Here is a 72089-nt window from a genome sequence, read left to right as displayed (position 1 = left end):
TTATTGTTTGCTACATATTCTTTGTCTCTTCCCTCCTTTATATATATTCTCATTGAAAGTGAAAGTTTCCATTTATTCATGCTAGCTTGAATTTTAGGATATTTAGGTGAAATTTGCGGTGAGCCATGAAATTGAAACTTAATCAAAGATAAAATTTAAAATATTTTGAATCAACCTAAGGAGCATTTGTCACATTAATAAAAACATTTAGAGGTATAGGCTAGAGAAATGTTATGGTGTCATTAAATGTAGGAGTTGTCATTGTTTTCTAGCGGTGTATCCTAGGGGTGATATCCCGTTCCACGTACGTAAGTGTATCAGAATATAATTTGCGTACTTTCAAGTATATTGGATGGTGCTCCATGCATGAAAAGTATATGGGAGGGTTCTCATCAAATGGTTACGCATTAGACAACACTACTACAAACTACACTTCCACGTACCGTCGAGTATATTTTGAAATTCCACCATAGGTTGCTATCCTCGACATAGGTAACCGAGTCGGCTGCCTTGTATACCATGATACACTGAACAAAAAATTTAGGGAGATTTCCTTCACATACGTTAAGACCTTGGTTTTCCAAGGTGTATATTGCAGTTCATGGTTGCTTGGTAAACCTTTATGCCTAGTCTTACACTCTTTTTGATTTATTTTTGTGTTAATTATTAAAATTTATTAATCCAATTGTTGGCTTATTGGGGCCTGACCCAGGTTCAGAGTTAAGTTAGCCAAACAAATCTTGGTACTACTGGCCCTTTCAGCAACAGTATGTGGAGCAAGGACTGAGGTCTCACTCGAAGTAGTATGGGAGGGTGCTAGAAGTAGGTTTCCACACCCTAGAGATGTTTGATGAGTTCAACTGGTTCACGGTTTGACCTTGTGCGCAGGTTGCTTCACGCACTTTCCTGTACTTCGCAGCCTGATATACGGCCTTCACGCAGCCCTACCCAGGGGCTGAACATCGCGCTCTGTGTTATGACCCAAGACCTTACTGGTATTCCAATGTTAGTTAATTAGCCTTTCCTACTTTAGTGCTTTAAATATACTTAACAATATAAACCATTCATACAGGTGCACACAGTAAATAAACAATATACTTGCAAATTATATCAATCATTCATTAACCCAAGAGCAAATACATATAATTAAATCAAAACTTCTCTTTATTAATTCCTTCCTTAGTTACAAACTCAACGTCACCCTACGCACTCAGCTGCAAGGATCAGCTCACTCAGCTGCAGAGCTCACTCAGCTGCGGACTACTAGGCCTCTATGCACTCAGCTGCAGAGCCTTCTCCTACTCTACGACCCAAACACACACTTTACTTGTGACTTAATCCCTTAGACTTTTCTCTACTTATTCCTTGTTTCTTTTACACTTAGAGCCTCACTCTATTTATATAATCCCATGGTCTGTGGACCATGGGTAGGTTTATCCAGTCGACATTACATTATGACAGTAGGGCGGACAACGCTGTGACTCTATCATACTTTCATGCCCCGCATCCTCAGTTCGCGGAGCTTTACCACAAGATTCAGTCAAAACTTGGGCTTTGAGCCCCAAAACATGCCTTAGGGGGATTCCATGCCCAATAGGCCCCCAACATAAAGATCATGACTGACCCTGGAGTTACTCTGTCGGCATGGCGATCTTTTTGTGGAGTCCCTCCAAATGTTCTCAAACTGCGTGGAGGTCACCAACGTACTGAGCTGCTGCTTGCTGGATCTGTTGCATACGCTGTTCCAAGACCTCTACGTTGGGAGTGCTTCTCTACATCTATACTGGTATTTGCTGCATATGTTTATAGTCCCGCACCTTTGTCCGGATTCTTGGAGCACGAAGACTGTGCTTCTTCCAGCTAGTCAAATGGCCAATCCACCCATGTAGGGCTTCAAGCAAATACCATTCACTTTTCCTGGGAAAGGTTCTCCATTTAGTTTAACTAGCTGGACTGTGCCTCCCTCCGTGACCTCCTTAACAACATATGGTCCCAACCAATGCATTATGAACTTTCCAGGGAACTTTGAACTTACTGTCATACAAGAACACTAAATCATTTACCTTGAAGGTGCACAACTTAATATGGTGATCGAGCCAGGCCTTCTCATGGTTCTTTTGCACCTGTTGATGAAAGCCAACCAGGAACTGTTCCTCCTCAAATTTGTCCAACTGCGTGAGCCTTTCTTCCAAGGCTTTGTAGTCCGTCATACCTATGAGCTTTGTTATGCGCAGACTAGGTACAATATACTCCATTGGCATGACAACTTCCACGCCATAAACTAACCAGAAAGGTGTTTGTCCCATCAGTTTCTTTCACGTCTTCCTATAAGCCCATAGTACTATAGGTACGCGCAGGTGCCAATCAGTTCATTTCACATGGTGGACCATGTTCATGCTTCACGTAATTTGTCAAAATATTTTGCGTGAATATGCTTCTGCATGCCTGGTCTTACCATACTTCCTCGTCCCAGCTGGAGGGGTCGTTCGCGCCATTGTCTTGCCCGTTCCTGCTTGTCGATTGTGTTTCCTATCGTGAGGACAGTGTGCGTTCGTGTAGGTTGTGCACCATACGCTTATACCCATTTGGAAAGGTGGGTGTGGGTTGTTTCTTTTGTCATACTCGACTTTCATCTGCATCTAAGGCTTTCCAAACTGCATGCACATCATCCTTTTGCATTCACGCCAGTCCTCAAAACTTCTTTGATGCATACCCCACCATCTTGCGGGTGTAGCGCACAGTACCCATTTCAGAGCATCGAAACGCTGCTGATTCTATACTTCTCTTTCAAATTTGTTCAGGAAATCATCCACCTCGCTCAACCTGTCATACATAGGAAGATCTCTTACCTCTGTTGCCACACAGTGCAGCGACCTTGTCATCATGTTACAGTTGAGCGTGGTTACCTCATGTAACCGGTTCTGCCATCATTCTATTTCCTCATCCAAATCTGAGGTGCAGGAGCTTTCACGCTCCCATGAGATTTTTCCATCCACTGTTGGATTCACCAATCTTGCTCCCACAGGGTTATCTTGTAGACACAATCTAGATTGTCATCGTTATCGTAGTTAGGGTCTAAAGGTACCACTATGCGCTGTGACTTTTTCTCAAAAAACATCTTGCGCTTCTTTAGATTTATCACTCCATTCATGTCAGTGGCCCAATCTATTCCTAGTAGTGTGGGATAGGGATTGTTGTCATTAACAATCTCTATCACTTCAAAATTTTCAAGTGCACTCACACCTTCGATATCTACCATTATTCCCTACAATCTTCCCATTGGTAGGATATTTTGCTGGTTCGCCATTCACAATAGAATAGGAGACTGTTGCAGCGCAGGCCTTCCCATGCGCTCCCACGTCTGCTTTGGCAGGACATTACCGTCCGATCCTAGATCCAAAATCACTTGATCCATTTCATATTCCCTGATCTGCGCAGTCAATCTCATCTCTCTTCCTGTTCACATTATGTGCTTCCTGAGCTTCCGGAATATGCATGGTTCTCCTGGCGTTGTTCCAACACATCTGGTGATGAGTTCTTGTAGCCCCTTCACAACTTTACAGTTGTGTAATAGCTTCATGCATGTCTCCAAAAATGTAGTGAGCATTGATGGGTCCATTTCCAATTCCATTTTGTCTTTACTTCCTGAAGTGGAGGCATCCATGAAGCTCTTCTTAGCTTCCATGAATGTCTCCTTAGCACGCTCTAAATCAAATTCTGGTTCCTTTGTTGGAGCCTTGCGAACCCAGGCACTCTCTTTGGGCTTCTTTCCTTCATCATCTCCTTTCGTGATACCACTTCGGAGCACGATATTTACATTCAGGTCTTCCTCGCATGGTTTAGACCTCATCATTTGTAGGTTTTGAGTTAGGGGAGGTTGGAGTGCTCCTTTATCATGCAACCTCGTTATCAGCGTGGGACAGTCCTCAGTCTCATGATCAAACTGGGTACAATATAAGCATGATGGTCTCGTTGGATTTGTACAATTGTGGGCATAATGCCATAGCCCTCCATAATTGTAACATATCAGTTGGCCGCGACCTCTTCCTAGTCCCATTCCACCTCGACCTCATCTACGCCCCTGAAATCCAGTGTGTGCCATACCTGCATTTTGATCGAGGGCTCGTGTTTCAGTCTGAACTCTGTAGGTAGGAGTCTAATCCATCATTAGTTCATAACTTCTATAGGTACACTCATCGTGGCCTATTGACTTGTAGAAATTACAAAACAACTGTTGGGAATTCTTCTTATACTTCTGTAATAGATGGAAATTATCTATAGCATGCTTCCCTCCTATCTGACAAATCACGCACCATAATGTAGGCACCACGCTCGGTCCTGCTTGTGCCTCCAGTCTCAATGGCATTGGTCCTCCTCCTTCCAGGTAGTTCGTGAAGACTGGACAATGGTCCTTGTCATGTCCCTGGCCTTTGCACTTTACACACCATACCTCCTCACGCGCTTCTGGGCGAGCCATCCTGTCTTGTTTCAAACTCTGCATCTCAAGGCACAAGTTTTTCAACTGCACATGGATCTGTTGAACTCCCAGGTTAGGATCTTGTATCAGGGTCTCGTGCAGTCTCATCACGATCTCCAAGGCCTTGGCCTGAGTGGTTAGCTTCTGCTGTGACAACGCGTTCCTTAGATGCGGTGTTAGTGATGCTACAAACCATGTGTGGTGTTGCCCATCTGTCAAGGTCATATTGGCTTCACGAATTGTACACTTTAGTCTCTGATCCAACTCCCAGGGGGTCTCACCTAGAAGCATCATGATTTCCTTAAATCCAATGATCGACTGTGTCTCTAATTTTGGCCTGCTAAATTCCTTGTTTAGTGCAGCTTAGATATCTGCGATCCCTACATTTGGATTGTCATTGGAATGCTTGATGCACCAAGTTAGTGTGTGATCCTGCAGAGTGATGATCAATGTTGCTTTCTTTATATTGTCATCCGTGACTCCATGCGCTTCCCATACAACCCTTACCATGAACCAAAACTAGTCCGGATCTTCATTCCCTACTCCTTTGAACACCGACAACTTTATCGCACTTGCCATATTGAACTATGGTGGTGGCGGAGGTGGTGTGGGCGAAGACGGGGGTGAAGATGGTGAAACTGGTGGTGGTGTAGGTGGGGGTGGTATGTGCAGAATTTGCTACTTTATCAAACTGATTGCACTTCTTGGTGAAACCTTCACGAGCTCTTCCTTGCTTTCTTGCGGAGGTGAAATCAAGGGGCCAGTTTCTAGTTTTGCACTACCTTTGTTTCTATAGATCCTCGCACTTTGCGTAGCCCCAAACATTAATTTATTCGAATAACCCACTTTTCACACAATAGAATTTTAATCCAAGTATTCAAAGATTTAACGTACTTACCTCGCGGCCCTTTGAGGAAGCATCATTCTGCCTCACTATAGCTGACTGAAGTATCTACTACGAACTCAGTGATAAATCCTCCTATAATTCGATCGAGCTAGTGATCCATAGTGCACGCGATCTTATATCTCGATGCTTCCAGTCTGTGCACCAACTCTGGAGTCCACACAATAGGTTTTTCGAGCCTACACCTTCCTTGACTCTCTAATAGCTTTGCGATCCACTCGTACAACTCAGAGGGGAAGGATGCAAAGAAAATTTCATGGATTTCTATATATAAGTAGCAATCTAACCACTCTTCCTTTGATAATTGCGGATTCCTATTTTCCTGTGCTGCGAACTCGTGAATATTTCTGTCCAACCACTCTTCAATTCCTTTCTTTGTCGGATTCTAGTGATACGACATGAGACATCTCTATGCAGATCCCGATCCAGGCAACAGAACCATTTGTTGGCTTATTGTGTCCTGACCTAGGTTCGAAGTTAAGTTAGCCAAAAAAATCCTGGTACTACTGGCTCTTTTGGTAACAGTTCGCGGAGTGCGGACTGAGGTCTCACCCCAAGTAGTATGGGAGGGTGCTAGAACCAGGTTCCGCACCCTGGAGATGTTTGATGAGTTCAACTGGTTCACGGTTTGACCCTGTGCGTATGTTGCTTTGTGCACTTTCTTGTACTTCGCAGTGTGATGTACGACCTTCACGCAGTCCTACCCAAGGGATGAATGTCGTGCTCTGTGTTATTATCCAATACCTTACTAGTATTCCAACGTTAGTTAATTAGCTTTGCCTAATTGAGTGCTTTAAGTATACTTAACAATATAAACCATTCATACAGGTGCGCATAGTAAATAAACAATATATTTGCAAATTATATCAATCATCCATTAACCCAAGAATAGATACACAGAATTAAATCAAAACTTCTCTTTATTAATTCCTTCCTCAGTTACAGACTCGACTTCACCCTATGCACTCACTTGTAGGGGGCCGCGCACTCAGTTGCGGACTACTAGGCCTCTTTGCACTCAACTGCAGAGCCTTCTCCTACTCTACGACCCAAAGACACACTTTACTTGTGACTTAATCCCTTAGACTTTTCTCTACTTATTCCTTGTTTCTTTTACACTTAGGGTCTCGCTCTGTTTATACAATCCCATGGTCTGTAGACCATGGGTAGGTCTATCCAACCAACATTACATTACAACACTAGGGTGGACAACCCTGTGACTCTATCATACTTTTGTGCCTTGCGCCTGTAATTCACGGAGCTTTACAACAAGATTCGGTCAAAACTTGGGCTTTGAGCCCCAAAACATGCCTTGGGGGTATTCCATGCCCAACACCAACGTGGTATAACACATCCCTTCTCTCCTTCGTTCATGTATAACGAAAAATAAGCCTCCTCTTCCATGAGAGGCTATGCCTGGCCATCATCAGAAGCATAATAAGATGAAAAGTACCCAATCAGGAACTTCAAGAACTACTTATGTTCCTCCTCCTGAATTTGATCTACCAAAATCATCGTTCCCTTTGAGTACTGAGCCTGAGATTACGTCATCATTTGTTGGTGAATCTAACAAAGTTAAAATTGAAGCAATTGAGACTTTGTTTCCTGAGGTCATTGAACCCGAGTTTACTGAATCAAAGACCTTATTAGCTGAGGTTATTTAACCTGAGGTACCTCATCCATCTTCTATTATTACTTCAATACTTCACTCTTCTCTTCCTCTATCTCAGACACAACTGCAAACCATATATCTTGTACCCAATGGTGAACTTCTTCCACCTGGTCTTGTGAGTATAAAAGAGATCCCACAGGAAGAACCTCATCCCTCTACTCATGTTAATTGGAGTGGAATTCAATTTTAGCAAGCTCATCGTCTTCCTCATCTTCAAACTCCAACACAAACTCTTTTACTTGATTCTTCCAATTCACCCTTGAGTTTCTCGTGACAATAATCTTTGGGAAAGTTAACCATGAATAAATCGCTTATGGTTTCCCACCCCATGTCCACCACTATGGAAGAGAAAAATAGTGTTTCTTCTTCATCTATTTTTATGACTTCACTAGAGGAAAATATGTATGGTGGCTTGTCCGTCCCACTTGGTTATTAGTAATTACCTGGTACCTTCTCTAGTGTGGTACCCAGTCCATGGACCTATCCCTTGTTACCTATTTATGGAATTCCATCCTACACTTTGGTAATAAGAACTATAAATCCTGCTCCTTTTCCTCCACCTATACCTACAGTTTAATAGTAGACTAGTGCTGTAGGATAAAATGCATGGTGTGTGGAGAATGGAGATACCCTCAAAGGTCTTCACAGGACCTTTGGCAAACTGTAAGATTATCTACAACCGTCACAAAGTTACATGCATGTTAATATACAATAACTAACTATCAAAGTAGGACAAATAGATTACCTCAAGCCTCTGTGTAGATTTGCTGGAGAGCACAATGCAGCTAGGTGGAAGTCCCCTGAGCTGGCTCCAGATCAAGTCCTGCACATAGAAGAGACAAGCATAATCACAGCATACAAACTTGATAACTAATACATGAATACATGAAAGAACATATATTTACACATAACAAGGCTACTCATGCTAAAAGGTATTGGACAAACAAGCTAATGAATGATAGTACCAACATCACGGAGTAGATAGTACAACTGAAGTTCTATATTAATGTCAGAAGAGTGATTACAACCATCCATTGCATCAGCCTTCCCTTATCCCTCCAGCTTCTCTCTCTCTCTCCCTTCTTACCAACTTCTTCTAATTTGAGACAATGCTCAACAATCAAGTATGCTATCCTTTCAAATGATCTGACCCCTATAACCATAGCCCTAGTTTTTCTTATGTAGCAATTAATTTAGGGTTGCCAAGTTCCTCCATGAGTTCCTTAGGGTAAAAGCAATGAAGTTGCCATGCTTTTCAACTCCTTCCCATTTGCCTCCTTCATTAGGATTAGAAATCCCCCAAATAGGTTGAACTTGAGATGTTTCCTTACTTTTATTGAGTAGATCTAGGAGCAAATATCTAGATATTTATGAGTCAATTCGCTCCTTTGACCCTTAGAACTTCATTAGAGTCCACTAACGCTATTCCTGAACTAGAAACTATAGTTAGTTGGGTCACTAATGCTCCCTTAGGCTTGCAGAGAAGCTTTATAAAGTAGGTTTTCAGTGCATAGCTAGCGTTAGTGTGGAAGCAAGGAATGTGATCTTGGTCTTTGCTTCAGCTATCATGTCTTTCCCCTCTGAGCTGATGAGGGTGTCAATTTACTATATAACAGATGCCCCCTAAAGTGTGAGATCAGAGGCTATGATGATGGCTGAAATACTTTACTTAACTATAATTTTCCTTCTTCAACAAAAAGAGAGAGAGGATCGGAGCTTCGGGTGGTACGGGAAACCTGATACAACACATATATATAAAACTACTAAAATCATGTCCTGAGTTAGGCATTCCCATGCTTAGTAGCTATGTCAGAGTGATTTTCTCCAAATAGATATGACGATGCTGGTCGCCGATGTTAGAGCCTATATTGACCTCAGGCTGAAGGGAGGTAATCCTAGGATAACCACAAACCAAGCTTAACCTGGTAGCTAGCCCTACCAGGTCGAGAGAGGGCTCTCTCCTTTTCAATATTAGTCAATATTAATGGATCAAATATTGATTTTAGGCTAGGTATAGTAGCTCTAGGGTTTTTGATTGATTTTGTTGGTTTTGTCGCCAAATAAAATGGAGCAGGCAACTTTGGGTCCAGGAAATCAAGTCAAAAATGCAGGGTGTTCTATGGGGTGAGGTAGGTAGGTGTTTTGGCACTTGAAATTGAGTGAGATGGTAGGTCTAAGACTTGTGAGGAGCTGAGGAGGGCATGCAAAGATCATGTATCCTTCTCAAATAGTAGAAAACATCAAAAGCTAAATGGTTTCCCAAGGCAGAGCACTATAACCAATGTATTCTACCTATCTATCTTGATATCATTTAGGTAGAAGAAATGAATTAGATTGTGGCACACATAACACATGAGAAAAGAAAATAACAAAAGAAGAAACTATGCAAAAACACTTTACCACAAGTATCCATAAAAATAGCTGCAAATACTGGTTTATTTCCTTGCCAAACTACTGGTAAAGATGTACAATATAGCTCAAAGCATTCAAGAGAGTCCAACCTTTGCTCATGACTGAAAAAATACATAATATAGACATCAAACCACCTATTCTAGCCATCAAGTGTCGAATCCAAGAGATAAGGAACTTTTACAACCATTTTCGAACAAGGAATAGGAATATAGGCCGTGGAACAACTTGCCTCTAAAACCATGGAAACTGATTCATTGACCCCCAAACCACCTCAAATTGATGAATCTACCCTCTAAGATAATTTCTAAATTAAATTTACATAGCATATCATTAGTTACAATCATAAATTCATCCATGAAGAGATAAAAAGTCAACTTGGAGAGAAACTAGGCGAAAACTGGATTTTTTGGGCAAACTAGCTCTTTGTGTAGCGCCACTGGCCAAGTGCGTAGTGCCGCTTCATAGCCACTTTTGTAGGCCTTAACATTGGCCAAATTGAGCCCAATATAGCTCATTTGAAAGGTCTACCTGTCTAGTTTTTGGAACATCTTGAATTGTTGCATCTAGATGTAATTTACTCCCTCAAAAGTGAAACCTCCCAAGGCTGCTTCCGTGTGTCCAAAATGAGGTAGAGAGGTAATTTTTCAGTAGTTTTTTGACCTTTAGGTGACCTATTTTTTCTCCAAAATTGCTGCGAATTTCTAGGTTTGATGCTCTCATCATTATGAATCCAGATATATAAGACATTTCTTCAAAATGTTCTCCATTGAAAAGCGTAGCACCGGTGGCACTGTGCACCTAGGGAAATTTTCTGTGTTCAAAATTTCAAAATTTGAAAATGACAAAAATTAATCAAAACTTGTCCAGATTTGGCACAAGGCACCACCATTAGTTGCTTTTATGGGCCAATGAGGCTTTAGCCAAGATCTTCAACTTATATTGCTCCTTTTTTCTCCTTAAGGCCTTCCTCAACCTAGCCTTAAGCTTCTGCATTCTTATGTTGCAGATCTTGTTGTGGGTCATGTAGTGGTAGTCCATGTGGAGAAGCATCTTCTTGTCTCTGTTGGCCTTCTCAATCAGCCCCTAAAGGTGTATATTAACCCTCTCAAGCCAAGTTTCCCTGTCATTCTCAATCTCTTGTTCAATTGAAGTCAACTTGGCCTTTGCCTCCTTGGCCCTTTGCCGGTTTTCTTTGATCATTTGCAGCTCCATGAGGACTTGCTTGTCGCTCAATTGTTTGTTTTCTTGCTCTAGATATTTGGTTACCCACTTAGCCCTCTCTAAGTTTTCTGACAAGGCTTGTATCTCAACCTCTTGTTCTTTTATGATCTTGTCTTTGGTAGTCTTTGAGTCTTGAGTTTCCAAGTCAATGACATCAACTCCTTATGTATCCTCATGATCAAAAAGGTCAAAATATCTTTCTTGCTCATAACTAAGATCCTTCTTATGCATCTTTTTCTTGCCTTTACCTTTTCCATTGCTTTTCTGCTCAACTTGTACTTGTTTATCTGAAGAAGAAGGCAAAGCCCCTTCCACTCCTTGTGGAGATAGCATTTGCTTGTAGCCTGATGATGAAGGCGAGACCCCTTCCACACCTTGTGGAGATAATACTCACCTAGTAGCTGCAAAAAGTTTCCTAGTGCCCCTCTCATATGTCACAAACATTGGCACTCCAATAGTTTCAGTCTCTTTGACCTTTTCATGTCCTGAAGGTCCACCTTCTTCATGATGCACTAATGAAAAGATTTGTGGGCCTTTGAACATCTCATGAGAAATGAAAGTCTCCCATGGCATGTTAAGAAGGTTCAACTGATGTAGAACAATGATTTTAATCAAAGAGTAGTGGAAAATGCTATTTAACTGCTGGGGGTATGGTTTCTTCTTTACAATAAGTGCCATCTTCTCAATGTTTCTGAACATGAAGTAAGGGATATTCATCATTCTTACCCTAGTGAAATGCATCAACAGTCTAATGTGGTAGGCATACAACTGGGAGAACCTACCTTCACAAGTGAAGTACTTGATAATGATCTTCATCAATGGAGCAAACCTATCTTCCAAGAACTTGAAGGGGAATACTCTCTTGAGTTTGTCTTTGTATCTAGCCTTGATGTAAGGCTCATAGTACTCCCTGTCAATATCCTGACCTTTGTTCCATTTTTCACCCACATCTGGAATACTTATAGCCTCTGAGATGACAACTGGTGATAAAGTGAATGTAATTCCAGCAAGGTTTACTTCATTGTTGTCCAAATGTGTCACAAACAATCTTGCCAATGCATGATGAAATTTAACATTTTCTACCATTTCACGAAAACCAAAACATGACTGGTGTTTAAAACAAGAAATGGCAAGTGGGCAGGCTTGCAACTCCCTCAAACTGGTGGGCTCCTCTTTGATAACCCTTCCTCCTTTATGAGGCTTCTTGTGCTGTATGTTTCTCTCCCTGGAACTGTCACTAAGTGTGTCTGCTTCAAGCTCATAGTCACTGTCTTTTTCCATTGTTTTTATAACTGTGATCACTTGTGGTGAATGAAGAGATAGGGCGAATGAATGAAAGATGAGTATGAAGAGATTTTATGGATAACTAGGTGAGAGTGAATTGGATTTAGAGAGTGGGTAGGGTTTAGGGTTGTATGTAGGATAAAGTGTGTAGGGTTTTGGGGAGAATGTATAGGGTTTGGAAAATTTGTATGTGAGAGTGGGATTTAGGGAGAATATATGAGGGAATGGTGTTTAGGAAACAATAGCAAATGGATGAGATAGGAAAGCAATAAATGAGTGAGCTTTTAAATTTTATGAGATAGTTTGGTGAACACTAGGGTTTTAACTTTATGAGTGAAAGGATCACCAAGACTTGATGCAAAACCCTTTTTAACAAGAAAGATCGATGTACTTACTTGCAAAGAGGTAACTTGGAAAATTTGAGGCAAATTGGAGCGATTTGAGTGTTGTGGGGCTTGACTGGGTAGGTGCGTAGCTCCTCACCGAGGTGCGTAGCACCCGTTCAAATTAAAACTGAGGAAGTCTGCCAGGTGCATAGCGTCGGCCTTTGGTGCGCAGCGCCAGTCAAAACTTGTCCAAAAACACAACAACTGCACTTCTTTCGCTCAATGACACTTTAAAGTCGCCTTTTAGCTCTTGAACTTCAACTCAAACAATGAAATGATCAATAGAGGGATGATCTTTATATAGCTTTTCAACTTTTTGATTTTTGATGTACAAAACCCACTTTGTAATGTCTATTTGCTTTTTCAAATACTCTATTTTTTGGATGCTTGATCTCTTTGCTTGGATAGGTGAACTGATGCTCAAATTTCTTTGACTTTTGCAGTGGCAAGTACTTGGTAATATCACCAGGTGACCAAGAGCAGCATGGAACCATTTATTACATATAAGATAAATGAAATTACATGAAATTAAACAATAAAATACAAATGCTCTATTTTCACCTCAAAACCAGTTTTGAGGTGAGAACTTTATTAAGCTTACAAATTAAGAAATTAGAACCTTGTAATCATTATTAACATCCTCATGTGTCTGCTGACCATTATTAACAATAGACACTAAAATTCGACCATGGTAAAACCCTAATACCTAATGAGGCTGAAACCCTAGACCTAAGACCTAATTGATGAAATGAACTGAAAATAAGCATGAATCATTGACTAAAAAGTATTAAAGGAGGTCAACAGAGATATATCATGAGGGAAAAATTGCAATTAACCCCACCATCAGTATATCCATGACCTAATGGAATGCAACTCATCTAAATGGGATTCCTAGTATGAAATGCAAAAGAGTCAATTTTGATCACTGATGGCAGTGTGAAGACACTGACACTAACAACCAATAAGCACAATGTAGATCCGGTGTCATAATAGAATCATATTGATAAGCTGTCTCCAAAAAACAATATATGCAACTTTGGAGAGGAAACAAGGCTGAGTGATGCAAGCCTCTACCGAAGGTCTTGATTTCCGCTTCACTGAATAGCATAGATCGATATATGTGAATATATGCGTTGATGTCGAACATGCACAAAATCATCTAATTACCAGTGAATAATGGAGACCGTTAGTAGACGTGAGGAAGGCCACCAATAATGGTGATGGTATCCAAGATGCACAGTACAATCTAACAAGTGTGAAAGACATTTTTGTTGTCGAACACCCGTAGAATCGCTTAACCAGGAGCCAATAATGAGAACCCCTGATCAAACACAAGGAAACCTGCCACTAATGTCTACAAATACCAAGGCACTGAATGTGTTTCTGGGTTGTCTTCCTAGATAGAGTGTTGAAGTCGATAAGAAGATACCTGTTGAAAGGTAGGCAATAATGTGTCCTACACCAATTGACACGAAATGGGACAAGAATGATTTGCTTTTTGAGGAATCTTTGAGCATTAGTTCTAAACAATAGAGGGCATGATGAAAAGATATGCTTGATGGGTTGATGGAGGAAACAAAAGGTTAACCCTTGAACAATAGAAGGTACGACAATGGTTTTAACCATGCAGCACTAGACTCATGAACACCAAAGAGTGTTAGGATACAGAGATGCAAGAACATCACAGTATTTAGGCTAAACTCATAGGATGGTAGGATTCATATTGAGAGGTCATCACAAGAAAGGTTTATCTGAGGGAGTGCCATGTTCAAGGGAACGACTGCTGCCAACCATGATTTCTAATAGTGAATGCAGTTGTATTGTCTACTTTCCCTATCTGATTAGTTTAGTGAGTCCAGACGGGTAAACTCGTCGATCTTTTCATATTTTAAGAGTATGAAAAGGACTGCGAAAAGAGCGACTCTATGCCCTATCTGATTAGTTTAATGAGTCCAAACAGGGAAACTCGTCGATCTTTTCATGTTTTGAGAGTTTGAAAAGGATCGTAAAGAGAGGGACTCTATATCTTATCTGTGTAATTTAATGAGTCCAGACTAGACAACTTGGTGGTCTTTTCATATTTAGAGAGTCTGAAAAGATCGTAAAGAACGACTCCATGGTGGTCACTTTGTCATAGTTGTTAACCAGGTGCGACAAAAGGTTAATATTATACCCAGATCGATTACTTTTCCATGAGTTAATCTATTGAATCTGAATAAAGAGAAACCTATTTTCAATAGATTTCGACCTCATTTTGTTACGAGTATGAGGAGACAGACTAAACTCATTTTTCGTCATGAATTTTTAATGAGTCATGCGACGAAAAAATCAATACCTTCATCATCTTTTAACGAGTCAAATGAAGAAAACTCAAAGTATCTTTCTTAGTTTATTGAGCAAGGAAAAATAGGTAAAAGAATTGCTCATTCATTCTTTGTAGATTTAATGAGTCTGAAGAAGGGGAAAAACTTGGGGATTTTTCAATTTAAGAGCGAGAAATGGTCCCAAAAAAGCAAGTGCTCTTGTTGTTGCCGTAGATTTTTAACGAGCTTGGTGACAAAAACTCAGGATTTTTCAATTTAATGAGCGAGAAAAGTACCTAAAAGAATGCTCGGTTCATCTTTATAAACTTTTAACGAGCCTAAAGACAAAACTCGTCATTTTTTCAGTTTTAGGAGCAAGAAAAGAGTGCCTAGAAAGAATGATCTAATGGTCTTTTTCCATTTAATGAGATAGAAAAAGAGCGAAAAAGAGTTGCTCAGATCATCATCTTATGTGTTTAACGAGCCCAACGATGACAAACTCGGGGATTTTTTAGTTTTTAGAGCGAGAAAACATCCCATAAAAGAAAGTGCTCATATCTTCTTTGGGGTAGTTTAACGAGCCCAAAGAAGGAGACTCAAGGTTTTTCGGATTAACGAGCAAAAAAAATACCATAAAAATAACGCTCGCTCTTCCTCGTGGTATTTTAACGAGCCCGAAGAATGAGACTCAAGGATTTTTTAGATTAACAAGCAAGAAAAATGCCATAAAAATAAAGCTCAATCTTCTTCATGGTAGTTTAATGAGCCCAAAGAAGGAGACTCGAGGATTTTTTGGATTAACGAGCAAGAAAATTACCATAAAAAGAATGATCGATCTTCCTTGGTCTCATGCTTGACAATATAAGGATCTATGCCATGCATTTACTCATAAGACCAAGGGAAAACATCGCGGAAGTCCTTAAAAGGGTAGGTGAAGCTCGCAATTTCCCCAGGATTGGGATTGGCTCCAATCTGTATGTTTTCCACGATGCCTGTCTTGACTGAAATATCGATGGGCAATGTATTTGAAATATTACCCATGTTTCACTCCGATTCCAAAGTTTGGATAGTCATATATGGTGGAGAAACGATTTTAGGTGTGTCATATGATAGGATTTGAAGAGGCATCATGTCCGAATCAAATATCGAAACACGATGGTCTCTCTAAACTCATGATCTCTCTAATAGATTCGTCCATAGGTAGGACTTGATTGAGTGGATCGAAAGAAGGAATGGTTATGGGAGGGGCAGTGGTACCATTTGCCAAAACCAAAGTGACTAGAGATTCAGATGCAGATTGAATGGCTTCGTAGGCCAATTCAGCTAGTGATAATGGCATTTGTTCTTTGTAAGTGTCAATGGCTGAAGGAGCTGGTAGGATCCATGGATCGGTTGGTTCATGAGGAATGGATGAAAGCATATTGACTATCTGTGGAACCTTTGGTGGCTGAAGAGGGAAACAACCCATCAGGGAAGAAGTCTTCAGTAGACCAGTACCGATATTGACGTAAGAGTCAGGTACACCACCCACTAAGGGTATAGAGCTGCTAGGTAGCGGAGAGTAATCTGGGGTGCAAAAGGATAGCTGGTCTACTGTGACTATCTTTCCATCCAAGGGAAAGAGGATAATATGGAAGACCAAAGACACAACGACCTTCATGGAATAAGTCCAAGTGCGGCCCAAAAGCATATTATAGTCAAGTATATGATCCACGACATCAATATCTACTGTTACCGTTTTCCCACTCAAGGTGATGGGATAGCTAGCTAGGTAACCTTTTGGGATGAAAGTGTGGCTGTCAAAATCTCTAAGGGAATTCGACGATGGGAATAGGGTTGGAGAACCCAGAGCAAGCCAACATGAAGTCGACATGATGCAGGTAGAAGAACCTTCGTCGATGACAGTTCTGTGTATACCTTTACCTTTCAAAAAAATTTGCACTTGAAATGCAAGCTGGTGGGAAAGGGGAGGTTTACACTTTTCCATATCGAAAATTGCATGCATGCAATCCTGTGGGTCGATACCACTAATAGCCAAAAGCAAAGCTTTCCTTTGTGCTGGTCATGTTTGTAATACTTCGAGTGCTGACATAGTCGATGACACTTTGTTTCTGGGAAAACTAGTCTCTTTTCGATATACTAGTCGCACTAATATGGGTAGCTCTCTTAGAAACAAATAATCAAATCACTTTGCAATTTCCTTTACGTATGATAGATAAGAGAGAACCAAAGGGACCAACCTGGATCTTCTGCTTGACTCCTTGCTTGATTTCTCTCTCCCTTGATGGAACTTGCGACTCCTCTCCTACTTGTCCCACTTTAGAGAATACCTGTAGAGATAAAGTAACAAAACACCATCAATGCATCACGATCTATGATATCATAAACAATGCAGAATCATAAATACATTGAACATACAATGACATTTACAAATAACAACATTCACAAATACATGATTGTATGGAGGAAAACTCAAAGAACTTTATTAATAGTAGAAGAGAGGATTACAACCTAGCTGTCTGATGCAGCATCATCCTCCCAGCATCAAAGCCCTCTTCACCTCATGAAAAGAAAGATCACCCAACAATACAATGCTTCTTCTGAAAGACAAACTAATAGCACTTCTTTACAAATTACAAAATTCCAGCCTCTAGATCTCTCAGATGAGGGATCCATTTATAGATGTTTGTAGAAGTGCGAGTCATCTCTGGGTTTTTGATTAGTGTCATTCCACTTGTAGTTCTTAGTTCCACTTGGAGATTTCTTGGATCCCTTACTCATCCCTGGGCAAATTGAAAGAGGCAAGTGTCATAGAGGAAGTTTCTAGAAGATTCCGTGAGCATCCACTTAGCAAACTGCCTCAAACATTTGTCCATTCTCGCTCATCACACCCCACAGAAGGCTTCTTCAGTATGCATCATACCTGGCTAGTGTAGGAGTCAGTATGCATCACACCTTGACCAAGGAGTAGTCATTATGGTCCAGTTTTGGCTAGTTCTGAGTGGTTTTCCATGTGGAACTTCTGGGAAATGATGTAATCAGTTGACCATGATATTTAAGGTATGAAACAACACTTTTAGGGGTTAAATATCCCTTGGTTTATTGACATATATGATTGGGGTTGTAGTGCCCAAATATGTCTATAACAGTTGCCCCCTAAAGCATGAGGTCGTAAATCTTTTGATGTCGGGTGAAATGCTTTATCATGAGGATCCAAGGTATTCGAACTGGAAGGTGAACTATATAAAATACAATATAATACATCATCATCATATTATTTTCATGATCTAGCTGAGGTGGGCATTCTCATGCTCAGCTTTATAAATTCATTTTCATGTACATAGGATAGATAATCGTCTGCTGTTGCAGACTGGTGATTCTTTGTATGTAGAGTCATCATCCTTTAGCTTGGATGATCATATGTGTAGCTTCTGTGTACATTTGATGTCTTTATATTCCTGAATATATTGCAGCCTAGATGGATGAAACTAGATCTGGGGTCTTCAAACTCGTTCAATCTTCACTCAATGTACAAGTCGATCCATGTGAAAAGATGTCCTAAAGTCGAACATGGAAAGACGTCGCCTGATTACGAGCCAATGATGTAAGCTGTTAACAGGTGAAAGAGGAATCATCGATAATGATAATGACCCTCAAGGTACTACAGTACATTTCACGTGATGTGAATATATGATCTGATGTTGAACACCACGTAAAATCTTTCGGTCGAAGGCTATTGATGTAAACTTGTTGCCGGAAGTGAGAAACTTGCAATTGAGGCATGCAAGCTTCAAATTACTGAAAGGGTTGTTTCTAAGTCAAATTCTTGGATAATGAGATGATGTTGACAAGAAGTGACCCATTGTAGGATGGCCTTAATGTATACCACATCTACGACACGAAACGAAGCAAATGATTTTCGGGAGGTGAAAATGATTTGATGATACAAGGTTCAGGAATGGAAGTCAGAAAAATGGAGTGTGAAGGTATTGCAGTGGATGAGGTGTTAGCTGGGTGGTGAATTCTCTGAATGACTTCTCTTGAACCTATTGGTGACACTGAGATGGATTGGTAGCATTAACCCCAAAATATGGATGGTGTGGAGGACCAATGGTGGTATGACCGGTGAACGGAATAACCCAACCCGACTCAATCATGGCAATGGAGTGAAAGTGTCATGTTCAAGAGTGACCTGCTACCAACAAAATTCTTCAAGTTTTCTTCCCTTTTCCCCCAGTAATTGCTGACCAGTACCTATTTATTTTTGTCAAGCTTGAGGAGGATAACATGTGCTTGTTCTATAATTTTCCCTTTGGGCAAACCTGTCGCTATGTTTTAGCGAGCCTAGCGATAGTGAAACTCGTTCTTATCTGGGTGGAAAAGTTTGTTGCTATTGTTTTAACGAGTTTAACGACAATGATAACTCAGTGATTTTCATGTTTAGAGAGTTTGAAAAGGGACGAAAAGGAAACTATAGCAGTCCTTTTTCGTAGGATAATCCATTAAGTCTGAAAAAGTATAAAATAATATGAAAGGGATGACTTTTCGATCGCTTTAGCGAGCCAAAAAGACAAGCACTCAATCTTTTTGTGAAATGATCCCTAAGGTCCAAAAGGATTAAAATGTAGAGGAGGGATGGCGCTTCCCCTTACTTTAACGAGCTGGAAAGGGCAGTAGCTCGACAATCTTTTCATATTTAACGAGTCTACAAAGAGCTTAAAGGAGACTTGTTTTTTACGAACGAGTTGTGTTTTTGGGTAGTAACTGGTTCCAGGTAATTTTGGAACTTCTCAAAACATGGCAGTGTGAAGACGGTGGCTAACAGGACCACTCATTGTAGTCGTTCCTCAAAATGGTAAACAATCAAGTGGAAGCATATGATCGGCCAAAAGAATGGAGGTGATGGTAGAAACACAACCAGGGCTTAAAAGGCTGATAGCAATGCAATCACAGAGGTCGTTTAGTGAAGGCAGGTTTATTTTTTAATGAGATTGAACCTTGCGTTAACATATGCTCAGTGGCGGGTTTATTTTTTAACGAGCTTGAACCTTGTGGAAACATTGCTCATTGGTGGGTTTATTTTTTAACGAGCTTGAACCTTGCGGAAACATTGCTCATGATAGTGGTCAAAGATGTTCAATTCACCATTTAACACGTTAGATTCTTTCGTCGGTCATTCAACCTGCTCAACTGCTCCATCAAATTGATTAGAAATACATATACATGCCCGAAAAATGAGTTAAAAACTAACATTTTACTTGAAGTACGTGAATAGTAACATAAAAAGTAGTTTTACCTCTCATTTTTACCATTTCATTTCAAATTTGGGATTTTGGAGCTCTAGAGTGGTTTTCCCCCTCAAATTTCATCAGCTGATTTTGGGAGATCCGGGTTTAGAAAGTTCGGTGTGCAGATTTTCACCGGATGATGCATGGTTTCCCCCTTGCTTAACTGAATTCTTCTTCTTCTTCTCCTTCCATTTCTTCTTCTTCTTAGCCACTTGGTTTTTAGTATCACTAGTTTCACCAAGCGAAGAGGAAGAAGGGACAATGTAGCCATATACGAAGCACCGATATCTCCCCAAGAAGAGAAGGGACTAGGATTCCCCCCAAGAGGGATTCCTTGATTGGTGGACTCCAGTATCTCAACCCAAGATCAATGAAGGAACAAGGATGTTATTCCGAATTAAATAAATTTTAATGTCGCTTTGACACAACTTCGCTTTTTAAATTTTTAAGAGTCAAGAAAAAGCTAAAGATGACTCTAGTCCCCTTCGATTTTTAATGGGCGTGAAGTGACAAGTGCTCAGATGGACCTTTTCTTTTAAGGAGTTGAAAAGGAACGAAAGTGACTACTCTAGAAATCTAGACAAAGGGATTACCAAACCAATCACAAAACTGCAATATGCACCTTGGTGGTAAATTAAAGAGAAATTACTAAGGACTTATGTACAGCAGTCAATCTTCCTGAATGCTGTGTTTAGTGCATTGCGATCGATAGGGCGGTAGACACGGCTTCCTATGGATAAAGGATATCAGCCTATTGTGGTCTCCCAATATATACTCGACGGTACGGGGAGCACAAGTCTGTACTAGCACTTGTTGTATCAAAGAGGAGGAATCACCCAACCTTCGATGAAAATGATAGTTACCAGGTCTTACGACGCCAGAACACGTCTCTAGCCTAGACTTCTAGATGTGTTGCGTTAGGTTACAAAGCATTGTTATGCTCATTGAAATTTATTTTAGAGTTGATCTTTCTTAGAATTTTGCCTTTCAAGGTTCACCGTGTGATGTAGATGTAAAAATTCCTAAATGTGCAATCTAAAATGATAAACAATCATTTATTTTTTAGCAATGACAATCCTAACTACTAAGGAAAGAAAATTACGATTCTTTCAATAGAGAGCAAAGAGCACACACTAAATGCACTTTTCCTAAATCATTTTCCGCACACAGTCTAAATGCAAATGCAAATGCATGTATTTGTTTTTCATTTCATTAATGTGAGAATGCCAAAAAGGAAAACTAAGTACAGATCTAATCTATTTTATTCAAAGCGACATTTCGACAATTTCTATTCAAAATGAAAGGAAGACTAAACTACACTTTTCGACTTCAAATAGAAGACTTCTTTCGACATTTCAAATATTAACACTTCAAATCAAATACAATGAAAAAAGTAAAATCAACTAAGTATTAGGGGGTTTACGCAGTGCATTATATTAGATGTCATTTTGGGATTCAACTGCGTTAAGTAAGTCATTAACGTATGACCATTTCCATGAGAGGTAGTCCTAACTAACTAATTTCTCATGATTTTTGAATAGTTCACTTAGCACTCATTGCATCGGGTGATGCTCACAGGGGTGAATAAGTGGGATTGAAACTAATGAAATGAATCACATAGTGTCAATCATCACTTCCGGGGCTTTCACCCGGTAACCAGGACTTCCCAGGAGGTCACCCATCCCAGATCGCCTTTGGCTCAAGTGCGCTTAACTGTGGAGTTTTCCCCACAATTGAGCCCACTTAGCTTGCTACCCCATTTGTAAAACCTTAGCAAGTATTGTGCCTCATGAACCATTCAAGTAGAGATCCCTTCACTCTTTTTGAATTTAAGTATTAGGGGGTTTACGCAGTGCATTATATTAGATGTCATTTTGGGATTCAACTGCGTTAAGTAAGTCATTAACGTATGACCATTTCCATGAGAGGTAGTCGTAATTGACTAATTTCTCATGATTTTTGAATAGTTCACTTAGCACTCATTGCATTGGGTGATGCTCACAGGGGTGAAGAAGTGGGATTGAAACTAATGAAATGAATCACATAGTGTCAATCATCACTTCCGGGGCTTTCACCCGGTAACCAGGACTTCCCAGGAGGTCACCCATCCTAGATCGCCTCTGGCTCAAGCGCGCTTAATTGTGGATTTTTCCCCACAATGGAAAAATTAGTCAGTTACGACTACCTCTCATGGAAATGGTCATATGTTAATGACTTACTTAACGCAGTTGAATCCCAAAATGACATCTAATAAAATCAACTATCCAGAGGAGGAAGACTTTACGAAACTCTTCTTTTTGATTAAAAATGACAGTTACGACACTTTTTTGCATCAAAAAATGACAGTTCGATTTAAGATACTTTTGACGAAGGACTGTAAATGATGTACAAATACATAAAATTTTTTACTAATCCTAATCAATGGAGGCTGAACAATGTAAAGCAAAGAGGCTTTAGTAATGAGATACTGATGATAAGCAACAAAACAACTGAATAGAGCTGAAAACAAGGAGGAAAAACCCAAATTTCAAAGAGTGAAATAGTATTAATTAGTCATCACACCTGTGCTTCTCAGAAACAGGGATGCATCTCACCTGCTACACATGGGAGGTGAAATACATAATGGTTTCTAGTTACAGACAGTGAAATGGGCTAGGGAGCGAAACTAAGTTGGGTTTTTGCTTAAAATTTGCAACTAAGTGCAGTGATCTAAGCTGAGCTATGATGAACAGTAAAAGAAAAGTACAGGGGTATGATCTTGGTGTTGTGGGGGAAAGTATCCAACTCGGAATGACCCTAACCCACTCTAAGGGTGACAGTTCCTTAGCAACAGCTGAAAGCAAAGCTATCTAAAGTTTCTTCTTTATGACATGCAAGAGATAAAAGGGAGAGATCCACTTACCGATGTCTTGCGCAAATGGTCGATCCAATCTCCTTTGTTTGCCGCTTGCTCCCAGCTCCAAGTCTTTTCACGGGCCCAGCTACACGAGATCCTGCAAATAAGACAAGAAAAGGAAACTACAAGAAGCATGCATTCATAATCGATTTAAGGATTAGCATAAATCAAAGACGCAAGTAAGACAATACACCATTGAAACACATGCGAATAGAAGAACCTCAAATGCTTTATTAATATATGGAAGTAAGGTTCAGGCGGTGATACAACCATGAGAGGTCCAATCCAGCATCACCTTCCCGACGGAGAGAAATCTCTTCTTCACCTCCCTCAAGCAATCACCCAATACTTTCAACCGTAAACCAACAGTGATTCTTTGCACTGAATTCCGCCCTCCAGATCCCATGGGATGAGATCCTTATATAGAATTTTGGAGTGAAGATAAGTCAACTTGATGTGTGACTTGTTGTCCTCTTCAACTCCAGTTGTTCTTCAGTTCTTCACTTAGAGTTTCTGTCTTCCACTTGGAGTTTTAGAAGCTCTTAACTCATCATTAGGTGAATCTTATGATCAAGTGTCTTTTTGGAAGCTTCCTGGGCACTGGCACATTGAGAAAAAGATTCCTCCACATGTCCAAGTACGCCCAACGCAGGTAGCCTTTGTTGCACTTTCTATGCAGCGCAGGTAGCCTTTGTTGCACTTGCTATGCAGCGCAGGTAGCCTTTGGAGCAGCTGCTTTGATCCAGAATTGACCTGTTTTTGAGTGTTTTTCAGTGGAGAACTGATTTGCAGTGCTGTGGTTTGCTGACCTTGTTCCTCTAAGGGTAAGAACAACTTGTTTAGGGACTTTGGATCCCTTAGATTATTGACATTTCATGCTCTATGCTGTAAGGCACAAAAATGTCTATAACAGTTGCCCCCTAAAGTATGAGGTCGTTTATCGGGTGAAATGCTTTATTAGGAGGATCCGAAGTTCATTCAAATCGTCGGGAGGTGACCTATAACAAAATACAATACAATACATTATCTTTTCATACTTTCTTTTCATGATCTAGCTGAGGCGGGCATTTCCCATGCTCAGCTTTATAAATACATTTGTTGTACATAAACAGACGATCGTCTGATAATAGACGGACAATTCTTTGCTTTTAATTATCATCCTTTTAGTAGGATGATCATCTGCTGCACATGTCTATGTTTTTATCTCCTGAATATATATCGCAGCCCAGATGGATAAAACTAGATCCGGGGTCTTCAAACTTGTCCGATCTTCACTTTAGTACAAGTCGATCCATGTGAGAATTTCTTGAAGTCGAGCATGGAAAGACATCGCTTGATTACCAGTCAATAATGTAAACTGTTAACAAGCGCGAGAGGAATCACCGATAATGATGATGACCCTCAAGGTACTGCAACACAATTCACGTGGTGTGAATGTAGGATCTGACGTCGAACACCACGCAAAGTCTCTTGGTCGAAGGTCATTAATGTATACCTATCGCCGGGAGTGAGAAACTTGCCATTGAGGCATGCAAGCTTCAAAGTACTGAGGGGGTGTTCCTAGATCAACTTCTTGGATAATGAGCTGATGTCGACAAGAAGTGATCCGTCAAAGGAGGGCCTTAATGAATCCCACATCAGTGACACGGAACAGAGCTAGTGATGATGGTGAAAACGATCTGTGAAATATGATTCAGGGTGGCGGTCATGGAAGGATGAAAGATGATGTACGGTAGTGGATGGGACCCGGTTGATACTTTCTGAATGACATCTCTTGAACATATAACGACACTGATGTGATGGATTGGTAGCATTACCCCATGTATGGATGGTATGGCGAGACCATGGTGAAGGGATCGGTGAATGATAATAACCCAACCCGATATTTACGGAGGCAAAAGTGTCATGTTCAAGAGCGACTTGCTACCATTAAGCTTTGAGGTTCTTCCCAATTTTTCCCCAGTCATTTCTGACCAGTACCTCTTTATTTTTGTCAAGCTTGAGGAGGATAACATATGCTTGATCTATAACCTGCCCTTCGGGCAAGCCCATCGCTATGTTTTAACGAGCCTAGCGATAGGGAAACTCGTTCTTGTCTAAAGACAAGTTTGTCGCTATCTACTATTTTTAACGAGCCCAGCGACAAAGACAACTCGGTCCTTTTCATTTTTAGAGAGTCTGAAAAGTGTACATAAAGTAGACTCCAGGGGTCCTTTTTCGTCATCTAATCCCTTAAGTCCGAAAAAGTATAAAACAATACAGAAGGGATGAATGTTTGATATCTTTATCGAGCCGAACTAGACAAGCGCTCGATCTTTTTGTGCAATAATCCCTCAGGTCCAAAAAGATTAAAATCTAGAGGAGGGATAGCTCTTCCGGTCCTTTTAACGAGCTGGAAGGCCAAAACTCGGCAAACTTTTCATTTTTTACAAGTCAGTGAAAAGAGCTCAAAGAAGACTCGTATTTTGAGGAACGAGTGATAAATAGGGATAGCAGCAGATTCCAGGTACAGGTTGGAATTTTCCAATCATGGTAGTATTACAAGGATGGCTAGGTGGATCACTCTTCGCAGCTGTTCCTCAAAATAGGTAAACAATCAAGTGGATGTGAATGATCGGCCAAATGAAAAGTGGAGGTGACGGTGCACAAACACGACCAAGGCTTTTATGGCTGATGAATTTACGATCTCAAATGGTTATTTACCGGTTCATTTTTTCTGGATGAGCTTGAAATCTGGGGGAAGCCTGCTCACAAGCTTATGTTTATTTTTTAACGAGCATGAATTTCCGCATTAAAACTGCTCGGATCTTGCGTTTATTTTTTAACGAGCATGAACTTTGCCAAAACTGCTCGTTTTTACCAGTCATAAAGTAGTAAGGTCTCATGGAAGATTGCTATTTTTTAAAGAGCTTCATCTCCCTACGTATTGCTCCATATCCTCTCTTTATGTAAGTTGGGTATCGGCCCATCCTACGGGTTAGCGGGGTTAGTCCTACCTAAAACTAAAAAGCCGCCCGAGCTTGCATTCCAAGAGGTTTGCATGCCCCCAGGTGTGAGTCTAATTTCAAGGCTGCCCCTACTTTTCCATTGAAAACCTTTGTTTTCAACAGGTGAGGCTTACCTCTTTCAGGTTACCCAAAGATTGTTCTGCTAATTCTTTCAAACAGAACTTTCTTCGGCGACGCCGACTAGGCGACGATGAATGATGATGCTCCGCCACACACTTAACTTTAACAAAAGAATCTTTTTCCAGAACAGCCCCATTCCTAACAGCCCCTTCTTCCGCATGAGAGCTCTTGCCGGCTCTTCTGTTTTACGAAGAAGAAGGAGGGGACGGAGTACGGACTAGTCATATTCTCCCGCGGAAATTCTACTTTACACCCAAGGTTTTTTCTGCCTCCAGAGCAGACCAGGATGCATGCCCCCTGGGTTCCGGCCTTCCTTTCCCGAATTACTCGCATTCATCAGGAAGAAGAACCGGAGGTAGAGACCTTTCTTGATCAAATAGACCATTGAGGATAGGTATGTGACTACTTGCGATGCGTGATCCCGGAAGTGAAAGTTGGTCTACGAGCTTGACCATTCTTCCTTCGTATGGAAAACACATTATTTGAAAGAGCGAGGAGACTATTGCTTCCATGCAATATATGTAGTCTCGTCCAAGGAGTAGGTTATAATCCAAGGGTCCTTGGACGACCATCAAATTCATCTTGACAGCCTTCCCTTTCAGTGTAATATGCACATTAGGTAGAATCCCTAACGGTCGACTGGTTCCTTTGTCAAAACCCGAGAGATGCCTTGTCTCGGGCAAAAGCGCCGGGAAACCCAATGCTTTCCAAGCAATAGAGGACAGGATACTCACAGATGCCCCTTCATCAATGATAGTCCCAGCCATCACCATTTTGTATATTTGGACTATAATTCTAAATGGTATACTGGCTGGTAACCGGGGTCTGCCTAGTTGGTTCCAATCAAAGGACACAACTAGGGTGCTTGGTGGTGGGACCGAATATACGGCCGGATATGATCCTGACGACGCTCCTTCCTGCGATAAAGGAGTGGGCACATTGCCCTGATGTTCATCAGAATCGGTGTTGATGAAGAGAACCTGGACGGTGTCATCCTTACTCTCTTCGGTGAGGGTGTCGACTGAAGATGAATCCTCAGTGACTGTGGTATTTGAAGATGAAACTTCTGAAGGGAGAATCGGGTCAACTGCCGTTTCTACCTTTGGACTTTCGTCCGGTCCGGATTCAGTAGGTTCACTTTCAGTGACTAACACTTCAGCTAGCCCTATGAGCTGGGCAGCTGTATTTTCTACCAACGAAGGACTTGGCGCGAGTTTTTGGTATCCAGGAGGAAGTAGCAACGGTGCAATCGGTTGATCTTCCAAAACTCTATTTGCTTCGTCTAAAAAGGGACAACGACGAAGGGTGTGATTGCCTTCACATAGTTCGCAGGGGAATCTCATTCCCCTTTGTCGTCTGGGACCTTCACTTTCGCTGGTCGACAATAAGCATTCAACCTGGTTGTCAGAGGTTGACGCTTCCGAATTGTGCAAACGAGGGGACCAGTCCCTTAGTATCCGGGGAATACTGGGACAATCACGGTGGAGGTGGTCTCCTCTACATATGACACATGGCGATTTGGGCCCGGTCCGTGCCGTGTGTGGGTTTTCGTTAGATACCTTTTGCTTGCCCCCAGGCGCCTTTGGCTCCTTCTGCTTCTTTTCTTTCTTCTTCTTTTCCTTCTTCTTTCCTATGGGAGCTCCGCTTTTGGCGGCTTGACCTTTCGAAGAAGAAGGATCGGAGGAAGGCTCATAAGAAGTGGAAGGCTGGAGGGTAGCTCTAGACTGGTCTAACTGTTGACTCGACTGTTCAGGAACCGTGGTGGTCTGAACTACAGCGGTTGAGAATAGCCAAACTGGCAGGCCAATTGTCAGTCCTGGAAGCGACAATGTGGCCATGTGGGGCGCACCAACTTCTCCCCAAGAGGAGAAAGGGCTAGGGATCCCATCATGTGGAATCCCTTTGTTGGTGTGTTCCATGTTCTCAACCTTTAAGATCAACGTAGGAATCAGGGGTAATTATGTTCCGTTTAAGATGAATTTTATATGACGACGCTTTAGACACAACTTGCTTTTTCACTTTTTAAGAGTCGAGAAAAAGCTAAAGATGACTCTAGTCTCCTTCGATGTATTAACGAGCCTGAAGTGACAAATGCTCGGATGGAATTTTTCAGTTATAGAGTTTGAAAAAGGCCAAAAGAAACTACTCTGGAGTTCTAGGCAAGGGTGTGCCAAACCTTTCGCAAAACCACAGAATACGTTTTACAGTACGAGTGGTTGATCTTCGTGAATGCTGTGTTCACTGCATCGCGATCAGTAGGGCAGCCGACACGGCTTCCTATGGATAAAGGCTTTGTTCCTATAGGGGTCCCCCAATATACGCGACGGTACGCGGGGGCACAAGTCCGTATTAGTGCTATCGTCCCTCAGGAGGAATCACCCACCTTCGTAGAGATCAACAGTCACTATGTTTAACGACGCCGGTTCACGTCTCTACCTAGACCTCTACTGTGTTTCGTTATGTTTCAAAGCGTTGTTAGATAAATTCAGTTCTTTTTTAGGTTGATCTTGCTTAGCAGTTTGCCTTTATGGATCACCACGTGATGTATGATACAACTCCTAAATGCAGTCTAAGAATGATAAGCAAGTTTTTTCAATTCTTTCAACTTATGAAAACCTTAACTACTGAAGGAAAAGAAAGACATCACCTTTTCAAACAGATCATAGAGCACACACTGATGCACTTTTCCTAAATCGACATGCAAGCTGTCAAAATGCACATGCACAATGCAAGTATTTCTTTTCTTCTTCCTTAATGTTGGTGTATTACAAAAAGAAAGCTGTTGTATAATTTCGAATTCGATTTCAAGCGAAAGCAAACAAGTTTTGTCCAATAATCAAAAGAACACCTTAAGATTCACTCGTTTCAACACAAGAAATACTGAAATTCGAACCATATAACGAAAGCAAATGCTCAAGCAGCTATGAACAACAATAAACTAGCTCTTAGAATCACAACGACACTTTCTCACAGGTCTAGATCCAAGAGGTCATAGCAAGACTAGTTCACTTTCGCTACGGGAAACTGTGAATGACAGCAAGAAATACAATAAGAACAATCACAGTTTCTTCATACAACTGAGGCGGAATGAAGGCAAAGACAAGTGGTTTCAGCTGGGTATACAGGTTGACAACAGGCTGCAAAAACAATACTGAAAACTGGGCAACAGACAGTGGGGAATCCCAGCTGCACAAGGCAAAACTGGGTCAGCGCAGGTGCTGCACTGTCAATCTGAGATGCAGCGCAGGTAGCCCCTTCGGGACCTGCGTTTCAGTGTAGGTAGCCTTTGTTGCAGCTGCACTGATGAGGCAACTCTCGTCTCTCTCAGATTCCGGCTCACAGTTTGCTCAAAAATCAATGGTTTTTGGCCAAATCAGAGGCTGTCAGTCAAGTATACACTAGAGGATGATTAAAGGAAGATGAACACTATCACAAAGAGCTAAAAAGAGTCCTTGTGGATCAGCTCTTCAAATCATAAACATGCCCAGCACTGGGCTAGAGTAGCTGCCCTCTACTTTGCATTCGAAGGACTCGAATGCAGTTCGATTCGGTACTCCTTTGTTTAAGAAATGAATAGCAAGAAACACAAGCTACCAACAAGACACGATCCCCAGCGGAGTCGCCAGTCTGTTGTGGGGGAAAGTATCCAACTCGGAATGACCCTAACCCACTCTAAGGGTGACAGTTCCTTAGCAACAGCTGAAAGCAAAGCTATCTAAATTTTCTTCTTTATGACATGCAAGAGATAAACGGGAGAGATCCACTTACCGATGTCTTGCGCAAATGGTCGATCCAATCTCCTTTGTTTGCCGCTTGCTCCCAGCTCCAAGTCTTTTCACGGGCCCAACTACACGAGATCCTGCAAATAAGACAAGAAAAGGAAACTACAAGAAGCATGCATTCATAATCGATTTAAGGATTAGCATAAATCAAAGACGCAAGTAAGACAATACACCATTGAAACACATGCGAATAGAAGAACCTCAAATGCTTTATTAATATATGGAAGTAAGGTTCAGGCGGTGATACAACCATGAGAGGTCCAATCCAGCATCACCTTCCCGACGGAGAGAAATCTCTTCTTCACCTCCCTCAAGCAATCACCCAATACTTTCAACCGTAAACCAACAGCGATTCTTTGCACTGAATTTTTCCCTCCAGATCCCATGGGATGAGATCCTTATATAGAGTTTTGGAGTGAAGATAAGTCAGCTTGATGTGTGACTTGTTGTCCTCTTCAAATCCAGTTGTTCTTCAGTTCTTCACTTGGAGTTTCTGTCTTCCACTTGGAGTTTTAGAAGCTCTTAACTCATCATTAGGCGAATCTTATGATCAAGTGTCTTTTTGGAAGCTTCCTGGGCACTGGCACATTGAGAAAAAGATTCCTCCACATGTCCAAGTACGCCCAACGCAGGTATCCTTTGTTGCACTTTCTATGCAGCGCAGGTAGCCTTTGTTGCACTTGCTATGCAGCGCAGGTAGCCTTTGGAGCAGCTGCTTTGATCCAGAATTGACCTGTTTTTGAGTGTTTTTCAGTGGAGAACTGAGTTGCAGTGCTGTGGTTTGCTGACCTTGTTCCTCTAAGGGTAAGAACAACTTGTTTAGGGACTTTGGATCCCTTAGATTATTGACATTTCATGCTCTATGCTGTAAGGCACAAAAATGTCTATAACACTTGGGAGGTTATTGAGCTACCACAAGGGCATTTAAAATGCTTGTAAGTTAGATGTTTAGTTCATAAACTAACCTGGAGATTGGCTGAAGTAGCATTCATCTACTTTGCAATTGCATAGCAAGAGCAGTTCGAAGGCTATCTGGCTAACTTTAGGCTCCATCTGTAGTTTATAAAGAAAACAACACTAACAAACAAACAAACTATTCGCTCCCCAACATATTCGCCATTTTGTTTCCGGGAAAACTAGTGTCTTTTAGATCTGCTAGTCCCATTAAGATGGGTAGCTATCTTAGAAACAATCAATCAAAGCACTTTGCGATTTCCTTTATGTATGATAGATAAAAGAGAAGCAAAGGGACCAACCTGGATCTTCCGCTTGACTCCTTGCTTGATTTCTCTCTCCCTTGATGGAACTTGCAACTCCTCTCCTACTTGTCCTGCTTTAGAGAATACCTGTAGAGACAAAGTAACAAAACACCATCAAAGCATCTCGATCTATGATATCATAAACAATGAAGAATTAGAAATACATTGAACATACAATGGCATTTACAAATAACAACATTCACAAATACATGATTGTATTGGGGAAAACTGAAAGAAATTTATTAATAGTAGAAGAGAGGATTACAACCCAGCTGTCTGATCCAGCATCATCCTCCTAGCATCAAAGCCCTCCTCACCTCATGAAAAGCAAGATCACCCAACAATACAATGCTTCTTCTCAAAGACAAATTAACAGCACTTCGTTACAAATTACAAAATTCCAGCCTCTAGATCTCTCAGATGAGGGATCCATTTATAGATGTTTGTAGAGGAGTGAGTCATCTCTACATTTTTGATTAGTGTCATTCCACTTGTAGTTCTTAGTTCCACTTGGAGATTTCTTGGATCCCTTACTCATCCCCGGGCGAATTCAGAGAGGCAAGTGTCACAGAGGAAGTTTCTAGAAGATTCCATGAGCATTCACTAAGCAAAGTGCCTCAAACATTTGTCCATTATTGCTCATCGCACCCCACAGAAGGCCTCTTCAATATGCATCGCACCTGGCTAGTGTAGGAGTCAGTATGCATCACACCTTGACCAAGGAGCAGTCAGTATGGTCCAATTTTGGCCAGTTCTTAGTGGATTTTCATGTGGAACTTCTGGGAAATGATGTTATCAGTTGACCATGATATTTTAGGGTATGAAACAAAATTTTTAGGGGTTAAAGATCCCTTGTTTTATTGACATATATGATTGGGTTTGCAGTGCCCAAATATGTCTATAACACACTTGTGCCAAGTTTTCTACAATGCTGTAGTTTTGGGCAGCACGTGCAGATGTATTGTGCGTTGTGCGTCGAAGTGCCCCTTCGAGGGGGGGGGGGGGGGTGAATTACAAGGTCAACACTGGCTGCTTGATATGCAAATTGTTGGGTAGCTATGGGTTTTGACTTGAGGAAGGTTCCTCTACGTGAGAGACAGGATCTCCATAGGATTTGGCTCTTGTTTGTAGATCTATCATTTCAAAGGTGTAAACGGTAGAGGATCCTTCACCATCTGAAGGATGTTGTGAACCACTGTTGCCCCCTTGCGGTGGTAGAGGTTGGTTGGTGATAAGGGTTTGCTACTGCTGAGTGGGCAAAGGATTATTAAGGACAACGGGGGTCCTACCAGTATCCCTTTTAGCAATGTATTCTGTGCATTCCTGAAGATGTGGGCAACGATAGGTCATGTGGTCTTCAACACAGATTTTGCAAGGGAATCTGGCGGGTTTATCCTTTCCATCTTCAGGAGGCGTAATGACTTTATATTTTGGGTTTTGCTGCCTTATTGGCTATTACTCAGAAGGAGAAGTCTTTTTCTTATTCTTACCACCGGGTTTTTGCATAGACTACACAGAGTTTATTGTGGTGGTAGGAAGAGCAGTTGATTTGGTAGAGGGGTCCACTAACATCTAGGCAATGTGACCATTGAGTTGTTTTACAGTAGCCCCAGAGGTTGCGCCGATAATCCCATCGGTGTGCGCTCCAGGTTGCTGAGTAGCTGAGACATTGGAGTTACGAGGGGCATTGGGGATTACGTTGTAAAGAGTGCCAAACTGTGAATATATCAGATCTGAGTTCTAGGCACGATGTATGGATTGGTCTTCTATGACTGCACCACCTAAAGCGACATCTTTAGCAATTTGCGGGAGTAGGGACTTACAAAACCAGTCCATTAAGAGATAGTCTAGGAGGGGAGCTTTAAATAACCTACGCCTATGTCTCCATTCATGTATATGATCAGAGATGTGGGTGGCGGTATCCTGACGTAGTGAAGTGAGGAGCTCTATCCCAGTCTCATAGTGGATGGGTAGCTGGAAGTGCTTTAGGAATTCCATCACTAGAGCATCGAAGGTATTTACTGACGTGCATGGTAACTCCATGTACTACTTAGCTGCGTTGCCAGTGAGGGTGCGGGGAAAAAGATGTAACTGGACACTATCGTCCACCATGGTGTTGGAAACATACCAAATATGGTAGGTGGTGATGTGAGTGCCTGGATCCTCCCCTTGTTTCCCTTCGAACTTGGGGATGTCTGTTGGTATCTTATGTGGGATCGGCGACCAAGGTAAGTTGTGGTAGATGGGGTCATTTGTAAGTTTGTACAAGTCGGGGATATCCAACATTGCCAAGAAAGGAAAAATGTGTGTTGCCCAGACTCGGACCAAGGCGATGACATATGACTTGAGGAACCTTGCTGTCCTCCCATCGTTTGAGTCCCAATATTATACATAGGTTGCATGGTATGGTAGTTTCCTTGGGGTATGGCATTGTAGTGTGGGTTTCCATGGGGAATCTGATGTTGAGGTATAGAATTTCCCCCAAGATAAGCAGTTCCCCCTTGACTCATTTGAATTTGTGAGTAGGGTGCCCCCATGGATTGGTTGAGACATCCTAAAGGATTCTCGCCTACCACAGAACTAACCATATGTCCTTGATTGACATAAGGAATGGTCATGTAAATCAATGACTGACCATGCATGCCTAAAATAGAGGGGGAACTATTACATTCCCGACTGGTATGTGCATATTGGGAATGCCCCCAGATACTTGAATATGGGGGATTGAACTATACAATGGTTGCTAACCATATTGTTGGTCGATGAGAACCATGCTAATAATGCTATATTGGGAGTTATATGGAGCGCTCTATGTATCACTTGTCGAAGGTATACAGTTTGACACTAAAGGGGTGGAACCTGGCATTGGCTGGGTTCCACTTGTGGAGGGTGTCATGTGAGTGGTTGTACCTGGGACAAATGGGATAGCAGGGTTCGCCATCAACGATGTGTTGGTGACTGTCAACTGGGGAAGGGGTGGAGGACCAAAAGTGTCCACAAAGTTCCATGACCCGTTAGTCATTGACGGGATGAATGGAAATGTTCCACCTATAGAAACAGGGAGTACAGGTGCCACTGGAACCAAGAGTGGGTCCAACAGATTTGTGAGCAAAGGGTTAAAGTGAGGAAGAAATCCTCCGGTAAGGAAATCCTTTGGAAAACTTGAATCATCAGTTGTCCAAATAGATTCCGTGTGAGATCTGGGAGATTTATTCCCCAAAGATGGGGAATCCAGTTCAATGGAGCTCGGTGGATCTTCCACAATGAGTGGAGGAAGTCTTAACAATTGTCTAGATTGATGACGAGGGCCGGATATAGCCACGATGACCATTAATTTTTATCAATAAATTTTATCGTGATATTTGTTAAAGTCTCAATGATAGCACACGGGTACCTAAAAAATATAAAAAATACACTAAGTTGATCAATTAGAAAACAAAGGGAAATCACCTTGTTTGATAAGCACCGATCACTGGAGATGAAACCCAATATCACAATGAATAACAGAGAGGGCTGGCCAAATGTACAGTTACGGTTACTCTAGAGCTTTGTCCAAACCTTAGATTAAGGGGACAAGTACTCTCGTGAACATGAGCACCCTCCCAAAAACTAAAGACAAAGTAAGTCCATCTATGTCAGGTGCCAGGGCAGCCCACCCCAGTCACCTTGTGTAAGTCCCTAAAAGCTTGGCCACTAAGGATACCTCAGATCACAAATACTACTAGGGGCGACATAATCGAAGACAATATGCTGTGTGGGTAGGATACCTGAGTCCCTGACTCAGCTCTAAAATCCCCGAAGGGATACCCAATACACAGAATACCCAAAGTATTTGCAAGTGAAGGAGGACTACCTTCACTTACAGTCCGATGTTGTCTCATATTTAGTTTCGCTTTGACTGGAGTGGTCCTGGTAGTATGAGTGTAGCAAGAGTTTTCTCTCTTTTAATGACACTAGTTTGGGTTTTTGATCTTGGGCAGTTTACTCACACTACCTATCCCAAGATCCTAGCCTGAACTAATGTGTGTTTGCTCAATAAAGAGTAACTGATTAATTTTAGGTAAATTTTATGTGTACTTTTTTATTATCTTCGGTAGGGTAGTTGACATATGAAATTTGATGGGACTCTAACTCAAAAAACATGCACAAGACAATGCTTTAAAAAATATTCAATTTGATGAAAACAAGCTATATTCTATAGGTGAGAGTCTTTCACATATTAATATTTGTTTCATGCATCTTAGTCATTATAACACATGCATAACCAACAAAAATCTTTCCAATGCTTTCCTAACAACTACTTAAAACCAAAATAATGCAGCTCTTAACTAGCTAAACAGAAGAATGAATAAAAGAATTGATGATTTTTCTTTGATAAAAACTTTTTCAAGAAAGAAAAAACAACTTATTTCCTAAAAAAAATTTCTTTCAGGACACCTATCTTGCTAACAAAATGCAGTAGCAGATCTTCTTTCAGTCCATGAATAGGCTTCCTATCCCCTTGGGTTTGTAGACACTGCTGAAAATCAAGATTTTGGGAGACTAACGCTCTATAACAGTGGCCATAGAGAGTTACTGGGTTCACTAACACTCTGTGTGTACATACACAGTGCTTTATAAAGAACTGTGTAGTATGCTAACCTGCATTTGTGTGGGAAAATAGTTCAAAATAGGGCTTCTTGGATCAAATTCAATGACGAATATGTATAAGTAGGATGCACCAAGGTTTTGGTGGGTTAGAAAGGGAATGCAAAAGTATACGGAGGTCTTAGAAGGAGGAGGAAACTGAGAACTGTCCAGGTAAACCAAGAACTAGATGTATAGTCCCCAACGAGTCACCAATTCTATTGTAGGATAAAATGCACGGTGTATGGAGAATGGAGATACCCTCAAAGGTCTTCCTGGGATCTTTGGCACACTGTAAGATTATCTGCAACAGTCACAAAGTTAAATGCATGTTCATAAACAAGAACTAACTATCAAAGTAGGACAAATGGATTACCTCAATCTCTCGTGTAGATTTGCTGGAGAGAACAGTGCAGCTAGGTGGAATTCCCTTGAGTTGGCTCTAGATCAAGTCCTGCACATAGAAGAGATAGGCATAATCACAACATACAACCTCGATAACTAATACATGAATACATGAAAGAACATCTATTTACACATAACTAAGGTACTCATGCTAAAAGGTATTGGACAAACAAGCTAATGAATGATAGTACCAACACCACAGAGTAGAAAGTACAACTACAGTTCTATATTAATGTCGGAAGAGTGATTACAACCATCTGTTGCATCAAACTTCCCTTACCACTCTAGCTTCTCTCTCTCTCCCCCTTCTTACCAACTTCTTCTGATTTGAGACAATGCTCAACAAACAAGTATGCTATCCTTTCAAATGATCTGACCCCTATCACCATAGCCCTAGCTTTGCTTATGTAGTAATTGAGTTAGGGTTTCCAAGTTCCTCCATGAGTTCCTTAGGGTAAAATTAATGAAGTTTCCATGCTTTTCAACTCTTTCCCATTTGCCTCCTTCATTAGAATTATAAATCCCCCAAATAGGTCGAACTTGAGATGTTTCCTTGATTTTCTTGAGTAGATCTAGGAGCAAATGTCTAGATATTTATGAGTCAATTTGCTCCTTTGACCCTTAGAACTTCATTAGGGTCAACTAACGTTGTTCCCTAACTAGCAACTAGAGCTAGTTGGGTCACTAACTCTCCCTTAGGCTTGCAGAGAAGCTTTATAAAGCAAGTTGTCAGTGCATAGCTAGAGTTAGTGTGGAAACAAGGCAAGTGATCTTGGTCTTTGCTTCAGCTATCATGTCTTTCCCCTCTGAGCTGATGAGGGGGCCAATTTGCTGTATAACAACTAGCCCTTAGTGGGCTTGGTTACCGTCAAAATCCTAACCCTCCTAATGCTAGGTATCCTCTGCAAGGGGGGTAGTTTCCTCTATCATCGCTTGCTCATTTAGCAAGGGGCCAACCTATTGTTCATATACCTCAAATTGGTACTCAAACGTATCTAAATCCTCCATAAGAATGGCTGCTAATTTTTGGAAACCTACTTTTCCTGTACAACCTGGTTTGATTTTGTATCCATTTTTGAATTCTCAACCTATTCCATCCACATCTCAAATTCCTACGTATCAATTTGTACCTCTACAATCTAAAATTCATGTAAGATAACATTTACAGGGTGTAATTGTGACTCAATATATTCCATTTGTATCTGGTACCCCCAAGGTTCCACTTACCTAGCCTTTACAAGGTACCTTATAGTCTCCATCTCTTGGACAAGGTGTTCTTCATATTTCGGTAGGACAAATTTCTGATAGTATGGCACAACCTTCACTGAATCCACCTCATGTTTGGATGATACAAAATCCCATGGGGAAATAGTATCAAGATTCAACCTTATGAGGGTATTCCTAAGGTACCCTATTAGGGCTATCAAGTCCAAACCCTAACTCTACAACACTTACAAGGTTATCCTGAAGTTGGACAACAAGGTTATGGGTATGCTACTTATCAGAATCCTCCTTATTCTGGTACCCAGGTTCCTCTTTATCAGAACCCTCCCTATCATGGATTGCAGATACCTTTTTCTTAGGCTATTCCATCTTATCCAAGTTATTCTCCACCATATTTTAACAGGTAGTTACCATTTGTGACAACTACCGAATTTCAATTTGACTCGGCTCACCAAAGAATCTATTGCTCATTTTCCTTGGTGGCTGATTATTCCTATAAAATTTCCTTATGATATTCCAAGATTCAATGGGAATCCTGGAGAAGAACCATCAATGCATGTCATGACTTATCATCTATGGTTTTCATTGTTGAAAGTTGGCGACAAGAAATTGCTAAAAATAGAAGTGCTAAAAATAACAGTTTGGGAATCAGTGCTGGATTGGGAAATAGGGAATGAAAAATGGAAGTGCTAAAAATAGAAGTTCTATTTTTAGCAGTTCAAGTTGGATTCCTATTTTTAGACAGTCCCTAGTCTAAACTAGGAAGTAAAATTCGAATTTGGTCTTACAACAATTTGAATATTAATTAATTAATTCTCCATGAGTTAATTAGTTAAGGAAAATCAAACTTGAAGTCTATGTGAGGACATGCAACAATTTATCTATTAATTGAGGAATTTATCCATTAGTTAAAGAGATAAGGATGAGTTGTAATTAGTTGGCTCAGATAACTGAGTCAAGTCCAGTTCGATTAATTTAACAAGTTGTTAAATTAATGAGATTCAGTTTGTTAATGCTTGCATGCATTTAACAACTGGTATTTTTAGATAACTGAATATTATAGCTTAAATAACTCATGCATGTCAGTTTAGACAGAGACCCAGTTGAGATTAGAGAAGGGATAGCGTACTATCAGTTCGATGAATATTTTTCCTATAAAGGAAGCTCATCCATGATGAGGATTCATATCCTTCAGGTTTGTGCAGTTAGATCAGAGGTTAGTGAGTGTGTGAAGAGGTCAATTCACACAGGTGGCAGCACTGGACCCCAAGGAAAACTGCACAAGGAAATAGGAGGCTTGGAGGGCAGAGGAGAAGGTTTGTGAGAAGACTTTGACTGTCTATGAGTAGTAGAGGGATTTTACTGAGAGCTGGATAGCTTTTGAGCTAAGGCTTTGTGTAATCCGGAAATATTTCCACTTGTATGATAATACATAGATGGGGTTTTAGGCTGGTGCTTTCCCTGGGTAAATTCTTCTATGTTGTGTGTGATTTATTCCTTCTTATAATTATATGTGTTCTTATTGATGTTGCTCATGGTTTATTAAGCTCTGCTAAATTGTTTGTAGAAGTAGATCAAGTGTTTTGCTTTAGTACATTGCATTACCAGCTGATCTATAGTGGGAATTTCTACATGGTCTAAGAGCTAGCTAATTTGTAGAAAAAGTTCTACATGGTATTAGAGCTAGCTGATTTGTAGAAAAATTCTACATTCATCTAACTCCCTTAATGATGATTCGATTCAATTAAGCCTTTTTAGTGTACTCTGAACGATATGACAACTAAATGGTATATTGAATTACCTAGAGCTTCGTTTAACAATTTCAGTGCCTTGGATACTACCTTCCTCACACATTTCTAGTTTCCCATCAGATATAAAACTTGAATGAAAATTTTTACCAAATTGATATAGTATGATTCCACTCACATCTTTGATCACAGTCATGAGTGGAGACGTCACCATTGGTTGGTTAAGACATATTTTCTGGATCAATTCTTAGCAAAATGTTTACTATGTCTCTATTGGCCCCTATAACAGGAGACATGGCTAAGGTTGGTATTGTAATTGAAGAGAAAGTAATTACTCGTGCCCAATACTTGGATCTCATTTACACCCAATCTGGCACGCTTTATGATAAGATACCAAATTCTATGCGACCTTCAAATATTGTTCCTCAAGCTCCTGGTAAAGAATCTCATGCTACTGATGGCGTGATTGGTTATACCAGTTCACAGTCAGTGAGTAAACCATATAGTGCTTCTCTTACTATGACCTCCCAATGCCCTCCATCCAATCCTCCTATGACTTCTACTTCCAAGATCAATTTATTTCATTCTTTTAAAGGATAATCTCAATAAAAACTAGGAAGTAAGAAGAAACGAAAAGGTAAGAAGAAAAATTATTCTTTTCCATAGGATAAACAAAAAAATCAATCTTTTGACAAGAAAAAGAAACCTCATTAGCAATGCCTGATTTGTAATGAGGAATACTTCACTCATGATTTTCCCCACTGTGTAGAAGTGAATCAATTTCTGAAATCCTTTACTTCATATACTGTGTTGACATATCCATTTCCAAATCAAGAGACTCATTTGGTTGCTCAGGGCCCTACTTCCTCTAAATCAATTTTGATGCTTTCTTTAGCTAAATAAAAAAAATGATATTATGGTGGCTACCCGTAATAAATACTATGGTAATGTGAATCCCCCAAATAGTTAGGCTACTGATAAACCTAGTTTTTGTCATCTCCATCATATCCTGATCCTCTTACGATTGTATGGAATTAACTATTAAGCCTCTAAAGGGCATTATTCATAAATCTCCTTTCAACCCTTGCATGATATCTTCTCAGAAGTACAAAGTAGTTGAGGACTTGGCTAAGTCTCCATCAGCTATGTTTACTCTCGTGGTGTTGCAAAATTGTCTCACCTAGAAAAGGGCTTTGCTTTCCGCGATTGGGTGCATAGATATTTTGGATTCTGACCTAGTCGTTTTCAATCATGATAGCTATACACATATAATTCCAACTCAATTAGCATTTATTATCTAGGTTGTCTTCCATGGTAAGAACCTTCATCATTCTATTGTGGATGAAGGAGCCTCAACCTGAATCATATCATTTCCTTGTTGGAGGGCCATTGGTTCTCCTCAATTGAGTCAATTGCCCAACATGTTGAAAGATTTTGATGGAAGAACGTATAAACCTTGTGTGATTTTTAATTCCTTACAAGCAGAATTGGGAGGTAAATCTATATCCATATAAGTTGAAGTTATCGACGGACCACTTGATTATAATATTATATTGGGTCACACCTAGGTGTATGCCATGGTTGTTGTCGTGTCGACCTATTTTCAGATGATCACATTTCCTCATAAAGGCAACATAGTAGACATTGATCAAATCACATTTTTTTCCTCCAATTCTCCAGTTACTAGAAATGTCCCTCTTGTAGGGGAAAATCTACACCCATACCAGCATGTCGGGGTCAAATTTCTTAAGGATTCCTTTCTTATGGGAACCTTTTTGGTTCCTCCTCCTTCACTTCTTAACAAATCCTCTTCGGTTTCATATATCAATATGATATACTCTTATATTATTCCAATTGATCCTTGGATAGTACTAGGTGAAACTAACATCGATAGTTTTGGTGACCATATTCCTCTTAGCCCCACGGAGCTTGATTATGAAGGCATTTATTTAGCTTGTGAGGCTCATTCTGATTTAGTCTCTTAGATAAATTGGGACAATCTCTCATTGGGTCATGGCATGTCTTCTGATCCTTCGTCTCCCAAATTCCCTACCGATGAGAGAATCATGGAGATCATGATGCCAGATGATGCTCTGTGGGATGATCATCACCATCATTCCTCCTTGTCAGATTCCATCAAGGATAATTATAATTACCTTTATCAAACCAATATAGTTGAGTTATCTACGAATTATGTTTCGATTCATGAAGTTGATTTAGGCAAAAAATATCGAACATTGAAGAGACTATCCCTCTCGATATATCGATTAAACTCGACATTTTTGAAAATTCACATATTAGCGTGTATTGCTCTTCGAATGAGATTAAGATTTATAAATCTATATTTCAGGAGTTTCGAGATGTATTTTCCTGGTCTTATGAATAAATTCCAAGGATTGATCCAAAAATTGTGGTTTACGAAATAAAAATGTATCCCGATGATAAGCTAGTCCAGAAACGCCTTTGTTCGTTCCATCCCAAGAAGGTTGTCGCGATTAAATATGAGGTTGAAAAAATTCTACGAGCTGGTTTAATATATCCAGTTCATGTGATTGATTAGGTGTCAAATAATATTCCTATCACGAAGAAACAAGGAACAATTCATGTATGTGTCGATTATCATGACATAAATCGTGCTTGTTTGAAGGATAATTATCCCCCCCCCCGTTCAATGACCAAATTGTTGATGACTATGCCAGTTGTGAAATCTATTCATTCATGGATGGATTTTATGGCTATAATTAGATCAACATTCTCTAAGCGAATCATCCTAAAACTGAATTTAATTATCCCTATGGCACGTTTGCGTACCATAAGCTCCCTTTTGGGTTGAAGAATTATGGGGATACATTTTAGAGGCCGATAAATTACACCTTTCATGATATCAAACACATCATGAAAACTTATCTGGATGATCTTCATGCTTACTCAAAATATCAGGTTGATCACTTGATGCATCTTAGATCCATTTTCTTATGATATAGGAATTGAAATATTTGATTAAACCGTTGTGGAGTACTAAAGAAGGTATGTTTTTGGTAATTATTTCAGCATCTTTTCATTAGAACTTACAAACCTTTTGCATCATGAACTAGGTAAATGATAAGGAATTGTAATAAAACCTGTAAGATTAATATGCAGATCAAAAACACTGATAATTGTCATTTTCTTATGCAGGAAAAGGGAAAACGAAGGACTACCATTCCAAAGGAAAGGAAAAGGCCGGGTTAACCGCTGTCCCTTTGATGGGGAACCGTATGCAAACAAGGCAAACCAAATCAAAGCATATCAGCCCTGGAAAGGAAGTGAAGACATCGGCTCGATGCAAGAAAGAAAAGAACTAACAGTTTAGCGAATACCTCAAGATCCTTTGATCTTGAGGGATCACTACTTTAACTATTTTTGCACCTAGATATCTCCATCTTCACCATTATAAAAGGGGTAGCACTTTTATCCCGAGGAGTCTGTTTTGTTTTATTTAATTTCTCTTAAGATCGAAACTTTGATCATCGAGTCTCGTTGAGAACTGATCTACTGTAATTCCATATTATGCATTAATACAAACTTGGTTGTTGTTTCATCTGTGAGTCTAGAATAACTTCAAGCGATGTACCCCTGGAGGCTAAGGGCCTGGCCCTGGAGGAAAACTTGCTCCTGTATTATTACTTTTGGTTTATATGTGGTTTGCTTATCAACGTTATTTGGTAATCTAATATGTTCTGTTAGTTTACATCACACGCTCTGTTATGTTTGATTTATTGAAGTTTCTGAAGACAGAACCATTGTATTAACTTTGCAATGTATTACTGTTCTTTTAAGTGCTGATATAATATCGCCAGTCTTTATAGAATACTGTCACTGTTCAATTACAAAGTATCTATGTGTACACTTATTTCATTGGTATTACTGAACTCATCTTAGGGATTATGTTCTTTGCGATTGTTGAATCTATAGACATTGCTGTTCCATTCTGAAATACAGTCGTATTCTTTATAACTGAGATTGATAACCGGATTACCAAGATCAGATTACTATTAAGGTGTGCCGTGTGCATGTGTGAATGGTTTTCAAGCGTTGTTCTATAATCCATCATTAATCAGTGCTGTTCCATTTTTGCGTGTTGTTCAATTCGTCCTTAAAAGTGAAGGATTGCCATTTGATTCCTGTAGGTCACGATTATTGCATTTGATCTTGTAGACTAAGGTGTTACTGCTTGTTAGACTTAATTGCTGTTACAGTTTCCTGTTTGCTGTTCCATTTCAGGTTTGCTGTTCTATTTCTTATTTGTTGTTCCATTTCTTATCTGTCGTTCCATTTCCTGTCATTTGTTATTTTGGTGTGAAGAACGATCTAAGGCTGTAGTGAGCATTGACATTTACTGTCTGGCTCCCAGATCCACGATCTGTTCTCTGATTTCCTTTAGTTCCATCAGTTTACAAAGGGATGAGTTACTGCTACTGAACCCTTGACTGATAAATTGCTTAGTTTTCTGAATGTGTGGTTTAGTCTTTCAAAGTAGTTTGCTGTAAACAAGCATCCATTTACTCCTGTATTTTTGAGCACTGTACTACTAGCATTACTCTGGAAAATGATAGCCTCAGACTGAGACACTCTTTGAAATAAAAAAACGTTCCTGGGTTAACAAACTAATGTGAGGTAATTAGAGGTGAAAGAGACCCTTTTTCTAGCTTGACATTTTGGCGTCGTTGCAGGGGAAAGAGTGTAGCCATTTGTTTCTTTTCAGAGTAGTGTAAGGACCTGCTAGGGAAGAATCGGGTTTTAAAAACGGAAGGTAAGAACCTACATGTAGAGCATGTAACAACCCTGCTCCCCTACCCGCTTTCCTACAAATTTGCTGCTGTTTTGTTTGGATAGAACCTAGCAGTTGATTTGTGTGCATGACTAAGTAGAAAAAGCCAGAAAAGAATCCCAAACCTCTACCCAAGCCAGAAAAAGCTAAGGGGCCAGTGACCCTTGGCCGATCAACCTTCATAGACGAAATCTTCAAGAAAGCAAAATCTTAGCCTTCAGTAGGACCCAGAAAAGTGATTTCTAGACAGCCTACTAGTTCCCTTCAGGCCACGGGATCACCATTTGTAGCCTTTGTTGAGGTGCATAGTCAAACTGAAGAGCAGGACTTTCAATAAATTGAAAATTCTACTCCAGAACTATTGCAAGAAGGGAATTTTAGCAATCTTTGTGAAGGAGGAGGAGAGACAGGGGAAACTGAGGAACCGAGGTCTTCTCTTAGGTCAACTCAACCATTGAACAACCCAGACAAGGGAAGTGCTGCAAAAATAATTTTTGAAGAAACTCAATCTCCTCAAACATTAGGCACTCTCATTATCCTAGATAGAGGAAGTGCTATCAAAACCATTCTTGTTAAAGCTATTCCCTCTCAACCTAGGAATACCCTCTTGGATATCCCAGAAGGTTATTGGCATATATTCGACCAAATGGCTCAAAACCAGCCAAACACCCAAACCTCTACATTGCAATACCCCATAGTGGATACTGCAGCAAATGCGCCTATGAAAGCAATCCCTCTTCAACATATCCCTACATTCCATGGTCTTACATCAGAAGATCCAGATGCATTTCTATTTGAGTTCGATGTGCTGTGTAGGGGATATGATTATACCACCGACCCCTAGAAAATGAAATTATTTCCCTCGACATTAAAAGGGGCTGCGTTAAGATGGTTTATGGGATTAGGTGGCGGGGTTACAAATGAAAGAATCTTTTCTAAAAAAATATCAGGACTATTGCAGGTCTAGAGAACTGAAGGACGAAATATTCCAGATGGTAGCTAGACCAAATGAAACATTAGAGGAGTATGTGGAACGTTTTCAGTATAATCTTCAAAGATCTCCTTATGCATCACTACCTTTACCTGATAATGTGTTGAAAACAACATTAATTAGGGGCATGAAGGAACAATGGATTGAAACATTAAACATTATGGGAAAATGAGATATTTATCAGGAAAATTTTGCTGACATTATTGATTTATGTATCAGGAGCTCAAGAGGCAGCACAAGATTAAAACCGGCAGAACATGATCGGTTTGTAAGAGATAATAAAATTTCAACAGAAGGAGTAACGCGTGCAGAAATTGGAAATTTATTGGAAAATTTTAAAACTGATATACTAGGGACACTAACTACACAACTTGATATTATGCAGGCCAAACAGAAGCAAATGGAGGTAGAATAGAATTTGGCGATCTTCTGTCCCCGATGCAGGAAGAAACATAGCCATAAGGAATGTCCACTAGATGCAGCCCAAACATGCACCATCTGCACAAAATATCACCTTACGGAAAGTTGTCCCTCACTTCCCAGATTAAAAGCAGTATATAAGGAAGCAGAAGAAGAGTCAGAATTGGTGTATTTGCTCAACCCACGCCGTCAGTGGCAGCCACGACAACCTGGTATGTTTTCGGACCCAACTTCTTCTTTTTAGTCTCCATAGTATAATGCTCAACAATATAATATGTGGAAAAATCAACCTCAACCTCCGTTTCCAAATTGATCACCACAGTCATTTCCTTCATCAACCCCATGGCCGAATTAGGCAAGCCAATCTAGTTGGCCGAATTTTCCCTATGCCCCACCATATTGGAAAAGTAACGCATACCCAGCACAATGGACTCCCCCTACTTCACAAAGTCCAGCCTAGCAGACAAATTGGCAAAGAACGATGCATCAACCAGTAGGAACCATTCCGATCCCTCAACCTACACTGCCGGCCTTACAACAAAATCCCCAGTCTAATCTGAGACCGTAACTCCCAGCCCAACCCAACCCCAATCCAAATAACAGACCGGTCCAATATGTCCAAATAGTAGAAACATCAGAAATAGGAGCTGATCTGATGGAGTGTAATGATCTTCGGCTAAGATTTGGGCGTATTATTGAAACTGAGGGAGATAAGACAACCCATGTTGAAAATCAGTTACCCAGAGAACAACTGTCACAAGAAGAGGATGTGAACAAACAAAAAATTCATAACCAAGAAACCACATCCTCTCCCCCGTTCCCAGAATGATTAATCATACCCCGGCCTACACAATATCCTGATTTTGACATTCTGGGAGAATTACAAAATTTGTACATAAAAATTCCATTCCTCCAAGCAATTCAAGACATTCCGATATATGCAAAGACTATCAAAGAATTGTGTGTAAAGAAACCAAGGAGGAATATAGCAAACAATCCAAGAGTCCAAGTAGTTGGCACTCTATCTGACTTATTATTAGGAAAAGAAACACCCATTAAATACGAAGACCCAGGAAATCCAATAGTCACCGTACAAATTTATGGTCAAACCTTCCCCAATGCCTTAGTTGATCTAGGAGCAGCAATTAACATCTTAACAACTACTACTTGCCAAAAGCTAGGCATTACATCTGTAGAACCAACCTCTACCTTACTAGAACTGGCTGACCGATCTGTGGTTAGGCCAAAGGGCACACTACATGATGTCATGGTACCTGTTGACTCTTGGGAATATCTGACCGATTTTCTGATAATAAATCCCAAAAGTTGACTTGATGGACACCCATTGATTTTAGGTAGACCTTGGCTTGCAACTGCCGATGCCTATATTGGCTGATGACAAGGCAATATGACCATAACGAGAGGAGCGAATATCAATAACTTAGCTTTATATCCTCCAGCACAGCCAAGTGTCACAATAATCAAAACTAATAAGCACCCTGTATCATACCTTACTGATAACATTAGATCTCCATTAACTATACAAGAGGCACTTGATTTTAAAGACCAGACAGAAGACGATGCCATTAATAATTTTATTAGTCAAACTGAACTCAGATCCCACACACAATGTCACATGATAGAGACAGCATTCGATAACGAATTAGAAGAAGATCCTCTTAAAGATACGCATGATCAAACAATACCTGTTACCTCTGTTGCAAATAGTAAAATTGTGGAAATCGAACCAGGAAAAACCTTAAACATTAATGCCAACCTCACCTCCAAACAAGAAATGGAGCTCATCCATTTGTTGAGGAAATATAAAGAATCATTTGCATGGGACTACCCTGATATGAAAGGAATTGACCCCCAATTATGTACACACCACATTTACATAGAAAAAGATGCGAGACATGTTCGCCAACCTCAAAGGAGACTTAACCCTCATTTAAAAGATGTGGTAAAAGCTGAACTTCAAAAACCTTTAGATGTCAATTTCATCTATCCTATCTCCGATAGTAAATGGGTCTCTTCGCTTGTGGTGGTACCAAAAAAGAATGGGAAATGGAGAATTTGTGTGGACTACAGAGAACTAAATAAAGCAACACAAAAAGACCACTTCCCTCTCCCATTCATCGATCAAGTATTAGACACTTTGGCAGGAAAGAAATTCTTTTCTTTCCTAGATGGCTTCAGTGGATACAATTAGATTCAGATTACCCCTGAAGACCAAGACAAAACCACTTTTACTTGTCCTTGGGGAACATTTGCCTATAGAGTTCTACCTTTTGGCTTATGCAATGCTCTTGCCACATTCCAAAGGGCTATCCTCAACATTTTTGAAAACTTAATAAATGAAGGACTTGAAGTATACATGGATGCCTTTACATCATACGGAGACGATTTTGATCCAGTATTGGATACACTGGAAAAAGTCCTACAACGCTGCATTGCTACCAGACTTTGTTTAAGCCATGAAAAATGCTATATGATGATGACTGAAGGACTTATTCTAGGACACTATATTTCAGCAGCTGGCATTCAAGTAGACCCAGCCAAAATCCAAATAATTTTGCTTATTCCTACCCCTACCACTCAAACGGAGGTACGCAGTTTTCTTGGATTTTCTGGTTATTATAGGAGGTTTATAGAACATTTTTCGCATATTGGTTCACCTTTGTATGCACTAACAGGTAATGTTGATTTTCTTTGGATAGAAAAATGTGAATGTGCTTTTCAGGATCTAAAGAAGCTGGTATCCACAACCCCAGTCCTTCGAGGACCAAATTGGGATTTGCCATTTCAGATATCATCTGATGCCTCAGATACAACCATTGGAGAAGTCCTTGGGCAGGAAGAGGATAAAAAACCATACAAAATTTATTATATTAGAAAAAATTTATCCCCTGCTGAACTAAATTACACTGTCACTCAAAAAGAATTTCTAGCTGTAATACATGTTGTCAATAAGTTCAGACATTACATTATTGGATATCCTGTTATCTTGTATACAAATCATTCTTCCATAAAATATTTAGCAAACAAGCCTATCACGAATGGCAGAATAACTAAATGGCTGATTTTATTGCAGGAATTTGATATTACGATCAAGGATTGACCTGGAAGAGAAAATCCTCTAGTCGATTTTCTCTCAAGAATGCCAAAGCCAATTGATGCAGCAGCAGTTGAAGATCAATTTCTAGATGAGCATATGTTTGTTGTTTCCGTTAAAACGCCCTGGTATGCTGATGTTTCCAATTACCTAGCAGTAGGTAAACTACCAAAATATCTAACCCCTAATGAGCAGAAACAGATTGTTCACCGGAGTGCTCGATTCTCTTAGGTTGGAGGCTACTTGTTCCACACAAGGGCAGATATGCATATCAAAAGATGCATTTGCGAAGATGAAATCTTTGAAATTTTAAAAGCCTGCCATGACAGACCATGTGGCGGACATTTCGCCGATCACAGAACTGGACACAAGGTGCTGCAAACAGGTTATTATTGGCCTACAATTTTCAAAGATGCAAAGAACTTCATCCAAGCTTGTGACAGTTTCCAGAGAGCGGGACGCCCTAGTTAGTCCGATGAGATGCCCCTAAACCCACAGCTAGTCATTGAACCATTCGAATGATGGGCCCTTGATTTCGTTGGACCAATTAACCCAACCTCGAACTAGAAAACATATATTTTGGTGGCAAAAGAATATGTCACCAAATGGGTTGAAGCAGAGGCATTTCCGAGAGCTACAGAATATTTTGTCATACAATTCTTGTTCAACATATTTGTGTGTTATGGCCTTCCAAGAGATATAATTACAGATGGTGGACCACAGTTTTCTGGGAACAAAATAGCTACAACACTCAAAAACTATCATGTCCAGCATAAAATCACTACTCCATACCACCTATTAGCACCTAAATTTGCCTTAGGTTGAAGGAAGGAAAAAATTAGGGTAACCACAAACCACGCTCAATCTGGTAGCTAGCCCTACCAGAGCAGGAGAGGGATCTCTCCGAGTCACGCTCAGTAAATGGATGAGAAAAAATGGTCTGAGATGACTTACAATGCAATATTTACCTTAGGCTAGTAAGTGAAAAGGGATTTTGAAAACAATTTTATGAATGACGAAGCTTCTGGGATGTATATGGGACTGGCGCTCAGCAAAGAACACATAATTGAATATGAAGGCACAGATTATTCCATGAGGCAAGGTAGGCGGAAAGCACAGAAATTCTGGTTTAAGGTAACGCGGAATGGAAAGATTGCTGAAGAAAGTGAAAAGGGCATAGTTGCATGAATCCTTTTCAACAGAAGAATAACACTGCACATGAAATTTTCCCACAGGCAGAGCAATATAAATTGAATTCTACCTAATCTCACTTAGAAAATTTCACTGAAATGAAACGTGAATTGAATTATGAAACATAAAAAGATACATATGGAATATAAGAAGACATTTTCTACACTCACAACCACAAGAATATCATGAAATAGAGCTGTTACCTTTCATTATTTCTCTGTCAAAAATACAAAGTGCAGAAACAAAGTTTCTTTCCCACTATCTCCCAGAAGTTACAAGTCAGCCAACCCTTTGCAAATAACTTGCATACAATATATAGAATGTGTGAGGAAGAGATAGAACACCCAGGGGTTGGGAAGTTACTCAAATCATTACGAAATGGAGATGGAGAGCCAACCATTAGCTACAGGTGCAGCGCTCTCAAGCATGACATTTGGCTGGGGTGACCCTTTGCATTCCTTTGCCACTTGGATAGATGCCCATATGGAGAGAAAACTCTTTAAATTCCGCCTTTGGTGCCAAAAAACCAAAGTGTAGATGACCGGGCCCACTTGGAGAAGTCGCGACCCGAAATTTCGCGAAACGGGAGCAAATTGGCAGTTTTTTCCTCTGTGCGTCGCGCCAAATTCTTTGTGCGTCATGCCACTTTGGAGCCTGTTTTGGGGCACTTTTAGGTGTCCAAAATGTGCCCAAGTGGGATTTTTGGAAATCCTATCTTGTATACTTTCTAACCCCATTTGAATTTCTAAATTTGGTGCTCATTTTCCCCTCCCAATCTTCATTCTCCCAAGACTGCTTTCTGTGTGTCAAAAAAGTGGCAGAGAGGCCATTTTTGGGTGTTTTTTGACCTTTAGGAGACCCAGATCTTGTCAAAACTTCTTGCCCGGACACCAGTGGTCATAATTTTTGATGCTGAATCTAAATATGCAAGTCGTTCCTCGGTTGGAGCCCTAGAATTTTAGCGTAGCGCTAGTAGCGTGACGCACAGAGAGGAATTTCTTGTTTTTTATCCAAAAAATTGCCAAGTGACCAAAATTTGCCCAAATTTGTTGAAATTTGGGCTGGATGTTCCCTATGAAGTGCTATGTTGTGCCAAGGAAGCCTCAGCCAAGATTTGAAGCTGATCTTGCTCCTTTGCCTCCTTTGCCTCCTTTGCCTCTTTTGTTGCTTTGCTCAATTTTTCCTTTAGGCTCCTGATTCTTGCTTTGGAGCTCATGTTTCGGGCCATGTGGTGGTGAGTCATGCACCTCAGCATGTATTTCTCCCTATTAGCCTTATCCAACCGCTGCTCCAAGTGAACGTTCACTTTCTCTAACACATATTCCCGATCCTCGTCTCTTTCCTCCATCGGTCTGCCTTGTGCTGCCAGGATGTGTTGCTGGTTTTCCTTGATCATTTGCAACTCTATCTCAGCTAGCCGATCCTCAAGTTACTTGTTCCTCTGCTCCAGGTACTGCACATTCCACTTGGCCCTCTCCAAGTCCAGGGAAAGGTTCTTAATCACTGATTGTTGCTCCTGAATGATCTCTCCCAGCTCGACATTCGTAGGTTCTGCATCTGTCTCATCATCCTGAAGGAGAACAAACTCAGTCTCTTGCTCACCTGATGGCCCTTCCTCCTGCGCTGGCTCCTTGCCCTTACCCTGCTCCTGTGGTGCTGATATCGGAAGTGAGGCCCCTTCCACCCCAGGTGGAGATAACACTCGCTTTGCTGCTGCGAACAATGGTCTACTACTGCCCTCTAGTATGTGACGTATACTGGCATGGTGGCGGTATCATGGCGCTCAAACTGATGTGAAGGACCTCCCACCTCATGCTCTGCCTCTGATACCATCGGTGGAGTGCTGAAGAAATCACGGGAGATGAAGTCCTCCCAAGCAATACCCTGCAATCCCAACTGATGGTCCACCAAAATCCGGATGAGAGTAAAATGATATACATTATTTAGCTGTTGTCGAGGGGTCTTGTGCTGCATGAAGTTTTTCATCTTCTAAATGTTGTTGCAAATGAAAAATGGGAGGCTCATCATCCGCACTCGGGTGAAGTGCATGAGCAACCTGATCTGATATGCATAAAGGCGTGAAAACCTCCGCTCGCAACTGAAATACTTCATGATCAATCTCATGAGTGGGGCATACTCATCCCTCAAAAATCTGAATGGAAAAACTCTGGTGAGCTGGCTCAAACAACTGTTCTTGCTGTAAGGCTCATAGTGATGCCTCTCCACCTTCTTTTTCTTATGCCACATTTCCCCAACATTCGGTATTCCTATTGCCACTGATATGGTTTCCGGTGTCAATGTGAAAGTGACCCCAGCTAGGACAGATTGAACTCCTTGTAGATGAAGTGCAAAAAGACGGGCCAATTCATGATGGACTCTGACATTTGCGACCCTTTGACAAAATTCATAACATGCCAAGTGCTGGAAACAAGACATGGCAAGTGGGCATCCCTGCAACTCAGTGAGGGTGTTTGGCTCATCTCTAAGATGTCTGCCACTCCGGTGATGTCTCCTATGGGCCCTCTCTCCTGAAGATGTGTCACTGTGGGTCCCCTCCTCATACTCTGATGAAACTTTTGATGCCATTACTGCTATTTGTACCCTGAGTTTTATGCTGCCCTCTGAATCCAATATAACTGGTAGATGCTCTGAAAATCTGTCACCAAGGGGACAATAAAACAGGGAGTGTTAGGAGGGGAATGATGAAAAGGGGAATAGGGGTTTAAAGGAGAAATTTATCAGGGATTTGGGAGCATTTTGGGTATGGTGTTGATGGGGTAGGGTTTGGATATTTTGAGCTATAGGAATAAAGGGAACAAATGGATATGATTACAGTGGAGCTAGGGTGATTATTAGGGGAAACTGCTATAGGGGAATTTGCTGATAGAGGTATGGTAGGAGCATACTTTAGAAATAATGTCACTGTAGCAAAACCCTAGCTTCTTGATCTTCTTTGTGTCATCTTTGTTTTACTTTTAATTTTTTTTTGCATTTGATTCATGGTCATCAAAATCACATTCCTCTTCAAGTTAAATGCCAATGGTGAGGGTAGTTGGGCTACCTCTCCAATTTTGAGGGTTATTCACAAAAATTTTGGGCAATTTAGTAATTTTTTGGGCTTGTATGTCTGTGCGCCACGTGATCTGCCCAGTGCACCACGCACCGGGTATGCGACGCACCAGTGTTATATTTACACTGTGGTCGGGCTCCCAGTGCGCTGCGTGCCCTGAGTGCTTCGCACACTGTAAATTCACCCAAATTTGCTTGAAAAACAAGGGGGAGGGTTTGAGTGGCGGTTTTAGGGTGGTTTCCTTAGGAAACATGATGGAATGGAGGTAGGAACGATGAGGAGTGAGGGGACAAGGGGAGGGGAGTAGAACCTTAGTGGCATCATCGCAAACTTGCAACCCCATTTATCGCTTTCCTTGGTGATTTTTTCCATGGATGGCCATTGTGCTTTTGGGCACCATTAAACATCTTACGAACCCCAAAACATAGACAAAATTGACAGAGAAGAGGTTTCAACTGGGCCTACCTCTTTTTTTCTAGCCTCCATTGAGATTTGAAGTAGTTTTGGCAAATTTTTATGCCCCTGGCCATGTGCATCGCGCGCCAAGCCCAGTGCGCCGCGCGCTAGGTGTGCGTCGCGCCTTTGCAATTTTTTCACTGTGGGCTAGTTGTTAGTGTGCCGCGCCCTCTGTGTCCGCCGCGCTCCCTGGTGTATGCGCCACGCTCCTTGAAACCGACTCTCACTCACTCAAATTCCTGAAACTTCGCTCTCTTACCTTAGCAATGTCTCTCCCAATCTTGCAAGAGCACAAATGGCTTTGCTTTGGGCCACAACAAGTATATATAGGCTTGGGAGAGATGGGTTTTATTTTTTCTTCCTTGGAAACACACTTTCTAATGTTTGTGTTTTGCAATTTTTTCATTGACTTTAAAACACCCTGATTTTCATTTTTTCTTTGAAATTTTGGCTCTCATGATGGGATTTTCGGCATTTCTTTGCGGGGACTGTGTGACTGGGAATTTGGCCATAGAAACCACGACTGCATCTAAAAAATCAACTTGTGCATTTTTGGAAAATTCTGTCATAAATGACCTGTTTGACTTTTCTTCAAAACAGAGTTTTGAAGAAGAGTCGATGTCTCTTCAGGTGATGATGAAGCTTTTTGAACCATAGCTGTATAGGGTCTCCCTCTGGCTTGCATGGCTTTTTGTGGACATGTTTTCAAAGACCAAATTGATGATTTCCTAGACCCAATCATAAAAAGTGACTTTGTCCTGTAATATGACCAGACCTTGACTATCATGAATTTCAGTGATTATGGACTAAGACCTGAACCAGCAGGGGCCAGACTTGAGGGAAAATGACTAGCATGACTTTCTTCCTCAGATCATGGCATGTCCCTAGTGAAATGCAGCTGATTGAATGGAGTGGGACACCTAAAATTGAAATGCACAAAGAGTTTTGATCTCTGACGGAGGGCTGACCAGGCCGACTCTAACATTGGCTCCAATGGGGGATGGTAGCTCCTTGGAGGTGCCAAGAACAACAGATCTCTGGAGGAGCTAGACAGTGCCTTTTGTCCATTGGGCTATGGAGTCATCATTTTGATAAAAAGTACAGGACTCTGACTTATTTATAAAATTGGAATAACCAAGAAATTGACTCAAACTTGACATTGAAATAACTCAAAAACTGACTTTACAAACTGAAACCAAACTGAAATAAAAATGGTATTTACAATGACAGTGGAAGCAACGTTAATAGATCAATAGTGATACCACTTGAGCAGCCGACCATTGATCGGCCCTCCAGGACAATCTTCCCCGTTCATTTCCTTAAGAAGAAAGGCATTCTGACCCCTATATGCTGCGACCTTGAAAGGACCTTTCCACAGATTTTCAAACTTTCCATGCTTGCCTTTCTCTTCATTCCTTGCATCCCACCTCAGCACCACATCATCCAACTGAAATTTATCTGCTTTTTCTTTTCTGTCAGAGATTTTCTTTATCTTGTCTTGCAACTTGGATGTGTTTTTGAAAACTTCCTCTCTTGTTTGTTGTAAGTGGATCATTTGATTTAGCCTTCTCTGCATGGGATCTTCCTCACTTCCGGCCTCCTGAAGAAGTTTGACCACCAGGGCAGCAAGAGAAGCGGGAAATACTATGTCTACTCCATAAACCAGCTCAAATGGTGACATACCAATAGACTTTTTCTGACTGATCCGATCTGCCCAAAGCGCATGGACCAACCTCTTGTTCCAGCTCTTCTTATTTATTTCCAGCAGCTTCTTGATGATGTTGACCAAAGATTTATTCGAAGATTCCGCCAATCCATTGCCTTGCGGATGATAGGCAGTTGAATGACTCAAAATTATGTGATATTTATGACAAAACTCTACCATCCTTTTCTATTTGAAAGCTGCTGCATTATCAGTGATTAATTTGTTTGGACAACCAAAGCGAGACAAGATGTTATTTTCGAGAAATGAAATGATTACCGTGTCCGTCACTTGTCTGGTAGGGGCTGCCTCAATCCATTTTGTGAAATAGTCCATCGCTGTAAGGATCCACCTATGCTATCCGGATGAGGCGGGATGAATTTCCCTAATGAAATCCAACCCCCACTACTGGAAGGGAGCACTCACTTCAATAGGCTTAAGTGGCAAAGGCTGTAATTTCTGTTTTCCTTCGAAAATTTGACACTTATGACAGCGCTTGACCATCTTATGCACATCAGCAAACAAAGTAGGCTAGTAGTACCCCGCTCTCAAAATTTTTTTCGTTGTTGACTTCCAAAAAAGATGACCTCCACACTCTCCTCTGTGGAAATCCTCCATGACTTTCTCTGCCTCCTCTTCCACCAAACAATTTAACAAAATGCCATCGAGATCTTTCCAATACAGTGTGGAATTCAAAATACAAAACTTGGAAGCCTTCAATTTGAGCGTTCTCGCTTTGTTTCTAGTCATGCCGAGCGGTGGTGATAGATTTTTCAGCACATATATTATATATGAATACCATGGGGACAAAGAAAACATTTCAGATACCTGAATTGACGTTCCTTCCGCATTCTCATCGGACATGGCAGCGATCAGATTTATGTCCAAGGCATGCAAATTTGATTCAGCCATTAGCTTCGCCAACCCCTTCCCTTTGACCAGCTTTGTAGGCTTTATCTCCACATCGTATTCTAGCAAGGCTATGATCCATTTGCCTCTTCTCCCTTCCGGATTGGTTTGCACTAAAACATCTCTTACATCAGTATTAGGAACATAGGCCAGAATGTGAGAATGTAGGATATACACTCGGAAATCCTTCAATGCCTTCACCAATGCCAAGGCTTTCTTCTCAATGATGTTGTACTTCAAAGCTGCTTCCCTTATAACCATGCTGAAGAATGCAATGGGTCTTTCATGATCATCCCTATTCTGCAATAATACTGCTGCCATAGTGTGCTCAGAAGCAATTGAAAACAATATGAAATCTTGAGTGTAGTCCGGGCTAACTAGAACTGGAGCTGAAGAAAGGGCCAATTTGACCAAGTTGAAATATTTCACAGCCTCCTCTATCCATTTAACCTGGCTGTCCTTCTTAAGCATGTTGGTCATTTCTTTCAAGTGTTCTGCAAGATTAGGCACAAAACGATGCAGAAAATTCATCTTACCATTGAATGATTTTATTTCCTTTTTGTTCATGGGCAGATCGATTTGCTGAATTGCTTGCACACGCACGGGGTCTATACGAATGCCATCTTTTGAGATGATGTGCCTAAGTAATTTGCCTTCATGGCGAACAAGCTCTTCTTAGGATTCAACGATAGACCATATTTCCTGCATTTTTGAAAGACAATTTTTAGGTGATGCATGTGCTCTTCATCAGATTTGGAAAATACCGTCAAATCATCTAAGTACACCACCAAAAACACATCCTTCTCATTTGCAAACGCCAAGTCCATTGCCCGCTGAAATGTGGCACCTGCATTCTTTAAATCGAAGGGCATTTTGGCATAGTGAAAGGTTCCTCATGGAGTGGTGAATGCTATCTTGTCTCTATCATCTTCATGGACGGAAATTTGGTTATATCCGAAATAACCATCAAGCAACGACATACGAGATGCCCCCACTACTCGCTGAAGTATATGGTCCATTTTGGGTAGCGGATAGTTGTCCTTCAATGAGACCATATTTAGATTTCTGAAATCAATGCATAGGCAGATCTCACCGGTCTTCTTGCGTACAGGTACTAAGTTAGATATCCAATCTGAAAATATGATAGGCACAATGATACCTGACTTGTACAACCTATTTACCTCTTTTTCGATGGATGGCAAGAACTTTGGATTTATCCTTCTCAGCTTTTGTCTAAATGGTTTTTGGTTGGGATTGATAGGTATTGTGTGCTGAATAATATTTGTATCATAGGTCTTTAAATCAGAATAATCCCAAGCAAATACATCTGCAAATGAAGCCATCAAACTGATATATTTGTCCTTGATCTTTGGCAATAATACTTTGGACAATTTTACCAACTTTGGATTAGCATCTGTACCGATGTTGACTTCTTCTACACCCTTCTCTGTCGGCTGCAATGTTGGCTTGCGGGCTACATCATCCTAATCAAAAAGTTCCTCTAGGGGTATCAAGCCTTTGGGAATGATGTTATTCTTCAGCTGTAATATGTCCATTTGATTGATCTGCACTTCATCTGTACCATTCCCTTTACCCTCATCGTTTTCCACATCAATTGAGGTTTCTTTGAACTTGCCTTTGTTGAGCAGAAAATCTTTAATCTCCTCATCATCTTGAAACACTTGCCAATATCGCTGATTGTATGGAATGGTTGGACGGTGCTTGACATGGATTTCAAATTTATTGCTGGAGTTCATGGGGATCTTCAAGCTGCTCGCTGCCTTGGCAAGAGCATCCGCAATACTATTTTGTATACATGGCACACATGTCAAGGTGTATTATGAAAATAGCTTCAAGATATCTAAAACTGCATTACGATAGGCCCGCATCCTAGGATGTTTTGCTTGATACTCACCTCTGACCTGTTTTATCACCAACTCAGAGTCGCCATATACCGAAATCCTCTTTGCATTCAGCTTTATACGAATCTTCAGGCCAACAATCAGAGCTTCATATTCAACTTCATTATTTGAACATTCAAAGGCCAGCTTGTAAGAGCAAACTCTCACACTGCTAGGCACTTTGTTTGGGGCGGAGAAAGGACTGCGTACCCAAATACCAATACCAGTGCCATCATTCCCTACTGCTCCATTAAAATTCATGGTCCACAAGCCTTCCTCCTCCTCTTGTAAGTGCTGAAAATCTATTTGTCGTGCCTTGTCTACTTGTTGTCCATCGTTTTCAGCTGATTGCCCAATCTTTTGCTGCTTTTCTTGTCCTTCTTTCTTCAAGATTTCTCTAAAATTTTCTGTTATTTTTGAAATGTCGTCTGCTTCTACTATCTGACTATCTATCTCATTTAAACTATCTGAAAACAAAACAAAAGACTCTAAATCTGTATGTACATAGTTAATAGGATGATTTATCGGTTTCTCCTTGCTTGTGATCATATATTTCATCTTTTGTTCCCGGTATAACTTCCTCATTTGTCCAAACACCGGGATTGTTGCATAGGAGAAATCCAACTGTAGTGTCCCTTTCAATTTCGCTACCTAAGTCCTGGAAAGAAGCATGCCAAACCTTGGAGGAATATTTGCTACCACCACATCCATCTGAACATTTTTCATAGGAAGCTGATCCAAACTCACAACCAATTCTTTGATGATTCCTATACATCTTACTCTGCTGGAATCGAATGAATAGAGATCATGATATTGCCGGGTGATGTCCAGACCAAGCTTATCCATGATAGCCTTGGGCATGAGATTGTGAGAAGCTCTGGAATTGAACATGGCATTGTGTAACACAAAATCATGCAATCGTAAACTGATATAGAAGGGTGGCACATCGCTCTCAGGAGACTCACCATTTGTTGCTGGTCAAAAAAATCATTTTGGGCTAATCATCTTCTACATTTACCATGTCAGACATTGGGTCCAAATTCAAAATTTTAGAAACCTATCCTCTATAACTGTTGTTCTTCATTATTTCAGTCAAAGGGATGGATACCTTTAACTTGGAAATCTCATTCTCTAGGCTGAAAGTGGGAGTTTTTTCTACCTCTTTAACTAGGATCTATTTCCTTTCCTTTTCTTTTGATGTGGTTGGTTGCTTTGATTGTTCTACTGATTTTGATTTGCTGCTCTCCAGACCAACCGCCTCCTTTCCTTTTCTTTGCGTAGCTGATGAATCATTTTTTGTTGTTTCGCCCTCCTTTTTTTTCTGAATTGGTTTGGCCAGCACATCTCTATTTCTAAAGGAATATCACTGCTGTTGTGCAGACAAAGCATTCATATACCCCCTTTGATATTCTTCTGATTCTTCCTCCAACACGGTGTCGCTAGCTAGAATAAAATCAATGTCTTGGTGTGTAGCTAAATTTACTGCACATTCTTCCTCTTCGGTGATGTAAGTAGGCAGCTCATCTGGAGTAAAGATATGGTTTTCCTCACCTATTACATTCCCGTCCTCATCTGACTCTGGTCCATGCACAAAATTCTACTGCAAAGGTGTTTGTACCGACTGTTGTGCTGTTTTCTCTTGAGTTCGTTGATCTCTTTGTCTTATTCTATATTGTGGCTGCTGTTGGCCACGAAAGTTAGGATTCCTAACTTGTGGCTCTGGCTTATCAAGTTTTACCCTTTCAAGCATCTGCTCTACCTTTTCGAGAAGTTGATCCATTGAAGAAGATTCTTCTTTCACAGTGGTTTTCTTCTCTGCTTTCACTCTAGCTCTTTTGGACAGCAGATTTGCCTCAACGCTGACCGCAATTTTTTGCATATCTTCCATTGTAGCCGGTTCTCTCTCTCTTAATTGGTATGCCATGTCAACATCAAAACCATCTGGAAACTTCATCATCGCTAGTCCCACATGTGGCTTTAGATGGTCTAGAATTTCGTTGTAGACTGCATTAAATCTAACACAATAATCTTGGACCGACTCACTGGCATTCCGTTTGATTTGCTCGTATTCGGCCAGAATTTGAAGGGGATTCTTTTTCACTTCCCACCGGTTCAAAAACTGTCTTTGTAGCTCAGCTGTCAAACCTCTGAACCATTTCCTCACATCACCTGCGAATGTTTGTACAAAGAGTGTCATTGCCACGTTCTCTGCATCGATCTCATGAAGTTCATAGAAGTCTGCCATTTTGTCTACATGTTGCTGAGCAGTGATGCTGTTAGGAGTACCATAAAAAAATGGGATTTTACTTTGATAATCATTTGGCATGTCATCTAGGACTTGGGGTAGAACAAGGGGTGCGAAACGGGTAGCCATCATTCTCGGTGGATTTGGCCTTGGAGGTGTTGGAGGAGTGTGCACAGTTTGCAAGGGGCTTGCACTTGGAGTTAGGGGCTGTGTTGCAATGTAATTATCAATTAGTCTATTGGCTATTTCTGTTTCAAGGTCTACAAGAAATTGCGGATTGGGGATGGTATAATCAATAGCCCTTTTGGATTTAGATTCAAACAGTGATATCTCAAATCATTCGTCAAACTCAAGCTCTTCAAGATACTCAAAAATGTCGGGACATGAATGGGATTTGAACACGGGAGTTATGGTGCTTTCTTGACGAAGGAGTCTTGGGATCAAATTGGGATTTTCGTAAATGTGAGGAGGGTCCGAGTCTGGATTTGCTCTGGTATATCGTCTCAAAGCCAGCGTGCTATTGAGAGAAATTACGGGACACAACCAACTTACTTAGCCTTTCCAATCCTAAGCTCATCATCTGGAAGCCTAGAATTCTTATGAAACAAGGGGATTTGATTTTCAACTTGTCCCTAGTGGAGTCGCCACTATGTTAGCACCTAAATCCGCCTTAGGCTGAAGGAAGGAAAAAATTAGGGTAACCACAAACCACGCTCAGTCTCGTAGCTAGCCCTACCAGAGCAGGAGAGGGCTCTCTCCTGTCACGCTCAGTGAATGGATGAGAAAAAATGGTCTGAGATGACTTACAATGCAATATTTACCTTAGGCTAGTAAGTGAAAAGGCATTTTGATTTTTTTTTTATGAATGATCGAGCTTCTGGGATGTATATGGGACTGGCGCTCAGAAAAGAACAGAGAATTGAATATGAAGGCACAGATTATTCCGTGAGGCAAGGTAGGCGGAAAGCGCAGCAATTTCGGTTTAAGGTAACGTGGAATGGAAAGATTTCTAAAGAAAGTGAAAAGGGCATAGTCGCATGAATCCTTTTCAACAGAAGAATAACACTGCACATGAAATTTTCCCACAGGTAGAGCAATATAAATTGAATTCTACCTAATCTCACTTAGAAAATTTCACTGAAATGAAACGTGAATTGAATTATGAAACATAACAAGATACATATGGAACATAAGAACACATTTTCTACACTCACAACCATAAGAATATCATGAAATAGAGCCGCTGCCTTTCATTAATTCTCTGTCAAAAATACAAAGTGCAGAAACAGAGTTTCTTTCCCACAGTCTCCCAAAAGTTACAAGCCAGCCAACCCTTTGCAAATAACTTGCATACAATATATAGAATGTGTGAGGAAGAGATAGAATGCCCAGGGGTTGCGAAGTTACTCAAATCATTATGAAATGGAGATGGAGAGCCAACCATCAGCTACAGGTGCAGCACTCTCAAGCATGACATTTGGCTGGGGTGACCCTTTGCATTCCTTTGCCACTTGGATAGATGCCCATCTGGAGAGAAAACTCTTTAAATGCCACCTTTTGGTGCCAAAAGACCGAAGTGTAGATGACCGGGCCCACTTGGAGAAGTCGCGACCCGAAATTTTGCGAAACAGGAGCAAATTGGCAGTTTTTTCCTCTGTGCGCCGCGCCAAATTCTCTGTGCGTTGTGCCACTTTGAAGCCTATTTTGGGGCACTTGTAGGTGTCCAAAATGTGCCCAAGTGGGCTTGTTGGAAAGCCTATCCTATCTAATTTCTAACTCCACTAGAATTTCCAAATTTGGTGCTCATTTGCCCCACCAAATCTTCATTCTGCCAAGACTGTTTTTTGTGTGTCAAAAAAATGGCAGAGAGGCCATTTTTGGGTGTTTTTTGACCTTCAGGAGACCCAGATCTTGTCAAAATTTCTTGCTCGGACACTAGTAGTTGTAATTTTTGATGCTGAATCCAAATATGCAAGCCATTCCTCGATTGGAGCCCTAGAATTTTAGCGTCGCGCCAGTGGCGCGGCGCACAGGGAGGAATTTCCTGTTTTTTATCCAAAAATTTGCCAAGTGACCAAAATTTGCCCAATTTTTTTGAAATTTGGGCTGGATGTTCCCTATGAAGTGCTATGCTGTGACAAGGAAGCCTCAGCCAAGATTTGAAGCTGATCTTTCTCCTTTGCCTCCTTTGCCTCTTTTGTTGCTTTGCTTAATTTTGCCTTTAGGCTCCTGATTCTTGCTTTGGTGCTCATGTTTCGGGCCATTTAGTGGTGAGTCATGCACCTCAGCATGTCTTTCTCCCTATTAGCCTTATCCAACCGCTGCTCCAAATGAATGTTCACTTTCTCTAACACATATTCTCGGTCCTTGTCTCTTTTCTCCATCGGTTTGCCTTGTGCTGCCAGGATGTGTTGCTGGTTTTCCTTGATCATTTGCAACTCTATCTCAGCTAGCCAATCCTCAAGTTGCTTGTTCCTCTGCTCCAAGTACTGCACGTTCCACTTGGCCCTCTCCAAGTCCAGGGATAGGTTCTCAATCACTAATTGCTGCTCCTGAATGATCTCTCCCAGCTCAGCATTCGTAGGTTCTGCATCTGTCTCATCATCCTGGAGGAGAACAAACTCGGTCTCTTTCTCACCTGATGGTCCTTCCTCCTGCATTGGCTCCTTGCCCTTACCCTGCTCCTGTGGTGTTGATGTTGGAAGCAAGGCCCCTTCCACCCCGGGTGGAGATAACACTCTCTTTGCTATTGCGAACAACGGTCTACTGCCCTTCTGGTATGTGATGTATACTGGCATGGTGGCAGTCTCATGGCGCTCAAACTGATGTGAAGGACCTCCCACCTCATGCTCTGCCTCTAATACCACCGGTGGAGCGCTGAAGAAATCAAGGGAGATGAATTCCTCCCAAGCAATACCCTGCAATCCCAACTGATGGTCCACCAAAATTCGGATGAGAGCAAAATGATAGACACTGTTTAGCTGTTGTCGAGGGGTCTTGCGTTGCATGAAGTTTTTCATCTTCTCAATGTTGTTGCAAATGAAAAATGGGAGGCTCATCATCCGCACCCGAGTGAAGTGCATGAGAAACCTGATGTGATATGCATAAAGGCGTGAAAACCTCCCCTTGCAACTGAAATACTTCATGATCAATCTCATGAGTGGGGCATACTCATCCCTCAAAAATTTGAATGGAAAAACTCTAGTGCGCTGGCTCAAACAGTTGTTCTTGATGTAAGGCTCATAGTGACGCTTCTCCACCTTCTTTTTCTTATGCCACTATTCCCCAACGTTCGTTATTCCTGTTGCCACTGATATGGTTTCTGGTGTCAATGTGAAAGTGACCCTAGCTAGGACAGATTGACCTCCTTGTAGATGAATTGCAAAAATATGGGCCAACTCATGGTGGACTCTGACATTTGCCACCCTTTGACAAAATTCATAACATGCCAAGTGCTAGAAACAAGACATGGAAAGTGGGCATGCCTGCAGCTTAGTGAGGGTGTTTGGCTCATCTCTAATATGTCTGCCACTCCAGTGATGTCTCTTATGGGCCCTCTCTCCTGAAGATGTTTCACTGTGGGTCCCCTCCTCATACTCTGATGAAACTTCTGATGCCATTACTACTATTTGTACCCTAATTTTTATGCTGCCCTCTGAATCCAATAGAACTGGTAGATGCTCTGAAAATCTGTCACCAAGGGGACAATAAAACGGAGAGTGTTAGGAGGGGAATGATGAAAAGGGGAATAGGGGTTTAAAAGGAGAAATTTATCAGGGATTTGGGAGCATTTTGGGTATGGTGTTGATGGGGTAGGGTTTGGATATTTTGAGCTATAGGAATAAAGGGAACAAATGGATATGATTACAATGGAGCTAGGGTGATTATTAGGGGAAACTTCTGTAGGGGAATTAGCTGATAGAGGTAGGTTAGGAGCATACTTTAGCAATAATGTCACTGGAGCAAAACCCTAGCTTCTTGACCTTCTTTGTGTCATCTTTGTTTTACTTTTAAAAAAAATTTGCATTTGATTCATGGTCATCAAAATCACATTCCTCTTCAATTTAAATGCCAATGGTGAAGGTAGTTGGGCTACCTCTCCAATTTTGAGGGTTATTCACAAAAATGTTGGGAAATTTAGTAAATTTTTGGGCTTGTATGTCTGTGCGCCGCGTGCTCTGCCCAGTGCGCCACGTGCTCTGCCCAGTGCGCCACGCGCCGGGTATGCGCCGCGCCAGTGTTATATTTACACTGTGGTCGGGCTCCCAGTGCACCGCGCGCCCTGAGTGCGCCACGCCACCTCGTGTGTGCGCCACACACTGTAAATTCACCCAAATTTGCTTGAAAAACGAGGGGGAGGGTTTTAGTGGCGGTTTTAGGGTGGTTTCCTTAGGAAACATGATGGAATGGAGGTAGGAACGATGAGGAGTGAGGGGACAAGGGGAGGGGAGCAGAACCTTGGTGGCATCATCGCAAACTTGCAACCCCATTTATTGCTTTCCTTGGTGATTTTTTCCATGGATGGCCATTGTGCTTTTGGGTACCATTAAGCATCTTACAAACCCCAAAACATAGACAAAATTGACGGAGAAGAGGTTTCAACTGGGCCTACCTCTTGTTTGCTATCCTCCACTGAGATTTGAAGTAGTTTTGGCAAATTTTTATGCCCCTTGCCGTGTGCGTCGCACGCCAGTGCGCCACACGCTGGGTGTGTGTCGCACCTTTGCAATTTTTCCACTGCGGGCTGGTTGTCAGTGCGGCACGCCCTCTGTGTGCACCATGCTCCACCTTTGCAATTTTTCCACTGCGGGCTGGTTGTCAGTGCGCCGCGCCCTCTGTGTGCACCGCGCTCCCTGGTGTATGCGCCGCGCTCCTTGAAACCGGCTCTCACTCACTCAAATTCCTCAAACTTCGCTCTCTTACCTTAGAAATGTCTCTCCCAAGCTTGCAAGAGCACAAATGGCTTTGCTTTGGGCCACAACAAGTATATATAGGCTTGGGAGAGATGGGTTTGATTTTTTCTTCCTTGAAAACCCACTTTCTAATGTTTGTGTTTTGCACTTTTTTCATTGACTTTAAAACACCCTGATTTTCATTTTTTCTTTGAAATTTTGGCTCTATCGATGGGATTTTCAGCATTTCTTTGCAGGGACTATGTGACTGGGCATTTGGCCATAGAAACCATGACTGCATCTGAAAAATCAACTTGTGCATTTTTGGAAAATTCTGTCATAAATGACCTTGTTTGACTTTTCTTCAAAACAAAGTTTTGAAGAAGAGTCGATGTCTCTTCAGGTGATGATGAAGCTTTCTGAACCATAGCTGTATAGGGTCTCCCTCTGGCCTGCATGGCTTGTTCTGGACATGTTTTCAAAGACCAAATTGATGATTTCCTAGACCCAATCATAAAAAATGACTTTGTCCTGTAATATGACCAGACCTTGACTATCATGAATTTCAGTGATTATGGACCAAGACCTGAACCAGCAGGGGCCAGACTTGAGGGAAAATGACTAGCATGACTTTCTCCGTCAGATCATGGCATGTCCCTAGCGAAATGCAGCTGATTGAATGGAGCGGGACATCTAAAATTGAAATGCACAAAGAGTTTTGATCTTTGACGGAGGGTTGACCAGACCGACTCTAACACCACCCACAGGCAAATGGTCAAGTAGAAAGCAGTAATAAAATAATAGAAGCAATCCTAACAAAAACCATTGCGTCACATAGACGTGATTGGGCTGCCAGACTACCAGAAGCACTATGGGCTTACAGAACGACATGGAGAAGTACCACTGGTTACTCACCTTATCAATTAGTGTTTGGAAAGAAACCCATTTTTCCCATAGAATTCGAAATCCAAACATTTCAAACAACACAGGAAGTTGGCTTAGATTTAACTGAGGCACAGATTAATCGATTACAGCAGATCAATGAGCTCGATGAAATCAGGCTCTCTGCACTCCAAAACACTACATTGATCCAACAGCAGCGAGCTAAATGGCATGATGCTCTCATTGAAAATAAAGTCTTCCATGAAGGAGACTGGGCACTTTTGTATGATTACAGGTTTCAGGACTTTCTCGGGAAACTCCAGACTCGTTGGTTGGGACCATACAAAATCCAGAAGGTACACGATAATGGTACTCTTACTCTAATCACTATTGACGGTTTTGGATATTCCTTCAAGGCAAATGGCCACCGAGTTCGTCTTTATCGCAAACCACTCACTCGGGAGTCCTTCTGCCAGCAGCTATGCCAAGACTCTGATATGGAAATCTTGGGGGAGGGAGAGAAGTCTTCCTCACCTATGATTCATTAAGTCATTTGTTTATTTCTACTCTTTGTACATAATTTCTTTGTTCTATTTAATTGTTTCGGAGCAACATCAATTTTATTATTTTTTTGCTGTTCCCTTTCTCAAAGGGACAACATTTCCGTCTTGCTGTTCCTTTTTCAAAGGAACAACACCTTTTGGATCAACCGCTCATTTTTCTTTAATTTTGTTCTTTTTATTTACTTTGTGCTTTCTAATGTTCCTTTTCCAAAGGAACAACACTTTTGCTTTTTGCTGTTCCTTTTCTAAAGGAACAACACTTTTGATTTTTGTTGTTCCTTTTCCAAAGGAACGGCATTTGTGTGTTTTGTTGTTCCTTTTCCAAAGGAACAACATTTTCGATTTTTGCTGTTCCTTTTCCAAAGGAATGGCATTTGTGTGTTCTGCTGTTCCTTTTCCAAAGGAACAACATTTTCAATTTTTGCTGTTCCTTTTCCAAAGGAACGACATTTGTGTGTTCTGCTGTTCCTTTTCCAAAGGAACAACATTTTCGATTTTTGTTGTTCCTTTTCCAAAGGAACGACATTTGTGTGTTTTGTTGTTCATTTTCCAAAGGAACGACATTTGTGTGTTTTGCTGTTCCTTTTCCAAAGGAACAACATTTGTGAGTTTTGCTGTTCCTTTTCCAAAGGAACGACATTCATGTGTTCTGCTGTTCCTTTTCCAAAGGAACAACATTTTCGATTTTTTGTTGTTCCTTTTCCAAAGGAACGGCATTTGTGCTTTCTACTCTTCCTTTTTCCAAAAGGAACACCGCTTGTATTCTTTTTCTCTTCCTTTTTGAAACAGCAACATCCTCGTATTCCTTTTACTTATCATCTCTCCCCATGCTATTCTAAATTAAGGATGCTTACTGTTCCTGTTCTTTCAAGTCTTTTGGAATACAGCTATGCACTTATGCAATGGATACAAAATCACAACATGTTGAAATTAGCGAATTATAAAATCGCTATTTTTATAAGAAATTGCTTTGAATTGGTAAGAGGACAGAGGGAAGGACACACTTATCCATTGTGTTTTGTTGTCATTGTTTCACTAACTCTGCTCTGATTGGTTATCTTTATCATGTTGGTTCTTTTTAATCCTCTTTGATTATTATTCAGGAATAAAGAGCAAAGGGTTTATAACTTCCTATTGAGATGTTAAGACTTCTTCCACCATTCCTACTCTTAAGGAGTGTTGAACCACCCTTTGTGTATAAATCGGAAAGTACTTTATGAAAAAAATAAAGAAAGAAAAAAGAGCAAATTGATTGTTTATATAAGTTGTCAAATGCAGGATAGGGGGTCTCATCAAGAGCCAGCCTACCATGATCATGAGGAAGAAAGTGAAGTGGCATTCCCACTATGGCCACCACACCAGGGATATGGTCCAAAAGGTATATCAAATAAAAGAACCCTTGGAACAGGAGGTCTCATCACGAGCCGGCCTGCCCACTTTTCGCTCCTTCCTCGTGAATGGCATTATGGCTAACTGGTCACCAAGCCAGCATAATGGCCTACATTTTGAAATCACACAAAATTTCCTAAGCATACACAAAGGATCATGGTTCCATGGGTGAAATAAACAACTCTGCCAAGGTTATGGACACCTATCAGCAGCAGAGCACTGTTAATGGTATTGAAGTCACATTATTTACAACAATAGGTAGGTATCAGCACCGTTCTATTTCTTATACCTTAGTAATAAATCACATAAATGTATATTATTTCCCGCACCATACAATGCATGAAAATCTATTATCACCAATCATGACAAAACAATTGACAATGATCGCATGAGACTCGGTACACACAGCAAATGTCCTATCCTCCCAGTCTCGCATCACATCACAGTAGTCTCTTACGTATTAAGAGTTCCAACTTTACACCTCGATTTCGGTAAGCTGCTACTTTTGTAAACATGGCATATTGCCATACACTGTTCCTTTATGACTGCTTCAGAACAGAACGGCACGCCGCTCCTTTATTTGACGGGCGGGATGACCTATCACATTGCGGGGGGGAGGTTAACCTCATCATTCCTGGATTATGTGTCAGACCGCTATTCAGGAAATTGCATACTTGGGAATAGCACGGCTCAACGGTATACTATTTTTTATTTTTTTTGCATGGCTTGTTGTTCCTAAGCCATTTCCATAGTATGCTCTGCGGCAGTAGTAAAGCCCTTTAGATTGTGTGCGAGTCCTGCGTCTGTCAGCCTCTCTGTGTTTTAACAGCTGCTGTTCCATTGTCAAATTCTGAGATTTTACAGCAAAACCATAAACATGGGGGGAAGATCGATTCAGAGAGAGCCACAGGTGTTAACAGTCTCTGATGCTGCACGGGAAATCCTAGCAAGAGCAGGGTGGCTAACTTATCTCAATCGCTTACAGGAATCCAACGAGACTGTAGCAATTGAATTCTTGTAGAACTTGCAAGAGGATCACTCCACAGTGAGGGGAAGACACATAGCAGTCACCGATGACATAATCGCAGAGGTCTCGGGACTGCCAGCCGCTAGAATTGTATGGACGTTAAAGAAGGAGAGATTTCAGAAGATCATAGAAACCTTCCAGGAGGAAGGCCAGAGCCTGATAATTAGAGGCAAGGGGGTTATACCAGCAGCATTAGGAGAACCGTGGGTGGAATTGGCAAAGACTATTCAAAGCTACATCACCTGCGAAGGAAGAAAAGACGTGGTAAGACCATGACACCTTAAACTTTTAGCTGTATTCAAGCAAAAATGCTCTGTAAATTTACCTGCATTTTTTAATTCATTACTTCATGACGTTTCACGGAGCATGAAAAAGGCACATCATGTAGAATTAGTTGTTAGCCATCATGGGTTGATATGGTTAATAGTTAGCCATAGCCTTACCCAGCAGCAGAGCAACTGGGAAGAGCTAATTGCCATGATAGATGGAGGATTGACCACACCATTCCCAAAATGTAAACATGCCACCAGTACACCTGAGCGTCCAGAAAAACGAAGGAAATTGGTCTGACTAGCACGACTAAAGGGAAGGAAGGAAAAATCCCAATGAGATACCAACCAACCAGTAGAGATAGATGATACAGGGGATGAACAACCCCCACAATTAGAAGGAGAGGAAAATGAGAAATGAATGCAGGAAAATCAGGAAGAAGAAATGCAGGGAAATGAGGAAGAAGAAGTGTAGGAAAATGAGGAAGGAGAAATGCAGGAAAACGAGGAAGGAGAAAGGGAGGAAGAAACTGAACAGCCTGAGCAGGAGGAGGAAACGGAATAACAAGAAGGCAACACATTTCAGAATCCATTGAGAGAAGATGAATTGGCCAAAATATTGGCCAATATGGGCGAATATGGCCAACCCTCCAGCCCACTAGATCTCCATGATGAAGAAGAACCAAAAGAACACTCTTCTCAGGATAGAAATGTACCTGAAGAATTACATGCCGAGGAGGTAGAAGAGGAGAGTCAGCCTGTTCATGATGAAAATATGACAAGAGAGAGAAGTGATGCAGAACAGGAACAATCCGTTCCTAACCAGACGACACCAAAAGAAATTCCGGAAGAAGGGGGGGCAGAAAAGGAAGTCACCCAAGAAATAACAGAACCAGCTAGGGTTCTTGCCCCGGAGCAACCAGAGTAGAGCAACAAAGAAGCACCCCAAAGAGAAAATCAGGGAATTGATCCAGGTCATAGTCTAGGCCGTAGTGAACAGTCTACTGTTCCTTCTAAGGAAATTGAGGAAATTAAGAAATTATGGAAAGAACAACAAAGACTACTCAATGTAATAGTTTAGCTTTGATAGAAGATCGGGATTTTGAAAGAAAGGAAAAGGGTAAACAGGAATTTTGGAGGGAAACATGCAACCACTCCAGCAAAACCCCTCAAAACAAAGGATCGGAGGACCAGAGTCCATCCTGCTGTTCAAAACCTTGTCGAAAAGCAGGCTACTGTTCCAAATGTTGTTGAGGAGTAGTCTGCTGTTCAAAATCAAAAGGAGCAGCAGTTGACTATTACCCATGTTGAAATACGAATGGATGATATATTGACCTCTGATAAAGAAATTCAAACAGAGGCACAACCCTCGGGAGTGATACGGGCCATGAATGCAAGACAACGCAATAGGAAAGTTCAAGTAAATCTCTCAGTCTCCACCACCGTGTTGGAAAGTGATCCTAGAACAGTAACCCTACGAGAGGGTTTGACGAAATCTCAGCAAGTAGCAGAAAAGATCATAGAGCAAACGGTCCCTCGAGAAAGGTATGAAGAGCTACATCAACAGCTAAGGAATGTCAATCTATCCGAAAGCCAAGCCTTTGAAGGGTGGCGAAGGGAAGAAGAAAAAGTTGTGAAGGTAACTCGTAGGTTAGATATAGTTATCAAGAAGATGGATACCTTATGTTCTTTGTACAATGACGTCCTAGCATGTCGAGTCCCTGCTAAGAATTATGCCTTGTTTTTAATGGAACAATATTAGCAATTGAAAATAAAGGCTATTAAAGCAGGTGCTCCTATACAAATTAATACCATCGATGATTTTATAAACTGCTGTAAGCAGTACATGGTAAAAGTTCAAAGATTACTGTGAGAGTTTTATTTGCATAACCTTGTATTAGACCAGGAGACCGAGTTGAACCTTGGCCCTTTTTTGGGGATATCCAATTACATGTATTTATTTCATTTTGGGTTAATCAAATTAAATGGCTTAAAGCCTATAATTCTTTCCAAAGGCAAGAAAACGGATTAGATTTGTGGGTAAGAGCTAAGCTTAGGGATCCAGTAGAGTTGTGGAGAGAACATAGGAACCTCATGAAGACTCCAGGTGTGATTTAAGCATTAGGACCCATTCATACAAAAATCAATTGGCAGGGAATAGAATACTTTTTCACTATTAAATACCTTGTCATTGATGCGACTAAATTTCGATATCAGATCTCTAATCCGAATATCCAACTCAGGGAACCATTTAAGTATGAAAATTTTAAGTTAGCCACCAACCGCTTGCACCTCTATGGCGAAGTCATTTTGAGGGAAAGGCCATCTTGGTTAGGATATAGGTTATGGAGTCCAATTATTTGGCACCCTGCACCTGGGTACCAAGCCTTGTATGAGATGCCTGAGGGTCAGACAGGCCATTTCTTTGAACACCTAGTTATGCATCATGGCTATAGACCTCCACATGAGATTCCATCTCCAACCTACTCTCTCATTGCCTTACATGTCAACTACAATGTTTTCATGAGGGCATGAAAAAGGGTAAGCAGGGGGGTGTGTGGAGTACTAAAGAAGGTATGTTTTTGGTAATTATTTCAGCATCTTTTCATTAGAACTTACAAACCTTTTGCATCATGAACTAGGTAAATGATAAGGAATTGTAATAAAACCTGTAAGATTAATATGCAGATCAAAAACACTGACAATTGTCATTTTCTTATGCAGGAAAAAGGAAAAACGAAGGACTGTCGTTCCAAAGGAAAGGACAAGGCCGGGTTAACCGCTGTCCCTTTGACGGGGAACCGTATGCAAACAAGGCAAACCAAATCAAAGCATATCAGCCCTGGAAAGGAAGTGGAGATATCGGCTCGGCGCAAGAAAGAAAAGAACTAACGGTTCGGCGAATCCCTCAGGATCCTTTGATCCTGAGGGATCGCTGCTTTAACTATTTTTGCACCTAGACATCTCCACCTTCACCATTATAAAAGGGGCAACACTGTTAGCCCGAGGAGTCTATTCTATTTTATGTAATTTATCTTAATATTGAAACTTTTATCATCGAGTCTCGTTGAGAACTGATCTACTGTAATTCCATCAAATGCATTAATACAAACTTGGTTGCTGTTTCATCTCTGAGTTTGGAATAACTTCAAGTAGTGTACCCCTGAAGGCTAAGGGCCCAGCCCTGGAGGAACACTTGCTCCTGTATTATTACTTTTGGTTTATGCGTGGTTTTCTTATCA

Source organism: Pinus tabuliformis, chromosome 4_2, assembly GCF_031772625.1.
Source record: "Pinus tabuliformis cultivar Carrire ecotype Pingquan chromosome 4_2, CPIR1, whole genome shotgun sequence".
Taxonomy (NCBI): Eukaryota; Viridiplantae; Streptophyta; class Pinopsida; order Pinales; family Pinaceae; genus Pinus; species Pinus tabuliformis.
This window is presented reverse-complemented; position numbering follows the sequence as displayed.